This window comes from Crocuta crocuta, unplaced genomic scaffold, assembly GCF_008692635.1.
Source record: "Crocuta crocuta isolate KB4526 unplaced genomic scaffold, BGI_CrCroc_1.0 scaffold234, whole genome shotgun sequence".
Taxonomy (NCBI): domain Eukaryota; kingdom Metazoa; phylum Chordata; class Mammalia; order Carnivora; family Hyaenidae; genus Crocuta; species Crocuta crocuta.
The window spans coordinates 1,734,795-1,803,945 of record NW_027529647.1 but is presented as its reverse complement, the minus strand read 5'-3'; the positions used below and the strand labels follow the sequence as shown (position 1 = coordinate 1,803,945).

Below are 69,151 nucleotides of genomic sequence, written 5' to 3'. Positions count from 1 at the left end.
GCATATTCATCATGAGAAACACTGAAGCAAATGGACACATAGCAACATAGTTGTGTCTTTTAAAACATAAGTGAGAACATTGTGAAAAAAAAAAGTTAAAAGGTAAGAAACAGAATGAAAGCTATGGCAAATGCCATGGGCATCAATTTAAAGTATTTACATATACAAGACAGCATTATGTTTTACAAAGATACAATTAGACCCAAACACTTATTTGTCAACCACAGGAGACAGAGCAGGTGTCTATGAGTGTGGAATGAGAGTGTGGGTTGGGAATAAACTGGAAAAGTAAATAAAATAAAATAAGATTAAATTAAATTAAAACAAGAGAAGTCTTGCAGAGTCCAATGATGACAGTTTGTATAGTATTCCCTAGAGGTGCCATAATTTACTGAATTCCCCATTGATGTTCATTGAGAGTCTTCGATTTTTTGTGAGTGTGGACTTTGTAGTAAAAGAGACCTAGTTTAAGCTACTCTGCCATGTACTAGCTATTTGCCTTGCACCAATTATGTAATAGCTCTGAGCCTTAGTTTCTCTCTTGTAGAGCAGGAATATCTGCCTGGTGTGGTCGTCATGATAATGTTTGTAAAACTGCTGAGCACAGCATCTGGTACAAGCTAGCAAGCAGTGCTAATGATTATGACACTTGCTGGAGACAGGGCCACAGGGTGGGGAGTCCCACTCGATAAGGGCCCTGCCCATTTTGCTCACACCTGGACCCCACCAGCAATTGGCCACTGTGTACCCTCAGTGATCACTCCTTTGAATGACATGGTTTCTAGGTCAACAGTTTCCAGGGTAATTTATATCCCATGATATCTAATGACCTAATCAGGTTGCCAGTCACCTTTTATGTATTTATTTAGTATCATTTGTAAACGGTTGCTCTTCACACAGCATGGTGTCAGTGTCTAAGGTCCATGCCCCTGATTACTAGTTTATGTTAGGGCCAGAAATAGCGGGAGTCCCTTTCTCCCCCTTCCCTCTCCCGAAAAACACTCAAAGACAACATCTCCCTGAAGGTGAGTCAAAAATACTCCCTTCTCCTGCATAAGATGGCCAATCTGTGCCAGTGAGTAAACAGGCACTGGAGCCACCACTGTTTAACACTAAGCATGTCATGTAATCACTTCCTGTTCAGTTTACTCATCTACCAAGTGGGGTTAAGACTACTGGCTTTAACTGGCAAATAAAGCCAGTTAAAGGGTGCCTGGGGGGTGCCTGGGTGGCTCAGTCAGTTAAGTGTCCGACTTTGGCCAGGTCATGATCTCACGGTTCGTGAGTTTGAGCCCTGCATGGCTCTGTGCTGACAGCTCAGAGCCTGGATCCTGCTTCAGATTCTGTCTCCCTCTCTCTCGCCCTTCCCCCACTCACATTCTGTCTTTTTCTCTCTCAAAAAATAAATAAACATTTAAAAAATTAAAAATAAAGAACAATTTTTTAAACATTAAAAATTTAAAAAGGGGGGGGGCCGCCTGATTGGCTTCATTGGTTAAGCATCTGACTTCAGCTCAGGTCATGATCTCACAGTTCGTGGGTTCGAGCCACTGCCATCAGCACAGAGTCTGCTTTGGATCCTCTGTTCTCCTCTCTCTCTGGTCCTACTCTACTCTCGCTCTCTCTCTCTCTCTCTCTCTCTCAAAAGTGGGTAAACATTAAAAAAGGTAAGAAAATAAAAGAGAGCATTTTAAGAACTGAGATCATATGAAAGTACCTTGAAAAGGATAAAATGACATCCTTAGTAATTGTTTAAGGAATGCAGTGATTCTTACTACCCTTCAATTAATGTGTGTTTGGGGTGGGCCTGAGGTGAAAGATGGAATGGGTTCTTCGGGGACAGCCTCCTGCCCACCCTGTTTGCTGGCCACGCTTCTCGTGCTTTGTGCTAATTGCTTGTGGGAGATGGATGTGCCCCCTTGGGCTCTGCAGAAGGATCCAGAGCCATCCAGGCTTCCAGGTGGCAGAGCCAGTGCTTCTCAGATGGCCAAGGCCAGCCGCAGGGTTAAAAGCCTGTGCTTGCAACTCGGGGGGAAGGAGCAGCCACATAACGCAGCATCTCCCTGATCTTCACTCTCTCTCCCATTTGATCAACCGAGGACAGTGTGATGGATTTGGCAGAGACCTGAAGCCAAAGGTACATTTCCATGAACAATCTGCAGACTTTTATTACTAGAGACTTCAGGGTATATGGGAGGGAGGCAAAAAGGGAAAAACGGTGGGGAAGGGAAAGGGAAAAGAGAGAGTATGAAACAAATGGCTTTTTAAAGGCACAGATTTTGGAATCTTCCTAGAGGAGAAAGGTTGGAGGTGACATGGTTTTTGAGCCCCAGGCCTTTTTGTGACTGTCTCCATCAACTCAGAAGAGATAGGAGGGGAAATATTTGAGCTGTGAAGGGAAGTTTTGAAACTACAAGTGAGGAACTCTTTAAGAAAGTCATTTCATTTCTCTTTTTTTAATGTTTATTTATTTTTGAAAGAAAGAGAGACAGAGCCTGAGAAAGGGAGGGAGGTCAGAAAGAGGGAGACTCAGAACCTGAAGCAGGCTCCAGGCTCTGAGCAGTCAGCATAGAGCCCAAGGCCGGGCTCGAACTCACAAACCATGAGATCATGACTTGAGCCAAAGTCAGACACTTAACTGACTGAGCCCCAGGCGCCCCTAACAAAGTAATTTCTAAAATGATCCAGGAAGATAGCTGGGAAATTCCTAATCATGAGAATTAAAGAAACCGAAAACACTTCAGCATGCATGCTTGTGTCCTAAGAACAGAATCCTCAAAAGAAGAAAGTCATGGAAGACTTCAGTACAGTCCGGTGCCCCTCAGGCAGGCAAATCTCGAAGCACATCTTTTTCTTTTGCCAAAGAAGTTGCCCATGTGTTATTGTGCTGAAATTTAAAAATGTCCAGTCATAATTTCTCTTTTAATTTAAACCTATTTTCCTTTTCACAGATAAGGAGAGCACCTGCTGCGCAATCACACATCTTTAAACTGCCCTCATCATCGTGAAGACACTAACCAGAAGAGAAAAGCAAACCAAACCTCCGTTTAACCACTTCTTAAACGAGTTAACATCTTAGCCATTCTCCACTGGAACCATTTCCTCCAGCCCCCTCCTCTGTAAAAATCTGCACACGTTCCATGTCTTTTAAACCATCAGACCAACCAGGTAAGAACTTCCACTAAGGAGCTGCCTAGGCAGCACATGGCAGAGAGCTTTCCCCCTGGCCCTCACGTCAAACGTTCTGGTTTTCCTTTGGCGACACCCATCACAACGGACCACTGGCAGCTTGCTGAGAGATGTAACCTGGAGAGCTATTCCTGAACCCCGTGCTTATCCGGCCATTTCCATTCTCTTGAGGTGTTCAGTTTGTATAGCTACATGATATGTTGCCAAGCATTTCGCCCTTTTTCTATTTTGTGAGATCCTATGCTCCTTAGAACTACCACCCAAGCCAGGGTCGTGGTCCCTGCAGCCAGGAAGTTTGTTCTAACGATAGCATCAGAAATCAATTTTAAGGGAACTTGGTTGTCTTCCCTGATGTGAATGTTGAAAGTTAAAGTCCCCTTCAGATGCCATTTCCCCCCTCAATTCCTATTTATAACCATGTTCCTCGTATTTCAGTATTTTTAAACTGTGATGCCCCTGAGGCATTGCAATTTCTGTAAGTTTAATTTTGAACTATGTCACTTTTCTCATTTGTTGGTCCTATTTTGCCTCTTTTAAGATTTCAACTTCCTCATCTCTAATTCTCAGATTCTAAGATTTGGGGATAAAATCCCCATTAATCTGATCAAATACCTTAAACTTTCTGACTGGAGAGATTTTGATTGTATTTCACCTCAGACTTCGTCCTTCTAGACACATTTTTTTTGTGTGTGTGGTTCTTGCCTGACATTCTGCCTTAGTGTTATTCTCCCCTGAGAACCCCTCTTCCCATTCTGAGCAAGTCGTCAAGAAAGATTATCTTAGAACTTCCACGCAAGATGTGCAGGCACAACTGAACTCTAAGGAATATCACTGCCAGTCGTCTCCCAAATAAATGAAATACTGAAAACACATCTAAAAAATCTCTCTACCAGGACTGGGAATTCAGAATTGGGTTTGTTTGTTGATGAGGTTTCACTTTCCCTTTTTGGCTCAGCCTCACTTTAAAGCAAGGCTTGAATTCTGAAAACATGCAGTCACAAACGGGGATTGCCAGCAGCTCAGGAAGAAATTTCCAGGACAGGAGGCAGCCAACCCCCAATTCCAGACCTAATCCACACGTAGTCAATGAAGAGGTGTGGGATTTAGAGCAAGCAGAAAAGTAGGTGAAGGTGGGCAATTACAATATCCAGGATTCTTTTTGAAACATAAATCTTGGGTTCTCTTCTCAATATCCTGAGCATTCAAACCAAATTCACAAGCAGGATAAGATGGTAACCATGTATGCATCATATGAGCCATTTTTGAAAATCATTCTGGGGGCGCCTGGGTGGCTCAGTTGGTTAGGTGTCCGACTTTGGCTCAGGTCATGATCTCAAGGTTTGTGGATTCGAGCCCCGCGTCGGGCTCTGTGCTGACAGCCCAGAACCTGGAGCCTGCTTCCAATTCTGTATCTCCTTCTCTTTCTGTCCCTCCCCCACTACGCTCTGTTTCTCTCTCTCTCAAGAATAAATAAAACATTAAGAAACATTTTAAAAAAGAAAGAAAATCATTCTGTACCCAAGGAACCTCCATCTGAGTGCCCCCTGCCTAAATTGCCCCATAAATGGTGTACCCTTTGAGTTGAATATTGTCCTCTCTAGGCTTCTCTTAAAATGTAAGTAGTACTGGATCAATTTAACATTCCCAAATATGAGAGAAATAGGAACCAAGGCAAGAGACCTTTCTAGGGAGGACAGTACCCTGAAGGGTAGCTGAGTTGCTGAATTTGAACTGGAAGTTATAGCCTCATTGGCTTGGGGAGTTTGTCAAGCTCAGGCCAAAAGTCTAGCTGGTCTGACATTTGCTCCTGCACTTTCTGGTGGCTGAGGTTGATAGCTTCCCACTCTAAGTACAGCTTTTCCCTTATCTGTTGTGGCTGATATGTTTTTGGGATAAAAAGTGCTCCGTATGCATAGAGCAAAGTCTGAAAGAAATTCTGGCATCTCTGAGCTTCCACAAAGCACCAGACACCCAAAGAAGGGACAGTTTATGGAAGGAGATGAGCATTGTCTGTTTCTTTCCCCTAGAGAGATATGAGAGGGAGGCACTTTTACTATCCAGAGGCAGTGAGATGGATTTCAAGAAGAACTTATGGGGGCACCTGGGTGGCTCAGTTGGTTTAGCGTCTGACTTCGGCTCAGGTCATGATCTCACAGTTCGTAGGTTCAAGCCCCGCATCGGGCTCTGTGCTGACAGCTAGCTCAGAGCCTGAAGCCTGCTTCAGATTCTGTGTCTCCCTCTCTCTCTGACCCTCCCCTGCTCACGCTTCCTCTCTCTCAGAAACAAAAACATTAAAAAAGTTAAAAAAAAAACTTATGAAAAGAAAGATGAGCTATCAGATGGTAACTCAGTTCCTCAGCTGCCTTAAATTCTTCTTTTTTAAATGTTTATTTATTTTTGAGAGAGTGAGTGTGAGCAGGGGAGGGGAGAGGAGAGGATCTGAAGCAGACTGCGTTGACAGCCATGAGCCTGATGAGGGGCTTAAACTCACCAACCATGAGATCATGACCTGAGCCAAAGTTGGATGTTCCACTGACTGAGCCACCCAGGTGCCCCAGGTTTGTTTTACTTATTAAAGAAGGTGGAAGGGCTTTTAGTTAATGATCTTCAAAAAGAAGCCTAGGTCATGCCCAATGAAAGGAAATGCTAATTGGCCCATTATTAACAAGAGCTAATTTTTGTTTGTGAGATGTTAAGAATTACTCTACAGTTTAGACATGAGCATGGTGGTCATATACCTCAAAGGATCAAGGATATCCTCTGAAATCTTCTGATTTCCTTTACTAATAATGGGTACTCATGAACTGATTTTACCCCATTTTGGATAACTGCTGTTTATTTCTTTTTTAAAAAAAGTTTTAATGTTTTTTGTTTATTTCTGAGAGAGACAGCGTGAGCAGGTGAGGGTCAAAGAGAGAGGGAGACACAGAATCCAAAACAGTCTCCAGGCTCTGAGCTAGGTGTCAGCAGAGCCCGATGTGGGGCTCAAACCCACAAACCGTGAGATCATGACCTGAGCCAAAGTCAGATGCTTAACCGACTGAGCCATCCAGGCGCCCTACCTGCTGTTTATTTCTTTAGTCTGTTCCACCTAAACTTACTTAGGTTTATGTGAGGTTTTGTTTATCCTACTTTTAACTTCTCTTAACTTACATATTTATATCTTCTGTGTTTGGTGAATAGGTCTGTATTCACTCTTCCACTTTTTTCATGCTTTTGTAGACTCATCATGTTCTTCCTCACACTTCATCTTTTTGGATCAGGAGTTTTCACCATGGAGGGGGGTGGATGTAGGAGAGGGAGAAATGTTCATCAGAAACTTCTGGAGAGCTTTTCCAAATACAGTGGGTCTCCTTCCCCTTCCCCTGAGCATATCAAAACCTTGGCTAGGGAAGTGTGTATTTTAAGAATTTCTCCATGTAAGTCTAAGGTCAGTTCCCTCTATCCTTGTAACCGTTGTGCTGAACTGAAGATCCCTAATCCTTTGGTTCTTCCAAAGGCACTTCTTTCATTACAGCAATAGCTCATGTTTGCCATTTGGGTGAAATAACATTTCCATTCACTGAAGATAGTGGTTGGGGAGTGCATGAACGTCTGCAGTCATAAAAATTAAATTGGCACTTAAATATGATGCCCAGCAAACTATCAGACCCTCAATGATGCAGAGTAGCCTTATCCAATAGCTTCTTTCTCACTTGCTTTTCTCTCAGTGGTTTTCCCTGGACAGATTCCTTAAGTGACTGAAGGCAAGCAGAATGGCAGAGGCCAACAACAGCTTTTCAGATGGCTTCGTCCTGATGGGTATATCTGACCATCCCCAGCTGGAGATAGTCTTTTTCATAGTCATTCTCTTCTCTTACTTGCTGACCCTGGTTGGGAACGCAACCATTATCCTGCTTTCCTGTCTGGATGCCCGGCTCCACACCCCCATGTACTTCTTCCTCAGCAACCTCTCTTCCCTGGACCTTGCTTTTACTACTAGCTCAGTCCCCCAAATGCTGATCAACTTATGGGGACCAGAGAAGACTATAAGCTATGCTGGTTGTGTGATCCAGCTCTATGTTTTCCTCTGGCTAGGGGCCACTGAGTGCATCCTTCTCGTCGTGATGGCATTTGACCGCTATGTGGCAGTTTGCCGGCCCCTGCACTACACCACCATCATGAGCTCTCGGCTCTGCTGGCTGCTGGCTGCCATTGCATGGTTGGGCGGCTTGAGCAACTCTGTAATCCAGTCAACGTTCACTCTGCAGCTCCCATTATGTGGGCACCGGAGGGTGGACAACTTTCTGTGTGAGGTGCCTGCCATGATCAAACTGGCCTGTGGAGACACAAGTCTCAATGAGGCTGTGCTCAATGGTGTCTGCACCTTCTTCACGGCTGTCCCGCTAAGCATCATCCTGATCTCCTACTGCTACATAGCTCAGGCAGTGCTGAAGATCCGCTCAGCTGAGGGACAGAGAAAGGCCTTTAATACGTGCCTTTCCCATCTGGTGGTGGTGCTCCTCTTCTATGGGTCCGCTATCTATGGGTATCTCCTTCCAGCTAAGACCAGCAACCAAGACCAAGGCAAATTCATTTCCCTCTTCTACTCTGTGGTCACGCCAATGGTGAACCCTCTCATCTACACTCTTAGAAATAAGGAGGTAAAGGGGGCGCTAAGGAGGCTGCTGGGAAAGGGAAGAGAACTTGGCTGAGAGAAAGGAAAATTCCATCATCATTTATCTCCTCTTCTTCTGTACATAACTTTTTTTTCATTCTCACTCTGGCCAGATAAACATGAGGAATACTAACTCTAGTAAAACTAAGATATGTTCCCAATAGCCATAAGCTGTTAAGACATGGTTAGTGTTATTTCTAATATTCTACACTTAGTTACTAAAAATCCTGTGGACTACAGGTAACAGAGTAGATGTGTCTCATCAATAGCTCAGAGGTTGTTGATTTAGTACAGACCTAGCTCACTGTCTCTATTGTCCACGTGTTATTTATTACATTTAATAAATATTACATATTTTTGTATTTCTAGAGGCTTCTGTGCTTTTCCTTATTTAAAAATTTTTTAATGTTCATCTATTTTTGAGAGAGAGAGAGAGACAGATGCGAACAGGGGAGGGGCAGAGAGAGGGAGACAGAGAATCTGAAGCAGGCTCCAGATGTGGGGCTCGAACTCACAAACCTTGAGATCATGACCTGAGCTTAAGTCAGACACTTAACTAACTGACCCTGAGTCACCCAGGCACCCCATTGTGCTTTACTTTAATGTATTTTTTGTTTTTTTTTTAATTTTATTTTTTTAACGTTTATTTATTTATTTATTTATTTTACAAATAGTTTATTGTCAAATTAGTTTCCACATAACACTCAGTGCTCATCCCCAAAGTGCCCTCCTCCATGCCCATCCCCCCCTCCCCCCTACTTTAATGTTTTTTAAAAATTATTATTTCTGAGAGAGAGAGAGAGGATGAGCAGGGGAGGGTCAGAGAGAGGAGACACAGAATCTGAAGCAGGCTCCAAGCTCTGAGCTAGCTGTCAGCACAGAGCCCAAAGCAGGGCTTGACCCATGAACTCTGAGATCACGACCTAGGCGAAGTCTTACTGAGCTACCCAGGCGCCCCTGAACTGTCATATTCTTAAGGCAAATCATTTAAATTACTAAATAACTTGGGAGAAAATAAGAGGAAAACAGGGATTCTTTAAACACTTTGGAGTAATTCAGGTCTCCTGATAAAAAAAACCAGAATATTTTAAATCTAGCTTTGTGTTAGGGGCTAGTAAGACACAGAAGATTGGAGGAGAAAAAACTAACTGCCATACTGGGTTTCTTCCCACAATCACTCGGCACTCTTTGTCTCTCTTAACAATGTAGCTGTCTAGTTACTCTGCCCTTGGAATAGGGAGGCAGCAGATAACTTAGAAAATTCATGATAATAAGAGCTAAGAGGCATTTTGGTGACTCTGCAAACAATGAGATATGGTAGCTCATGGACATGATGTCTCCAGCACTCCCTTTCCTCGTATGTAAAATGAATAGAAGAGCCAGCAGGAACACTGTAGGGATCAAATAGATAATGTGTGTGGGAAAGTGTTTGGTGAAAACTGCTCAGTGTTATGTTTAATCAAAGTGGAACTGTTTCCTAGAGAGGTTTATCAGTCTATTTCACACTCCACCTCTTTTCATTTATATCCTGATCCAGGAAACTCCTTCACTGAGCTACCAGTGTCTTCATAAATGATGGGTGGATGGAGAAGCCAGAATAAAGGCAGAGAGACCATAGAGAAGACTCCACCATTACTTCCTTCAAACTCCATATCCCAATCTATCAGCTCCCTCTTCAAAATATATCCAGAATATCCCAGTTGAGGGTAACACATACACACAAAATAATTAGGAAAGCAGGGCACTTGGGTGGCTCAGTAGGTTAAGCCTCCCATTCAGTTCAGGTCATGATCTCACTGCTCTGAGCTCTGAGTTCTAGCCCTGCATCTGGCTCTCTGGTCTCGGCACAGAGCCTGCTTCAGATATTGTCTCCCCCTCTCTCTGTCCTCCACCTCACTCACATTCTCTCTCTCTTAAAAATAAATAAAAATTTTTAGGGGCGCCTGGGTGGCTCAGTCAGTTAAGCGTCCGACTTTGGCTCAGGTCATGATCTCACGGTTCGTGGGTTTGAGCCCCGCATCGGGCTCTATGCTGACAGATCAGAGCCTGGAGCCTGTTTCAGATTCTATACCTCCCTTTCTGTCTGACCCTCCCCTGCTCACGCTGTCTCTCTCTCTCAGAAATAAACAAAACATTAAAAAACAACTAAAAATAAATAAACATTAAATATATATATATTAATATTTCTGAGAGAGAAAGAGAGCGTGAACAGGGGAGGGTCAGACAGAAAGGGAGGTATNAAAATTAGACTTGTAAATTAAATTTACTTGAGTATACAACTATATGGTAACTAAAAGATATTTAGTAACAGTTTTGTTTTGCTGTACAATATTAACTCTCACAGCTGGTTGCTATTAAAAATAATTTTATGGGTATTTTTGGGGATTTTTCTTGCCTGGAAGAAAAAGTGTACTCAGTGTTAGTTTCATCTCAGTAATGCAAAATCATAGTTGAGCTGATGTTATCTTTACTCTTCCGTTCCATTTGCTGATTACAACAGGTACAAATGGCTGTCTCAGATAATCCTCTCCATTGAGGATTTTAGTTTTCAGTTACTCAAAACCAGTATTTCGGGACACCTGGGTGGCTCAGCCGGTTAAGCATCCAACTTCAGCTCAGGTCATGATCTTGCAGTTTGTGGGTTTGAGCCCTTTATCGGGCTCTGTGCTGACAGATCAGAGCCTGGAGTCTGCTTCAGATTCTGTGCCTCCCCTTCTCTCTCTCTTCCTTGCTCACGCTCCCTGTTTCTTGATACTAAATAAATGTTAAAAATTAAAAAAAAGAAAGTATTGCAATGTCCACCGAAATGGAAATGATGGAAGACTGAATATATTATGGTATATGACTAAACACAGCAGCCCCAAAATGAAAGATGATGTCGATATACTGAAATAGAAAACCGTCAAGGTAAAGTAAATGGGCAAAATTGCATATGAAGGGACAGGAAGATATACACACAGTAACAGTTATTTTCTCTGTAGAGAGAGAGTGTGTTGCTAGGGAAAAAAGGAGTGGAGAGATTTCCTTTTAACATGACAAGGATTTGCGGTACTGATGGAATATTAAAAAATGAAACAGGGAAGAAAACACTGGCTTGGAAGCGAGTTCTAGTCTTACCTCTGTCATTAGGCAGTCACTTGAAAACTGTCTTGGTTTCCCCTTCTAGAGAACGAAAATAGTAATACTACTGACTTCATGGTGTTGCAGGAGGGTGGGAGACACGCTGGTCCTTGTCTCTCGTGGAGTCAAAGAATGACTCTCACGGACAAGAGTGAGGAGAGCGATAGTTTGTTGAGGGTCAGTATAATGCTCCTGAGGGTGAGTGGGGTCCTGACTGGGTAGTCGCTGAGGATTTTTGTCCCTGGCTTTTTAGTGAGACCTTATCAGAAAGTTTGTGGGGCTGCACGCATGGCATCTCCAGGCAGGTCCAGAGCATATTTATCTCATCCTCTTTTTCCCCAAATTCCGCTGCCGTCACCGCTTCTTCAGGCTCCCACTTGAGGTTCCATCCTGCCTCCCTGAAGGTCTTTTATGTCTCCCTGCCTATTAACCGTTTCCCGACTCAGTAGGATGGTTCTTAGGATTACTTAGTATGAATATGTTTATAACTGTGCCTAAGCATACGGGTAGTGTGACGGTTTTGGATTGCCGTAGCTATAAAATCTGTAAAACCCGTTGATCAACACTAGGGTTGGAAATGAAACCCATCCAAGTCAACAAGCAGAAAGCACCTGGCCCAGAACAGCAGGAACCAATGGAAGAGTGTTAAGAAACGCCCAAACCTGGCCACCCCCCTCCCTTCTCTCCAACAGCGTGATTGGCCCCAGGACATGACGTCAGAGGCTCCTGTCCATTCACTGGTGAGGACTGCTGTCGATTAGCGGACGGCGGAAACCAGAAAAACGGAAATGTCCTTTAGGCCGCGCTTGCGTGTTCCGTGTTCCATCCGGCTCTTTTTGGGCTGAGCCACTGCGCATGCGTCTGGTCTTCAGAAAGTCCCGGCCTCCCTCGCGGAAGCTTCTGTCCCAGCGCGCAGGGAAAAGGCGGCGTGGCTGGTGAGTGGCTCGTGTGAAGATGACTTTTCCTGTTCCCGTGGCTCCCAGTGCCGCTGCTCTTGCCTCTCCTCTATAGCTGTCATCTCCCGACCTGGGTGTTGGGATGCAAAGACGCCGACTAGCCGTGTTCCGGGACCCCGCCCCTCTGGGGAGGCGTGGGGGCGAGGTAATCAGTGTGCGAGTCCGTCTCCCCACCAGGCACCCGTCCCATGCATTTCCCAGAGGAGCGGCCTTTGAAAGGCCGTCAGCCTGTTGTCCTTGTGACTTTCGCTGATAAAACACTCTTTCCCTGAGTCCCTACTGCCTCAGAACACCACTCAGACACGTCTCCCAAACTCGTGGAGAAGAAAAATCCACCAAAAACATTCTGGTATTAGGTGGAATTAGATACGGTGCTTCGAGAAAGTCGGAGACCCAGCTGAGGAGTTGAAAGTGAAAGCATTAGGAGGCTTCAGGAAAGTGGTGGTGGTGGTGGTGGTACCAGTATTTACCTGTGGAGTTCCTTCCTTTTGATGATGCTCTCCTCGAGAACATTTCTCTCTACGTTTCTAGGCTCAGCTACTCTTCCTCCGCTAGTTGGGAGGGATGGAGACCTACAACCCCTTGTGTTCAGTTGCTCAGTTGTTATGGAAAGACTGCATTGGAAGTTGAGAAAAGTGTTCTAGGCAGAAGTTTAGCAAACCAGGACACTACGGCTTAGAAAGCCCAGAGCCAGTTTGTTTTAGGGCCTGAGAGTGATTCATCTGTGCTGGCTAGAAAATGTATCTAGGATAGTGGACAGTGAGGCTGGAGGGGTAGATGGGCCTTGAATCCTGAGGACAACCTTGCAAACTTGGAGATCTCGGCTTATGTCCGTGGCAACGGGAAGTCTCCAGGGCTTTGGAACAGAGTAGTTATACAATTGGATTCAATTTGTAGAAGGTAAAGAAGTTCAGATCTGCTTTGTAGCAAGACCAGATGGACAGATGAAGACTCTTACTCCAGCCTGGTTTAATGATTGTCCGTACAAAGGTTCCTAACCAGAGACAGTTTTGCCCCCAAAAAGGCATTTGGTAACAATGGAGGCAATTTTGTTTCTTCAACTCAGGGGGTGCTTCTGACCACTAGTTGGTAAAGGCCAGGGGTACAGCTACACATCCTACAGTGAACAGGATGCTCACTCTCTCTCATGCCCTCACCCTCAATAAAGACATGTGTGGCCCAAGATGTCTGTAGTGCTGAAGTATAGACATCCTGCTTAGAGCATTAGTGGTGGAAGTGGAGGAGAGACAGATGTCAGAGACAGACCAGTTTTCATCCCCTTTTACATTCTACATAAATGCTTAAGTACTTGACCGCTAAGTAGTTCATCAGTTCTGAAGACCCCAGTTTTACAATTTCTCACCGATTCATTCATTTGCAAAAAACTAATACACACCAACAGTAATGGAGGTGGCCAAACCAATTCCCTGCTCTTCAAGAATCTTACATTCTTGCAAGAGAATAACAATTTAAATGTATAAATACATGTCAGATGGTGAGATGTCATGAAGAAATTCCTGTAACATGTAGATTTTCTTAGCACCACAGACCATTTACTCTGCACTTTCTATGTGCCAAGTGTGGAGTTAGATGCTTTACAAATAGCATTTCTTCTTTTAATTTGTTAAGGTTTATTTATTTTTGAGAGAGACAGAGTGTGTGTGTGTGCACGTGCACGTGTGCACCTGGGGGAGGGGAAGGGGCAGAGAGAGAGAGAGAGGGAGACGCAGAATCTGACGCAGGCTCTGAGCTGGCAGCACAGAGCTCAATGTGAGGAGCTGTCTCCCGATCCTCAAGATAATGACCTGAATGAATGGAAGCTTAACTTTCTGGGCTGCCCAGGCACCATTTGCTGCCGCTGCCTAAGTGCTTGTTTACTTCCTGATTGGCATTGGTGCTAGTTTTCCCAAGAGCTCCAGCTGTCATTCCCCTTTGCAGGCAGGGTGGTGGGTGGACAGCCAGGTGGGACCTTCACAGTTACTGAGCTTTCAGTAGGTCCCTGTTCCCAAGGATGAAGGAAGGGAGATAGTTGTCCCCTGTAAACTGAACCGGTTCTGCTCTGCAGGTTATATTCACCTGCGCAGGTTCTGTGACTGAGCACCTTCTGCTCTCAGATGCAGGGATTGCATGCCTGGGAATCTGTGAGAACTTGGGCTGTGTCCTCAGTGTCTGAGTCACACGCCTCCCCAAAGCAGACGAATGTGACTGGATTTCTGGTCAGGAANCGGCTGGTGAGTAAGTCTCCTGCTGCGCCAGGGCCTGGCTAGCAGAAGCCTCCACGAGCAGACAGAAGCTCCAGGTAACACGTCAAACTATGAAATTGATATGTTGGCTCTCCTACACCCCCGCTCCACGTGTCCCTTCTTGGCGACGTGAGGTGTCTTCCTTGTGTGCCCCCGATGGCATATCAGGGCAGGGTGCTTAGTGAAGCTTCCCTCACACAGCGCAACTGTAATACTTCTCCCCAGTGTGTGTTTTCTGGTGGGCACTGATGTGGGAGCTGTTGTCAAAGCTTTTCCCACACTGTGCACGCAGGTATGGGCTCTGCCCCGTGTGGGCTCGCCGGTGAGCACTGAACTGGGAGCTGTTGTTGAATCTCTTTCCACAGACGGTGCACTGGTAAGGCTTCTCCCCGGTGTGGGTCCTCTGGTGGACAATGAGGCTGGAGCTCTGGTTGAAGCTTTTCCCACATTGCCCACAGCGGTAGGGTCTCTCCCCCGTGTGCGTCCTTAGGTGGGCAGTGAGGTTGGAGCGCTCACTAAAGCCTTTCCCACACTCGCCGCACTTGTGAGGCTTTTCTCCCGTGTGGATTCTCTGATGCCGCACAAGGTAAGAACCTCGGCTAAAGCTTTTCCCACATTCCTGACACTTAGAAGCTCTGTCCAGCTCGGGGACTGGCTGATAACAACAGAAAGTTCCTTGAGAGTAGGTACCCCCGCTCAGGAGATGTGCACAGGCCTTCTCTCCAGCCTGGAGTATCTGCTGCCTCTCCCTCTCCTGGGCTGGGGCTGTCCCCTCGTGCTCGCCTGGAAACCGTCTACATGGCCCTCTCAGCATAGGCTCACCCTTCCCTTCTCTCTCCGGGCCAGGGTTCCAAAAAAGGTCACCAGACTTTCTCCATAGGGCCTCCTTCACCTCAGCCTGCTCTGAATGCTCCCATTTTTTATTCTCTTTTTTAGTTCCGTTCTTGATCTCAAGACCTGAGAGAACAGAAACATGCCGGGCTGTGGAGAAAGAACAGAGGAATGAGGAAGGTTATCATTAGAGCACCAACAAGAATATCTAAATGGAGGTCTTCACAGGATTCAGTCTTATACTAATAATAGCCTTGTTTCATTTCCAGTTGTAATATTTTCAAGCTCCAAACCCTGTGGTCACAGGTAAATACCCCTCAACTCCACCTGCTTTTTTCTTGTTCTGTCCCTTTTTGGATGTTTGGACACAGTGACAAAACCGAGGCAGGGAGGCCAGTTCTGTGCCATCTGCCAGTCTGTCTGCAGGTTTGATCTCAGTTCTTGACAGCCTACCTGAAGGCCCTCCCGAGTTTGGCCCAAATGAGAAGAAAGCGTGTTGCGAGCACCTGGCCAGCATATGATTTACCAGGAAAGGGGGATCATGCAGCAGGAGGAGGGAAGAGGAGAGTCTGCCTGGAGGCCTGACTGGCCATCTGAGGAGGCTGACGAAAGGAGCTGCACAGGAAAAATGACAGGCCCCCTGGGAAAGAGGCTGGTGGATGTGGGATTTGGGATCTGCAGGGCAGAGGAAACAGCCTCAATGTGCAGAGAGCCAGACCCCCTGGCCTGTGGAAGGCCATCCATCAAGGCGGTGAGCACACCAGCAGCAGAGGCAGCCCCTGCTTTAATGCTGGGCTGAGGTCCTCTGGGTAGACCTCCCTGTCCTTTGAGCATCAGAGGCAAGAGTCCTACCAACTCTCTGTGGGAACAGAACTGGCAGGTCACGTCTCCTACGTCCCTGGCCAGGATTCCAGATGTCCTTTTCATCCCTGGCTGCACCATCCACCACTGCCCCTTCTCTGACCTCTGTGGGCTCCCCGTTCTGCTGACTTAGCTCCACAAACTCGGCAACCCTTCCGTCTTGGTCAAGAACAGCACTGCTTCCCACTGTGCATGTGGAGGCCCAGGAGCTTGACGGGTGTCCATTTCCTCCTCAAGGCCAGATGGCTCAGCAACAGCCTCCTCTCACTTTGTGGTATCTCAGCTGTAGTCAATACCCTGTTCCCAGAGTGCTTTTGCTACCACCCTGTAAGTCTGGCTGTTCTGACGAGGATGGAGTTTCTCATGTAGTTGAGCTTTACAGAGAACATCCAGGGGTGCCTGTGCCTCCTCTTCACCCCAGCGCACACCTGCCGCCATGGGCCAAGGGACACATGATGAGATCACAGAGGCCTGGACCCCACAGGGCAAGGTTAACAGCTCAACAAGTTCCACATTGGTTTGTCCAGCTGCCACCAGTGTCTGCTGTCATCCCTGGGAAACCACCTGACTGTGGGGGTCTTTGCTAAAACAGAAACGTTCAGTGTAGTGGAAAGGGCATCCTTTCTGGTGGAGAAGGGGTTGCTGAGTATTTACCAAAGTTGCACTTTTGTTTCTCTTCATCCTGAATCCCACTCATTTCTCCTGAGTGATGGCATGTAAGTGCAATGCCTATCTCCGTGGTTGGGAGAACCTGTGAGGGTTTGTAGCTCACGAGAGGACATGGCTGCTGGTAAGTCGCTTCTGTTGCCTTCCACCTCTGATGTTGAGTAGCGCTGACTGGCCCATCCCTGTCTTGAGTATCTGCTGTCATCCTTGTCGATGCCACAGCATGACCTATCCCGAGGTGGAAGAAGCAGTGCTCCCCCGAGAAGGGCATGAGGCCCGCTGGTTCCTCAGGAACACCCAGCACATGCTCCTCACAGTAGGGCCTACGGGCTGGTTCGGGGAGGGTTCTTGTGTCAAGGAACTACTCAACACGATCCTTTTAAAATGATTCCCTGTGTGCTTAGAGTCCTGCAAGGCCACCCCATTTCACTGAGAAAACATCAAGTGCTTACAAAGTCCTTTATGTAGGACCCCAACTCCTACATTAGAGCTTGTCAAGGGCGCCTGGGTGGCTCAGTCAGTTAAGTGTCTGACCTCAGGTCATGATCTCATAGTTTGTGGGTTCGAGCCCTGCATCGGGCTCTGTGCTGACAGCTCAGAGCCTGGAGCCTGTTTTGGATTTTGTATCTCCCGCTCTCTCTGACCCTCCCCTGCTCACACTGTCTCCCTCCATCCCTCTCTCCCTCTCTCTCAGAAATAAATAAAACATTAAAAAAAAAAGAGCTTGTCAACTATCTGTGGAAAGCCAGGTGGTTTGTTGTGAATGATACAGTAGAAGTGCACTTGGACACAGCAGCAATAGGAACTTGTCAGGTCTGTAAATGCTTGCTCTGTCTCAGTTCAGGTCATTTCCAGTAACACTGACCCAAGTGATCTGGCGCCGGATACCATTTTTCAGGCTCACCCTCTCTCGGTCTGCGCTGGCCACACTGGCCACCTCCTCAGACTCACTGTAGCCTCAGCCTGTGTGCTGGCTGTTTCCTCTGTTGCACTCTTTCCCCAGACGGCCATGTAGCTCGTGGCTTCTCCTGACATCTTTGTTCACTTGTTATCTTCTCAGCGAAACGCAAAGCCACTCTCTACCCCACTTCGTCCCCACACCTTTGATCACTCGTCTTCTGCTCCACTGTCCTGTAGCTGCAACGGAAGCTCATTCCTAGCCACTGTTAGTGACTTCTGGACTCGTCCAACAGCCACAGCTGCTAGGACATCACCCCCTTCCATAGAGAATTCAGGACCCATCCCCACACTATTACCTTAATGTTGTGTACACAAAGTCCACAGGTAATAGCGAGGCAGAAAATTCACTACCTCGGTGACAGAGACACACTGGCTTTGGCTTTCCAAGTTCAGAACTCCACAAAGAAAATGCCCTGGGTTACCCAGCCAACATAAAGGCTTAGGTGCTCCTTTCCTTGTGTGTAAGCCGTACACAGTCCAACAAGTGGCATTAATGTTGGCTGCCCAATACAGCCTTCATTCCGACTGCCCCCACCTGGGAGGGAATAGGAACCATCTTCAATTTATAACCAGAAGACAAGACCCAGTGTGGGGGACCCCTGTGCTCCTGCGAGTAGTGCAGAGAGGCTGTGGGGGTCCAGGGCTGGCTGCTTGCTGTCGGATTTGTAGCTGCTGGCATTCCCCGCTGTGTCTTTGTACTTGAGGAGTCTTGGCTTGGGCCCTGACCTCAACTGCCCTCTCTGCCATATTCCTAGGAGAACCACAGGAGCCATGTGAGGCCAGCGGCGCTTCCATGTCCTCTCAAAAGACAGGTTCTGGGCTGCGGTCTTGCACAGCCCTGAGGCTTTTGAACTTCCTCTGATGTTGCTCCAGAGGCCATGGGGACCACATTCACACAAGAGCTGGGCAACTTTGCATACTTAACATGCTTTAAAAAAAAAAAAAAGACCCGGGCAACTTCCCCACACAGCCAGCTGCTTACTGGTGCACCTGGAGTTTCCCATAAAATCCAGGTTCACTGACAACTGACAGGAACATTCTGCTTTCCTCAGCAGCCCGAGCTGTGCCTGCCGTTTCTCCGGCCGCTGAATCTGGCTGCTGGGTGTCACCTCTGATCCATTCTTCCCCGTTTGGCGGTGTCTCATGGGCAGTGTCCCTGTGGAACTCCTATAATGTTCCTCGCTCAGCGGTAAGTATTGAGGGCCCCTGTGTATTCTTGATCCGGAACATGACTGGGAACCCCCGCAGGGAGGAGACATCAAGGCTGAGCCAGCCGCAGAGCATCTGTCCCTTCCCTGAATCTGCTGCTCTGAGGTGCAGCCCTGAAGAGGCAGAACTGATTTTTTTTTTAAATGTATTTATTTTTGAGAGAGAGACTGAGCGTGAGTGGGGGAGGGGCAGAGAGAGGGAGACACAGGCTCCACGCTCCGAGCTGTTGGTACAGAGCCTGACGCAGGGGGCCGAGCAGGGCGGGCAGAGCTGACTTGAGAACAGCAACCGACAGGCCGGAGACTGCAGAGGGCCTGGCTGCCTCCTGAGGGCACAGGCACAGAAGCACGCGGTCAGAGTTGGGTGCTCTTGTGTTTCACCTCTGCCACTCAGGACAGCCCTCGGGGGCGTGTGTGAGCACAAGTGCATTCGTGTCCGCCCGGTGTTCCCACAGGCTGCACCCCCTCACTGCCGGCGGTCCCTTGCTGTCTCTTTCTCACTCCCTCCGCCCCATGCTCTACCTGCCGCTTCCGCCCCCACTGCTCTCCGTGTCTCGCCCTCCCTCGTTTCCACCCTGTAATGCTGTCCACCCTGTCATGAGCCCTCTGGCCTGTCTTCCCTCTCTTCCAGTCTCTGTGTCTTGTACCTGCTCTCGGGCTCCTCCGGTTTATTTCCTTCTTTCCTCGACCCAGTGGTCTCCCTCCCTTCTCGGGTCTCACAGTCTCTCACTCTCTGAACAAATGAACATCCACTCTGGGCTGAGGGAATGGGTATCCTTACCCAGAGAGTCATTTTTGTCATTCCTCCTTGTAATGTCCCTGTGGAGGATCCTCTGTGCCGGCCCGAGGTATAGCCGTCCTTCTTGACCGAGGGGTAAGGCTTTGTCCTCACACGTGGCTGCTCCCTGTAACAACACCGGGGGCTGCTGCTACCGTTAAGTAGCACTGCTCTCGCCTGGTGTGGGCTAGGGACATGGCCACAGGCATCACGTCAGGGTAAAGCGAGACAGGGACATCAGGTCTCTGAGGGAAGCATCAGGGTGAGGAAGGAGCTGGGAAGATGACAGGTGGACAGAAAACAACACAAAGAAGGCCAGTGGATGGACCTCATGATCTCCCTAACATCTCTGGAAATGGGGCTTGGGGGTAAGAGTGAGTGAAATGGGAACCTCAAGAGACAGAAGGGGTCAAAGCACAGCTCACCTGGGCCCCAGCTGTCCCACGCACAGCGCCCGTCTCCTGGTCTCGAAGACCCCTCTCTTGGGGCAGGTTCCTGGGAGGCTGTGCCGTCATCCAGGCTGGCGAGAAAACAGCCTCTGTTGGAGGGCGGCTGCCACAGGGCAGCCAGAGCAGGGCTGTGCATGGGGCTCCCAGCCCAGCAGCAGCAGCAGCAGCAGCAGCAGCAGCAGCAGCACTGGGCACCCGTCACAAATGCACATTCCTGGGCCCTGCCCCCACTGCATCAGAAACTCCGGGGCTGTGAGTGGATGGACACAGCCCCCCGGGTGAGTCCAAACACGCTAAGAGTTTGAGGACCACTGCCATTGCCAGTGGCCTCTGTGTGTCAAGAAGCTCCTTTCAGCAGACACTTTGCATGACAGCTTTTATCAAAAAGGCTTTCTTCATTCTAAAGCTCTGTGGGGGCGCCCGGGTTGCTCAGTTGGTTAAGCATCGACTCTTGATTTCATCTCAGGTCATGATCCCAGGTTGTGGGATCTAGCTTCCTGTCAGGCTCTGTGCTGAGCTTGGAGCCTGCGTAAGATTCCCCCATGCCCCTCCCCCATTCTCTCGTGCACGCACTGTGTCTCAAAATAAATTTTAAAGTGCTATGTGCATGTTATAGAAAAAAAATGTTTAGGGGCACTGGGTGGCTAAGTTGGTTAAGTGTACAACTCTTTAGATTTTGGCTCAGGTCATGATCTATCTCATGATCATGTACTGACGGTGTAGAGCCTTCTTGGGATTCTCTCCCTCTCTCTGCCTCTCACCTATTCTGTCTCTCAAAATAAATAAAAAACATCAAAAAAAGTTAAATGGAGAAGGGAAGCTCTGAGCCCCACCATCAAGATGACCCTAGCACTCCTAAAAATACCATAGTAATTGAAGACTTTTACTTTTCTCACACAAACATAAGATATTTCCCAGAAACCCACCTTCAGGAATTCTGCTAAGTGGGGCCCTAGGTGGCTCAGTCGGTTAAGTGGCCGACTTCAGCTCGGGTCATTATCTCATGGTTTGTGGGTTCAAGCCCCACATAAGGCCCTGGGCTGATAGCTCAGAGCCTGGAGTCTGCTTTGGATTCTGTGCCTCCCTCCCTCTCTCTGCCCCTTTCCTGTTCATGCTCTGTCTCTCAAAAATAAATAAATGTTAAAGAAAAAAAAGAATTCTACTAAAGAAAGGGTTTATTTTGTTGACTGAAGAACAGAACCTCTAGGACATGCAGAGGTCTGACTATGAAGATGTTATCGAACTAGGGATCAGAGCAGCCTGAAGACAGGTGAGCTGGGGGAGCGGAATCTGGCACAGGGTGAGTTTTTACCCCCTTCACATTCAGACCCCACAGCCCTGGAAACCACATACTGGAGAGCAGTGATGTTCCCAAGATTTAAAAAAAAAAATCAATGCTAAGTGGTAGAGTTTCCAAAGATACTGACTGAGTGTCCCATTTGCTTAAAAACACAAAACTAAGTACACCTCTTAGACAGTTTTCTGTTTCAACAGAAAGTAGCCAATGGAAACAGGGTCAAGATGCAATGTTTTCGTCTAGGGTGTGGGTTAAATAAAGAGCTGGTTTTTAGAAATTACTCCACACCCTACAATGGTAGCTTTCGATTAAGCAGAAAAGGCAGTAGTGGCCTTGGACTATCTCAAAATGTATGCAGCCACACTGGTTCCCTGTAAGAGATACAGAACAACAGAGACTTGGTCTGTCTTTGCATTGGAATATTATTTAGCCATGAAAAGGATGGGAGTAGTGATAGAGGCTTAAACCTGTTAAATGAGAAGGTCATGTGCTGCAGACTACCCTTTCTATGAAATCTCCAGAACACACCCATAGAGAGAATGAGGAGTAACTCCTGAATGCGTGGGTGGCTTCCTTTAGGGAGTGACAGTGTTATGAACTGGAGACACGTGATTGTAGAACACGTGAATGTATGTGCTAAATGTATGTGCTAAATGCACGTGGATTCCTCACTTGAAAATGGCTAATTTTGTTACATGAATTTCACTTCAACGTAACAATTTTTTAACAAAAAAAAAAATTAAGAGAACTAAAAGCCAAAATAGAGCTTTGGAAGAAAGGCAGAAATAATCAGGGGAAATTTGTTTTGGATGAAGTTAAGCTGGATAAGAAAAGGGGTTTTGTCTTCAAATATATGAAGAGCTACTATGCAGGTAAGGGCACATGTACTGATTTTAATATTCCGGGTGCAGAAACAGCAGAATCAACTGTAATAAAGGAGAATTAGGGCGACACAGAAAAAAACTCCACCCGTCTAAGTGCTGTTACCATCACCGAACAGAACATTTGAAATCTTGTGTTGTGGGTACATTTCAAAGGCATTTAATCTAGAACACTCAAGCTCAGACCTGCATTTCCAAAATCAGTTTTTCTACAGCCCCAGGCGAGGGCAGGAATTCCAATTACCTTCTGGCTGTTGCGCTGATCTTTGTTGGGAGCTCTGTGACTCCGTCAAAGCGCTTTCCTCTGGATGACCCCGCCGGTTCAGGTGGGACCTCCGTGGCTCTCTGGCTGCTCCCAAAGGGGCTGTCTCCTCATTGAGCACTTTCCAGTCCTTCCCTGAATCTGGGACCTGAGAACAGACCCCATCATCTGTCACTCCAAAGTCCTGCCTAATGGACTTTAAAACCCCTAACAGTGGCATTAGGAAATGACGTGAGATACAAGGAGGCAGAAGAGAAATACTCTCAAGGTCCTGTAATTAAAAAAAAAAAGGAATAGAAGTGGTTCTCAATCCCCTGGTCTCCAGCGATTCAGATTCAGTGGAAGCACTTAGCATACAGGTGACATGGCCCAAGTGCTAACCATGGAGCACAGCTTCAGAAAGCTGTGGCCCCAGCAGTACTGCCCTCTCCCCACGCCCCATTAAGTGCGGCCCCAAGTCTGGTCAGTTCTACCAGCATCAAAGACCCCTCACCTCAGCCCTTTCAGGCTGCACCCACCAGCCTGCCTCAGGGCGCGTTCCTCTGCTGCCAGACCTTCTGATCCACTCGCTGCCTACACAGGATCCAGTAGGTCTTTTGAAAGTNGGGCCCCTTCTCCTCCAGCCCCTTTCTCCCACCGTCCTCTGCCACCTAAGGCTCCTGACACAGCCATTCCTCCTCCATCACAGCTCAGCTCCAGGGGCGGTGCCCACTTTTGTCTGCCCCACGNCTCAAGGAACCTTTCAGCAAGAGAGACTGGATTTTAACTCACCAACTCTAAGTCTCCTGATCCCCTGAGTGAGGAACCGTTGTCCTTTCCCTGGCCTTGTTTTAGAGAACTAACCTGAGCTTTTATGTTTGTGTTAGGGACGCTAGAATCCACTGACTACATCAGCATGTATGTTACTGCAGCAAATGAGAAAGTCTCCCCATAGACGAAGGGCATGGGACCAAGCCAAGATAGCTGAGTTTGTGGTGGGTGGCGGAAGGCTACTGTGCACTTCTCAGCACCTCTCCAGTAACAGATTACTGCGCACCTCACCCCACTTCGTAACTAAATTCACCAGGTTTTGATTTGCCTTTTCTCACCTGTTGCCCAGACACACTCTCTACATCCTCCACTAAAGCCACAGCTTCGTCGCCATTTTCTGGATGTTGCTCCCTCACCCAGGCCTGGATCTCCTCTGGCAAGATGGTCAGAAACTGCTCTAAAACCAGCAGCTCCAGTATTTGCTCTTTTGAGTGTGTCTTAGGCCTCAGCCACTGACAGCAGAGTTCCCAGAGCTTGCTGAACGCTTCATGGGGGCCGGCTACCTCCTGGTAGCAGAAGTGCCTGAAGCGCTGGCGGGAAGCTTCGGAGTCAGAGCCGTTGCTGGGAAGAGCTGATTTCCGTCCCTCTGTGGAGTCCTCGCCTGGGGATGGGTATGCCTTGGGACTCCTTGTTGTAGCCATGATTTGCTTCAGCAAACTGGCTCAGTGGTTAGCTGCTTCTATCCTAGAGAGCAGATTCCATTTCCTCTCAGATCACTGGGAAGCCATTCTCCTGGAGACCAATGAAAGAAGTCTTTCTGGAATCAGACACACACGAGAATTTCAGAGTGGTGCAGTTGAGAAAGACAAGGCATTGAAGGGAGGCTACAGAAAAGGGAAAAGACAGGGTAAAGTTATCTCCTATTCCTTCCCTCTGCCTCTTGTGATGTACTTTGTTCCCTCCACAGTCCAAGCCACAGATCTAAAACACTGGAAATATCAAAATAGTTTTCACCACATCCACATGGTGTTTGCTAATGAATTCCCCAACTAGTTTCACAATGTCATCCAGCTGTTCTTTCTTTTATTTCCCATATTATTGGGATCTTGTCTCTGCCCTCTGTCCGGTCCCGAAGCCAGGAGCCACCTTCTNGGACTCCAACCCACCAACCATGAGATCATGACCTGAGCCGAAGTCGGATGCTTAACCGACAGCCACCCAGGCGCCCCTTTCCTATTTTTGAATGCAGTCTCTTCTTCCTTTGTGAAAGAGTCCCTTTCTAGCCCAGTGAATCTGGTGGGTCTATTCATTACAGTACCCTGCTCCCCACCTGGGGAGCAGGCATGTGATATAAACAGGGCCTGTCAAAATTCCCTGAGATTTTACCTACAGGTGGGGTAGGAAAAGTTCCAAATTTCCTAGGAATTGCTGAATTGTGAGGCTGTAAGACTGGAGCTGTCCCTAATTATGTCACACTCAACATTCTACTCCTCTACCGAAAGGGTAAACCTGTTCACAGGAAGGAGAAAAAAAATGCTTTTAAAAAACTGGATTCAAGGGGTGCCTGGGTGGCTCAGTTGGTTGAGGTTCAGACTTTGGCTGGGGTCATGATCTCACAGTTTGGGAGTTCGAGCCCCACATAGTTCTTCGTGCTAACAGCTCGGAGCCTGGAGCCGGCTTCAGATTCTATGTTTCCCTCTCTCTCTGGCCCTCTCCCGCTTGCACTCTGTCTCTCTCGCCCCAAAATAAATAAGCATTTAGAAATATGTGAGAAAAGGGGCGCCCGGGAGGCTTAGTCGGTTAAGCGTCCGACTTTCGCTCAGGTCACGATCTCGCGGTTCGTGGGTTCGAGCCCTGCGTCGGGCTCTTTGCTGACTGCCAGCTCAGAGCCTGGAGCCTGTTTCAGTCTGTGACTCCCTCTCTCTCTGACCCTCCCCCGCTCACGCTCTCTCTCTCTCTCCTAGAAATAAATAAAAAGCATTAAAAAAAAAAAAAGAAATATGTGAGAAAAAAACAGACTGGACTCAGATTACTCTTCTTCCAAAGTTGAACTGCCTTCACTTATAATCTCTAAACATGTAATGCGGCCCAAGAGGCAAGAAGTGGAGAAATGGAAGGCATTACAGATAGCAGTTCTTTTTAACAAACAAGAGCATCACATGGCATATAGCTCCTCAGCACAAGGTCCAGGACTCGAAGACGGGATTTTCTACATCCTGCACCTTCTCTGGAAGAGGAATAATTTGATAAATGCTACCCTAGTTTCATGCGGAAGGCGGAGCCTGTGCTCTCTAGGCCTCTGCCATCCCACCCTTAGTTTGTTTTAAAACGCTGGTCTCAGAAATGTGTTTCACTCCGGCAAGAACTCTGGCGCTTGGCGGGAAGCAGGACGAGGACTGGAGCCGGGCTGATTCACTTCGTCGGCAGCAGTAAATTCCGCTGCGCCCCCGGCGTGCGAGATGCGGGAAAACATCCGCACGGGGACGGCCTGGAAGCAGGACCGCGCCTGCCCCCACCATTCTGAAAAGACTTCCAGCGGCAAAGGGGCTCATAGGCCGGCGTCAGACCCCGCCGCGAGCCCGCAGTCGCGAAGAAAGGGAACACTCACCGGACTCGCTCAGCTGCCGGGCCGGAAGTCAGCGCCTGGAAAGCCGGCTACGCGTGCTCGCGAGTAGCGCCATTGGACTACAGCTCCCGGCGTGCAATGCGAAGGCCGGGCGTCGTCCCTCGCCAGCACCGACAGACTTCGTAGCAAATAGATGCGAGAGAACGCCCTCTGGGAGCCAATCCCTCAGGAGAGGGGGCGGGCCCTCCTGCGGCGCACTTCCTTGCGTCATTCCTCCTCAGCCAGCGGAAGCGTCCGCGACGAGCGGCCCCGGCCCCGCCCCCGGCCCTAGCTCTCGGGTTCCGGGTCCCGGATCCCGGGTCCCCAGAGAGGGGAGTCCGCGGCAGGTGGACGCCGGTTGCCAGATCGCTTGCGAAGCCGCCCCCTCAGCGCCAGCCCGGGCCCTCATGCAGTCACGAAGCTGAGCCGCGCGCCGGAGAGCCGCAGCTTCGCCTCGCCGGGGACAGCCGGGGCGCCCTCGGAGGCCGCAGCGAGTGGGCCTGCCGGGCGTCGGGAGCGAGCCGCCGCCGCGCTCAGCCTGCCTTGCTGTGCGTGGGGGGCTTCCGATCCCTCCCCTCCGGCGCGCGCTGTCGGGCGACATGCTCGAGGTCGTTGCCGCCCGAGTGCGGCGGAGCTGGCGCAGGCCACCTGTGTGACAACTTGAACTTTTCCTAGGATTTCCCGGCCGCCAGTTTGGTCACGTTGCGCATTTCCTCTGAGACCTCGTGCGCTTATCGATGAAGTAAAAGCAAGATTTTCCCCAGTTCTTTCAGAACGTTACGACTTTTCTCCATTTCGGGACAGCTCAGGAAACTACCAGAGGGATAGACACTCCCCTCCGTCGGGCCCTGCGTTGTCTTTGGGAGCTTGGGGCCTGTTTGTGCCCCGCCCTCACTGACGTCTTTCCAGCACTTAGAGACGACACTTGTCCGGAGACATGATCCCGAAGGCTTGAGCTACTCGCCTGGAGAGAGAGAGAGAGGCTGTCTCCTGAGCCCCAAGATGGCGGCTAAGATGGAGATAACTTTGAGCTCGCAGTCCCACATTCAGGCCTCCTCCAAGCCAGAGAGACACATAATAACAAAGCTGGAGGAGAAACGGGGACCGGCTCTGCAAAAGGACCGCCCAGATCCCGAGCTCTCCCGCCAGAACTTCCGAAGGTTTTGTTACCAAGAGGTGTCTGGACCCCAAGAGGCACTCTCCCGGCTCCAGCAGCTCTGCCGTCAGTGGCTGCAGCCTGAGCTGCACACCAAGGAGCAAATATTGGAGTTCCTGGTGCTGGAGCAGTTCCTGAACATCCTGCCCCCGGAGATCCAGGCTCGGGTCAGGCATCGATGTCCAGTGAGCTGCAAGGAGATTGTGACCCTGGTGGAAGATTTTCAAAGAGCAGCCAAGAGACCAAAGCAGTGGGTAAGGAGGGCCCTGTCTCGTGGTTCCCAGGATTTCGTTTTCATCTGGATAGTATTTGGGCTCTGGATCCCTCCCTAGTTAGTCCAGAAATGCACCGGATGGCTTCAGATGTTGCTTCTGGCCTCTGTTTGGGAACATCCCCTCAGAGAGATAACAGGTTGTCAGACACTGGCACTCCAGTGAGGAAGTAGAGGATCAAGTAAGGTTCTTGCATTTTTGCTGACAGATCTCACCACACCCATTCCTGAAAGTTTCCTACAATCAGGATTCTTAGCAGAAAGGATCATATTGTTGGGTAAGAATTTGATTTGGGGGGAATGTAATGGTAGACCTTGTTTTCGTGAAGTGTCTTGCTTTTGGATCACGAAGTTGCAGCTCACTTGGCCATTCTTTCTTCTAGCCCCCCCACCCCCACCCCAAGTCAGACTCCAGTCAGAGCCTAGGCAGGAAGCAGACAACCATGTGTTTTGGGGTGAGCGGTCCACTCAGAGCCCTGCTACTACTAGGATCTCCTTCCCAGGGAAGTCTTGGGCAGAACAATTGATTAGGTAAGGGTGGTTGTTGTTGTTTTAATGGCCTTGCCGTACTACTTCCCTACCCAGCAGGGCCTGTTTTCAGTAGAAGTAGGGAGGCACATGAACATAGGGTGACAATCTGTTAGGCCAGTGTCACGACTGACCAATATTTGTGCCTTCTCTGTGATGACTCTGAGGCCTCGAGAAAGGCACATGGTTTAGGGCACCCACTCAGGAAATCCTGGCTGATTTGAAGTAGCGTCTCTCTAATCGTTTTCCACGTCCCGCCCTTTGCTTCCTTTGAGACTCTCCGAAGTCTCTCCAGGTTGGCCCCCACGCTGTTTTCAGGGATCCGCAGGGTGAAGGAGTCCTCGCAGAGCAGAGAGAGGCCCAGCTCCTCTCGGCGCGTCCTCTAGCTGCACGCTAATGCATGGGGCTTGTTCCTAGGTGGCCGTGTGCATGCAGGGGCAGAAGGTGCTCTTGGAGAAGACTGGATCTCAGCTTGGAGAACAGGAATTGCCAGACTTTCAGCTGCAAACTTCTAGGAGGTATCCCCGGGAGAGTGCTCTGGAGGAGCCTTCCCAGGCGGGATCTCCAGACCAGCTGAGCTCTCATCATTGGGAAAAGTCACCGCTCCTCCAGGAACCAAGCCCCAGATTGGCTGGGACAGGTAAACACTTGATACCTCTTCTCTCCCTAAGTCCTTTACCTCTGTCAGAATATCTCATCGTTCTGAGAAACCGTAGACCTTGTGTTGAGTTTGTTTAATGTTTTATATAGCAGGAGAGTTTTATTCTCTAACCAATTTAACTGAGCAGAATGGTAGTGATACTGTACATAAGAAGTACCTTTCTATTATTGTCTGTTAATGACTCTAACAGTCCAGCGCACAATAGGATTATCTAGGTCCTACTTCTCTGTTCCTTTCAGAGCTTCTTGCAGTGAAGACAGATCCACATATGGCCACTGATGAATGTCCATGCTATCAGTGGCTGAGTGTCATCACTTAAAATGATCCTATGTTTAGAAAGGGCCTAAAGGAAAAGTCCTGCTCCGTAATATCTTCTGCCTCTTCCTCTCTCCGTGACGTCTTATGTCTATTTCCCTATTTGTGTCTGGTATGATGCCAGTAATTGTTGGCCCTGCTGTACTCGAAGACCAAATGACAGTGACGCTTTGGCCAATCTTAGCGATATGAATACAGGGGCCGGTCAGCGGGTTAGAGAAAAAGGTTACCAGAAGGCTAGAACATCTTGATTCCTTAAGATTTGCTACATTTCAGTGAAATACTTGGGTTTGGTTTTTCTTGGAAGTTAAGAGTAGAGAAGATCAAGGTACCTGAGTGGCTCAGTCAGTTAAGCGTCAGCTCTTGATTTAGACTCAGGTCATGATCTCACTGTTCATGGGATTGAGCCCCGCATTGGACTGTGCTGACAGTGTGGAGCCTGCTTGGGATTTTCTCTCTCCCTCTCTCTGTGTCCCTCCCCTGCTCACATTCTCTCTGAAAATAAATAAACATTAAAAAAAATAATGAGAAGACCAGGGGCATCCAATGGAAAAGCACTTTGACCCTGGCTGAGGTCCTGACCTATAACCTATGGACTTCATGGTCCTCGGCCTGCACACTCCCTTCTCCTGTCTCATCATAGGCAGCTCAGTGTGCATACAGGCTCCGTCTCCTTTTATTTGATTGCTGCAGATAGAGTCTCGTGTTCCTCACACCTAAGATCAGCAGTGCCTTTCTTCAGAGCTGCACTGCCCGTACAGTTGCCAATGGCCACAGGTGGCTATTTAAATTTTATTTATGGAGCTATAATTCACATATTATAAAATTCACCCTTTCAAAGTGTACAGTACAGTGGTTTTTATTATATTCATGCACTTATGCAACCATCCCCACTATCTTTTTTTTTTTTTTTATTTCTAGGAGAGAGACAGCGTGAGCAGGGGAGGGTCAGAGAGAGAGGGAGGTACAGACTCTGAAATAGGCTCCAGGCTCTGAGCTGGCAGTCAGCACAGAGCCCGACGCGGGGCTCGAACCCACGAACCATGAGATCATGACCTAAGCGAAAGTCGGACACTTAACCGACTAAGCCACCCAGGCGCCCCTCCCACTATCTTATTTTTGAATATTTTTATGACCTCAGAAAGAAACCCAGACCCGTTGGTGGTCACTCTCTAGTGCCCCTTTTCCAACCCCTGGCAACCACCATGTACTTTCTGTCTCTGGATTTGCCTTTTATGGATATTTCAGAATCACATTTGTTGTGCTGTTTTGTGAATGGCTTCATTCCCTGAGCATAATGTTTTCATGGTTCATCCGTGCTGTAACACGTATCAATCACTACTTTGTTCCTCTTATGGCTGATATTCCATTATATGGATCTGCTGTTTATGCTTCACTTGATGGTCATTTGGGGTACTTCCATTTTTTGACTGTTAGAAATTATGCTGCTGTGAACACTCATGTACAAGTGTTTGTGTGGACAGGCTCTCATTTCTCTTGGATGTATATCTCAGAGTGGAATAGCTGGGTCATATGGTAACTCAATGCTTAACCTTTTGAGGAAATGCCAGGCCGTTTTGCAAAGCAACTGCGCCATTTTACATTCCCACCACCAGTCCCTAGGAGAATTCTGATTTCTCCACATCCTTGTTACCCTTGTCAGTCTTTCTGGTTACAGCAATCCCATTAGGTGTGGAGTGGTACCTCATGGAGGCTCTATTTCTCTGATGGCGAATGATGTTGAGCATCTTTTCATGTTTCTATTGGTCAGTCATATATCTTCTTTGGAGAAGTATCTATTCAGATCCTTTGCCCATCTCTAAATTGGGTTAGTCTTTGGGGCGCCTGGGTGGCTTAGTCGGTTAAGCGTCCGACTTTTGCTTAGGTCATGATCTCGCGGTTCGTGGGTTCGAGCCCCGCGTCGGGCTCTGTGCTGACTGCCAGCTCAGAGCCTGGAGCCTGTTTCAGTCTGTGACTCCCTCTCTCTCTGACCCTCCCCTGCTCACGCTGTCTCTCTCTCCTGGAAATAAATAAAACATTAAAAAAAAAAAAATTTTTTTTTTTTAAACATTTTAAAAAAAGTAAATAAATTGGGTTAGTCTTTGTTTTTAAGAGTTCTCTGTATTTCCTGGATACTAGAGTCTTATATATATAACTTACAAGTGTTTTCTCTCTCTTTGGGTTGTCTTTTCACTTCCTTGATAGTATACTTTGAAGCACAAATGTTTCTAATTGTGATCAAGTCCAATTTATTTATTTTTATTAGCTTGCCTGTGTTTTTGGTGACATATCTAACATACCATAGCCTAATCCAGAGTCACAGAAATTTATACCAATGTTTTGTTCAGAGAGACATTGGTTTAGCTCTTATATTGAGTTGTTTTTTGTTATGTAATGAGGCAAGGGTCCACCCTCATAGTTTTCCAAGTGGATACCCAGTTGTCCCAGCCAATTTTATTGAAAGAAGTATTCTTTCCCCATTGAATTGTCTTGACAACCTTGTTGAAAAGCAATTGACCATAATTGTGTAGGCTCCTTATCTAAATCTGGATTTAAATTAATTAAACTGAGGTTACGCTAGCCACATTTCAAGGACTCAGTAGCCCCAGGTGGCTAGTGGCAGCCATATTGAATAGTGCGTGCACAGGTACCCATACACGTGTACCCTTCCCACCTGGCAGGAATCCTATGGGATAGCATGGCTCCAGATCCTCCAACTTGCCCACAGACATTCTAGCTCATTTCCATCCTGATCCTCAATCATGATGATCAGAAATTGGGGAGTTTCTGAAGTCAGGACCCAATGCAGTTTTTAACCCTAATGCTGTCACGTTCGTAATGAAAGAATGTGTCATGTTTGCTGGATTTCCCATTATTTAAAGAGACAGTGGCAATCATTCAGTGTCCATGTGAGTAAGTGTGTTGCAGTGTTGAAATTTCAACTCTCTTTTATTTCCATTTGTTAATTAATGCTAGGGCTGATGGGTTTGCTTTTCCATATTTCTTCTTCCTAAACCGTTCCCTAAAGGCCAGAAGGAGATAGGACTGGAGAACTTGGTTCCTAACTGTAATACAAATTAGAATCAGCCCAGGAGCCTGTGGACCATGCAGATTTCCAGGTCCCAACCCCCAGAGATCCTGACTCCACAGTTGTGGGGATGAGGGGGCAGCCTGCTTGCATAACAGGTGTCCCAGATGAGTTGAATGCAAGGTGCCAGGGGAGGACCATACTTCGAGAATGTTTCTTAGCTCTTTGGCTAAGGCCCTTTCTTCAGAGCCCAGAAAATGAAACTATTCTTTCTAATTATAGAAGCCCCCAGAATGAAAAGTGACAACAAGGAAAATCCACAGCCAGAAGGGGCGAAAGGAGGGAAGCCATGTGCCCTGTCCCCTGGCAGATCCAAAGGTAATGGTCTGCAGAGTCCCGAACCGAGAGGGGCGAATATGAATGAACCCCGGTTGTCACGGAGGCAGATCAGCCCCCCAAATGCTCAGAAGCCATTTGCTCACTACCAGAGACATTGCAGGGAACTGGAATACATCAGCAGCCCCCTGAAAAGTCACCCACTGAGAGAGCTGAAGAAAAGCAAAGGGAGCAGAAGGAGCCTGAGCAGTCGTTTGCAGCGTCTTGGTCACCAGCCGACCCGTTCGGCAAAGAAGCCTTACAAATGTGATGACTGTGGGAAAAGCTTCACGTGGAATTCAGAGCTGAAAAGGCACAAGCGAGTGCACACAGGGGAGAGGCCCTACACGTGCGGAGAGTGTGGGAACTGCTTTGGGCGCCAGTCGACCCTGAAACTGCACCAGAGGATCCACACCGGGGAGAAGCCCTACCAGTGCGGCCAGTGTGGGAAAAGCTTTCGCCAGAGCTCAAACCTCCACCAGCACCACAGACTCCACCACGGGGACTGAGGCCGGTCTTTGTTCTCTGTTCAGAAGGAAGACATCTATATTTCTCCTTCCCCTTACTTGCATGTAAATCACAGGTTGTCTGCGTGACTTACAAGGAAAGCAAGAAGTCCCCGAGGGATGCGGTGCACGTGCAGCTGGTGAGGAGTTCCAGACGATGCTGAGGGGGATGTGACCGTGTCGGTGACAGGGTGAAGAAATGGCAGGTCTGGGCATTGGGTCAGAGAGAACTGGGGCCTCTGCTGGAAAGCAGGGAGTAACAGCTGAGAGAATCTAGCCGATCCCGCAGGTGTCCCTCCCCCCACCTTGGTGTGACATCTTCCCCCTGCTGCTTTATTTATTCTCTAAACGTGTTCAAGGGTAAATTACATACGTATATATTTAATGTACTTGCTATCATGCCAGACTGTCTTTACCACACACACACTTCTTTAATAATGATCAGTGATTTCAAGGCAAAATTTCATTGGAATATAAATCCCCTCATATTATTTCTGTAATTGCTGGCTGTTCGTAATAAAGGATACGTGAAGTCAGAGTATAAACATGTTTGTATAAGGACAGAATTTTCGAGTAAGTAGTGTTATACACACGTGCGCCCACACATATTGAGGAGTCTGTTTCTAGTAAAGCACTTTTGATGAAGAAAATCTGCCGCAGGCCCCACAGAAGCAACAGGGAAAAGGTACAACAGAAAAGAAGCACATAAAGTGTGTCCACAGCTGAGGACGTGCCGAGGGGAGCCCTCACTGCTCTCCTTCCCCAGGCCAGTGATGAAATGTTATAAAACTGGGTATTCCAGTACCTTTACTAAGAATCATTGAAATGGGTTAATTTTATGATGAATAAATTAATCTCTCTGTGAAGCTTCTAAAAAAGAAAACACAACATATATTTGTGTAGCGTTCAAGTCCTGGAACAAGGCCAGAGAGCTGATATAATTCCATCCCTACATTCTTTCAGAGTAAGAATCCGAACCCAGTCGGGATGGTTCTTAATTGCCCTCAGCAAGTGAGTGGATCTCGGACTTCTGAGAAGACCTTTGGTGGATGGGTGCCTCTGGCAAGAAGCGGCTGTGTGGCATTCCCCCTAAAGCACGAATATCCACAGGTCACTGCTGCTCTCTTCCAGGCTGTCTCCCATGCTGCATCCTCCCTCCGCAGGGGGCTCTGCCCACGCTGTTCCCTTTGACCTTACGACCTGCTGCCCCCACCACTTCCTCTCCTGCTCCACAGGAGCAGCCTGCTCAGCAAAGCCTCTGGGCAGATTTTTTGTGTCACTCCCTGCCTCACACCACACACTGGTGGTGCTCAACCTGGGAGCAGATTTGCCCCCTAGAGGGCATTTGGCAATGTCTGGAGATGCTGTTGTCCTTATGATGTGGGGGGAGGGAAGGGTAGTGTCTGGCTTCTCGTGGGAGACCAGGGGATGCAACTAAACTGCCCCACAGCAAGGGCGCCTGGGTGGCTCAGTAGGTTGAGCATCCCGACTTCGGCTCAGGTCATGATCTCATGGTTCATGGGTTTGAGACCTGCGTTAGGCTCTGTGCTGACAGCTCAGAGCCTGGAGCCTGCTTCCCATTCTGTGTCTCCCTCTCTCTCTGTCCTTCCCCTGCTCATGCTTAGTTTCTGTGTCTTTCAAAAGTAAATAGACATTAAACAGCCCCACAGCAGAGTCACCTGGCCCAAAGTGGTGGTAGTGCCAACATCAGGGAGCTGTACTGTACACGGTAAAAGCTCTGTAAGGTCAAGAATCTTATTTTCCACTCATTTTAGCTTTTAGACTGAGCCCATGCCCAGCTGAGAGAAATAGGTGTTCCATCAGGGCCAAGTCCTGAATCAGAGATCCTGGTGACAATGTGTTGAATGCAGATGACAAAGCCCCTTGTCTTTTGGGCAGAGAGACTTAATGGAAGCCCAGTGGCCTTTTTGGTGGATCTTTAGACAAATGCATGGTCCCCTTCCTGGCAACCATGTTAGATTTTAGAGGAGTTCAGGGGTGCCTGGGTGGTTCAGTTGGTTAAGCATCCAACCTCGGCTCAGGTCATGATCTTGTGGTCTGTGAATTTGAGCCCCGTCTCAGGCTCTGTGCTGACAGCTCAGAGTCTGGAGCCTGCTTCAGATTATGTATCTCCCTTTCTCTCTCTGCCCCTCCCCTGCTAGTGTGCTTGCGCGCGCTCTCTATCTCAAAATAAAAACATTAAAAAAAAGAGAAAGATTTTTGAAGAGTTTGGCTTCATTACTACTGCTCCTTACCTCGCCTCTGTCTGTTGCCTCTCACCAGTTAGGACCTCTTGATTCTCATTCATTCCCGCGTCATCCGTCTCCTTTTTCCAGGCCAATTTTGCTGTCATAAGACCCCCTTCATGATAGTTTTGTCTGTATCAGTTTCCTCTTGGCACTGTAACAGATGATCACAAACTTAGGGGCTTAAAACGACTGCAATCTCTTAGAGTTCCAAATGTCAAAAGCCCAAAATCAGGTTCAAAGAGCCAAAATTAAGGTGTCTGAAGGGTGAATCTGTTTCCTTGCCTTTCTGGACGTCTAGTGGCCACTTGTATTCTGTGGCTGGTGGCCCCTTCATCTGCAAAGCGCATGTCTCCATTCTCTGTCAGCACATCACCTTGCACTGACTCTGACCCTGACCCACTGGCCTCTTATTTATTTATTTATTTATTTATTTTTAAATTTTTTAATGTTTTATTTATTTCTGAGAGAGAGAGAGAGAAAGTGTGAGCGGGGGAGGGTCAGAGAGAGAGGGAGACACAGAATCTGAAACAAGCTCCAGGCTCTGAGCTAGCTGTCAGCACAGAGCCCGACGCGGGGCTCGAACCCACGAACCATGAGATCATGACCTGAGCCGAAGTCGGACACTTAACCGACTGAGCCACCCAGGCGCCCCTCTGGCCTCTTATTTTAAAGTGCTGTAATGTTTATATTTGGGCCCACCCAGGTGATCTAAGATAATCTCCCCATCTCAAGATTCTTAATCACATCTTCAAAATCCCTTTTGCCATATAAGGTAAAATTCACAGGTTCCAGGGATTAGGATGTGGGCATATTCGGGTCGGGGGAGGGGGGACCAGTTTGGGCCAACCATACCCATCTGTTGAATCAACTTGGTTAGTCAAAGATTCTCCTAAGAGCGAATGAACATAGATTTCCAGGCTTCTTAGTTATAAGAGTTGGAACAGGAACTCTTCCTAACTAACTAAGAGCTTTGGTATGTTTTGGAGAACCTGTGTGTATGTGCTTTCTCTCTTCTGAACAAAATCAATAATTGCTGAATCTTAAGACTTCCTGAGTGGCTCAGTCAGTTAAGCATCCGACTCTTGGTTTTGGCTCAGGTCATGATCTCAAGGTTCATGGGTTCAAGCCCTGTGTTGGGCTCTGTGCTAACAGAGTGGAGCCTGCTTGGGATTCTCTCTCTGTCCCTCACTCATGCTCTCCCTCTCTTTCAAAAATAAACATTTAAAAAAATAATTGCTGAATCATAAAGTCTTTGGGTATCTATTCAAATGCGGTCCTTGGATAAATGTGACAAAATTGTCAATATGAATATCCCTCATTTCCAAAATGTTTTCAAGCCTGTGATGCTACCTTGCCTCTCCCAGCCCAGTTTTCCTCTAGCAAGTCAGGCTCAACTCCAGGCCAGCAGAGTCTGAAGGATGGAAGAAGACACGCAGCCACATTTGCAGGTATGCTTAGATCTGCAGATGTGGGATTCTCCCCACCCCCTTGCTTTCATGTGGGTCCACCAGAGGCCTCCACACAGACCACCAACTTACTGGCTCGCAGCTAGCAACCCCATTTAAGTAATAGTATTTCTCCTTTTGTGTGCATCCCTCACCCATGAGCAATGTGTAAGGTTTACTTTTTCCTGTGGCTTTGGCTTGTACTTAGCCCATGGATGGGGATGACTCCTACTTAAGTTGTTTGGTCCCCTCATTGCCCCCAGGGAGGCAGAGAGGGAAGCATTCGTGCATAGGTTGGGGATCTGGACTTCACAGATTTCCCTTAAAAAACATTTTCCATTTACAGCAGATAAGGACTCTTCCCTTCGTACCATTACCACTCCTAACGAATCATCAACTACCAAATACCATCCAATACACAGTGTTGAAATTTCCCCCCATGTTTCTAAAAGAAAAAAAAATTTTTTTACAGCTCTGTTGATACCTACCTTTAAAGTATGTAGTTCAATAATTACAGTATCTTCATGGAGGTATACAGCCATCACCACAGGCTACTTGAGAACATTTCAACAGCTAAAGAGGAACTCCATCATATTTAGCAGTCACTCCCCAAACCGGTGTCCCCTGAAGCCCCCTCTTCACTCAGGACACCTTCAAGTTTCATTCATGTCAAAGCAGGTGTCGGAACTTTCTCCTTTTCATGACTGAGTAATATTCCACCATGTGGACGGACCACTTTTCTTCATTCATCCAGGGATGGACATTTGGGTTGTTTGTACTCTGGGGCCCTTGTGAATAGTGCTGCTGTGAACGTGTGCACGAGGCTTTCCGTGACCCCGTGTTTTCATTTCTTTTGGGTATATACCTACGAGTGGAATTGCTGGCTCATATACTAACCTGACGTTTAAGTTTAGTGTCCGAGGAGCTGCCAGACTTTTTCACACTGAACCTCACTTCCACACCTGCAGTATGTGGAGGTCTCGGCTCCTCCACATATTTGCCAACACTTGCTGTCGTCTCTCCAAGTGTAGCCATGTAGGGGATACGAAGTGCTGACTCACTGTGGTTTTGGTTTGCGTTTCCCTGTTGCTGCGTATCTTCTCATATGCTTACTGCCCATTTGTGTATCTTCCTTGGAGAAATGGCTATTCAGAACCTCTGCTCTTTTAAAATTGGGTTGTCTTTCTCATTGTTGAGTTGTAAGAGTCCTTTATATGTCCTGGAATCAAGTCCTTTTCAGATACATGACTTGCAAGTTTTTTCTCCCATTCTTTTGTAATATACTTCTGCACAATTGCAACATATCTTTTTAAAAATAATTTTTAAAAGTTTGTCTATTTTGAGATAGAGAGCAAGGGGGGGGGCAGAGAGAGAGAGAGAGAGAGAGAGAGAGAGAGAGAATCCCAAGCAGGCTCTGAGCTGTCAGCCGAGAGCCTGATGCAGGGCTTGAACTCACAAACTGAGATCATGACCTGAGCCAAAATCAAGAGTTGGACACTTAACTGAGCCATCCCGATGCCCCTGCAGTATATCTTTTAATGTAGCTGTCACCAGCCAAAACATAGGTGACCCATATGGTCACAGTTCCTGAATTGCTGGTGAAACAAGTGAAGATAAACCACTTAAAATGTCACTCCTGGCTCTAGAAGCTCATCTGGAACCAGATAAGCACAGAGCCAGCTAGGTGAACCCCAAGAACCTACCTTGTTTTGGGAGTGACTTGGCTGTGGTTGGATCTGAAGCAGCTCAGTAAACAAGCCAGAGGAATGGACTTAGTGCCAGGCTAAGACCAAGGGATTGTGCCCAGCTCTGTCACTCATTCTCCAGTCTGGTGACCTGGGTGCATTATTTAAAACATCCAGACTGGGGAGCCTGGGGTGGCTCAGTGTGTTGGGTGTCCGGCTTCAGCTTAGGTCACGATCTTGTGGTTTGTGAGTTCAAGCACCACATTGGACTCTGTGCTGACAGGTCAGAGCCTGGAGCTTGCTTCAGATTCTCTGTCTCCCTTTCTCTCTGCTCCTCCCCTGCTTGTACTCTGTGTGTGTGTCTCTTTCTCTCAAAAATAAACATACATTAAAAAAAATTTTTTTTTTTTTTTTTTTTTATTTTAAGGGGTCCCTGGATGGCTCAGTCAGTTAAGTGGCTTCTGCCCAGGTCATGATCTCACAGTTCATGAGTTCAAGCCCTATATCAGGCTCTCTGCTGTCAGCACAGAGTCTACTTTGGATCCTCTATCCTTCTTTCTGCCCCTTCCCTGCTAATTAAAAAATTAAAAAATAAATTTAAAACATCCAGACCTGGGCCACCTGCATCGAGTCTAGATCTCAGCTCAGGTCTTGATCTCCGGGTCGTGAGTCAAGCCCCAGGTTGGGCTCCTCGATGGATGCAAAGCCTACTTAAAATTTTTTTTAAATAAAAATAAAACATCCCGCCCTGTTTCCTCCACTGGAAATAGGAAAGCCTGTCCTGATTACCTTTCATAATCGGCGAAGTGAACATGTGTGAAAGTATTTTGTCTTCTGGCCAGCATCACATGAAAGGAAGACGAATTAGGTGTCAAGTAAAATGGAGCTTTTTTTTAAAAAATTTTTAATTTCTTTCTGAGAGAGAGACACACACAGTGTGAGCAGGGGAGGGTCAGAGGAAGAGGGAGAAACAGAATCGGAAACAGGCTCCTCTGGGCTCTGAGCTGGCTGTCAGCACAAAGCCCAACACGGGGCTTGAACCCACGAACAGTAAGACAATGACCTGAGATGAAGTTGGCCACTTAACTGACTAAGCCACCCAGGCACCCCTGTGGAGCTTCTTGAGTTCTCCCATCAGCCCTTCAGATCCTAGAAAGGGCAAAGAGGCTGTAGGAATTCAAGGCAGGAGGAGAGGTTCCATTTCCTGGACCTTGCATTTTTTATTTATTTTTATTACAAAAAAATTTTTTTACTTTTACTCAGTATTGAGAGAGAGAGAGAGAGATAGAGTGTGAGCAGGGGAGGGGCAAAGAGAGCCAGAGACACAAAATCTAAAGCAGGCTTCAGGCTCTGAGCTGTCAGCACAGAGCCGGATGCGTGGCTCGAATTCACCAACGCTGAGATCATGACCTGAGCCAAAGTTGGCTACTTAACCAACTGAGCCACCTGGGCACCCTGGACTCAGCATCTTTTATTTTATTTCATTTTTTTTTTTACTGATAATATAATAATTCTTTTATTATTATTATTCTGATGCATATCTCTATCTTTGTTTCTATTATTCTTACACGTGGAGCTCCGTGTTACTCATCTTTAATAAGAATTAGTTCAGATTTAGTCCTTGGGTTTACATATTTTTTTATTTTTTAAATCTGGGAAATTATTTAGGAAAAACAAATCTGGAAATGGTCTACATAAATTATATCTAAATTCTCTCTGGTTATTCTTTATGATGGTTGGCAGGAGTTTTAGCAAGTCATTTCAAGCTGTTAGTACACAGAAAATAATTATTTTCAAGTTCATAAAGAATTTACAATGTTTCATTATGTATTAATTTCAACATAGTTATGATCCATTTTTCTGTACAATTTGACTCTACTATTAATAAAGGTGGACTTAACATCTTTTAAACTAATCACAGATCCTGTCCTGAAAGGGAGAATTTCACCGAAGGGCTGTTTGTGAATACAAATGGGTGTCCTGAAGACACGGGCCCCAAAGCTGAGATGCCCCCTTGGGCTTTTTAATTTATTATGGTAAAATATACATAAAATTTACCATTTGTGATGGTACAATTCCGTGGCATTTAGTGCATTCACACTGTTGTGTAGCACTCCCCACCATCCATCTTCAGAACTATTTCATCTTCCTAAACCAACACTCTGCCCGCATTAAACAGCCACTCCCCATTCCCCCTCCCTCGGCACCCACCCTTCTACTTTCTGCCTCTGTGAATTTGTCTATTCCAGGGACTTAATATAAGTGGACTCACACAGTATTCGTGCTTTTGTGACTGGCTTCTTTCACTGAGTGCAGTGTCCTCAAGAGTTCATCCATGTTGTTGAAGGTGTCAGAATTTCCTTCCTTTTAAAGGCTGAGTAATAGTCCACCGTATGGAGAGACCACATTTTGTGTATCCATTCTTCCATCAGTGGACACTGGGGTTGTTTACACCTTTTGGCTATTGTGAAGAATGTGTTCCTTATTTCTGGCAAATACATAATTCTCAAAAATCCGATGAAAAGTTTGCCACCGGGCCTCGGAGCCTCATGAGCGTGGCAGCCTGCATTAGCGTTCCCGGAGAGCCCGCACGCAGGAATGAGGCCAACGTCTACAGAAGGGCTTGCTGTAGAGGCGGATCCCAGGTTTAGGGGCAAGGGGAGAGACGGGGATGGCAGAGGGAGGGTGTCCCCAACAGGAGCGGCTTTAAGCACCTTTCGAATACCCAAAAACGAATGTTAAAAATTTGGGGCTATTTGGGACCCACTGGGAGGTGTGAAGCTATGTCTGGGGGAGGTGTGTGCTGGGGAGGACTCCTGTACTGGGGACTTGGCTTTTTCTGGGACAGGACAGGAGCCCTGTGTTCACCAGTGGGGGGAAGGAGGGCCCTGACTTGATGGACTCGGAGAGGGACACAGTCTCAGGAAATGGCAGAACTCATGAAGGGATACTGCAGAGAAGTGTGGTTCATGTGGTACGTGGATGTTCAGGCCCAAGACAGTGTTTGCAGGAGGAGTTTTAAGGCACTTGTTTTACCTTTTGGAAAACTTTACGGAAGGAGTGACGGCAGACCGTTCTGCGTAGCCAGGTGTCTTGGCCTGTTCAGGCTGCTGTAACCAAGTACCAGCCTCCAGGCTTACACACAACAGACATTATCTCTCACTGTCCTGGAGGCTAGCGGTCGGAGATGTAGGTGCCCGCACCGCCAGCTTGTGTTCCGGTGACAGCCCTCTTCCTGGTTGGCAGTGGGCCGTCCCCTCACTGTGTCCTCACATGGTGGAAGGCGCCGGGAAACTCTCTTGATTCTTTTACGACAATAATCCTATTCATGAGGCTCCACCCTCATGAGCCTCAGAACCTTCTGAAGGCCCCACCTCCTAATACTGTCGTCTTTGGGGGTTCAGATTTCAACATACAAACTCTGGGGGAGCCTCAGACATTCAGACCACAGCACCAGGTGTGCATGAACTTTGGCTTTGGACAGACCTGCATCCAGTCACGGCTCTGGATCCCCTTTGAAATGTTGCTTCATCTTGGTAAGGTTTAAATGACAGGACCCAAGTTGTGTGCCTCCAGTGCTGTCCTAGTCTTCAGTTCTAAGATGCTGGACTTTGAGCCGTGCAGGTGTTTCCCCCCCAAGTTCTGGTTGCTTGTATGAACACCCCAGAGAGGGGATGGGCTGGTGAGGGGGACCAGGGATGAAGGGATCATGCTGTAGCCTCTCAGGTGCCCCACACAAAAGTTTGGTAACCAACTATTCGTCTGAACTCTTCTGAATGCAAGGAAGGAGCCTGTCAGGGATGGGCTTTTCATGATGAAGGTGACATAAAGACACCCCTGGAGAGCATGCCCCTGTATGCTAATTTCTGAGGCACATATGGCACCAAGCAGATACTTCCCTGCAAAAGGGGTTCTGTTCTAGAAAAGGACACAAAGAGTCCGGTCTAATTTGGAGGAATCAGAAGTCATAGAGGTCATCAGAGGTCACACCAGAATGAGACAGCTGCCCTTAGGAAGAAATTGGAGCTAAGAAGAAAGTTCTCTGTGACAGAGAAGTTTGCTCCTAGAGTAAGGGACCTCGTGAGGCAGGTGGAGGGGACGGGGTGTCTAGTTCTGTCCCAGAGGACTACTCACCCTGAGTGGGCTGAGGTACTGAGTGGGACGTGTCCCTCCCAAGGCCAATGTGCACCCGATCCCCTTTTCATCTGGATTTTCCACTCATGGCCAAACTCTACCCCCACACCCCAGTGAAAACCCTCCCACACTGTTCTGTGAAACTGTGGGACCTACTTTCCCTTTGCAACAGGTGAGTTCTATGGAAAGAAATAGCGTCTAAACCAGGACACCCATCTTTCTATGGTTCATTGATCTTGGTGGGAACTGCATTCTTATATTAACATCCAGCTTATTTGATTTTTACTTTGGTTTATAGTATTGAGCAAATTCTAACTCACACAGATTGGTTGCAAATGCTAAGAAATTTTAACAGCTCATCTTACGAGATAATTTACCGTTTTGCCCAGAAAAGACAAAAGCAGCTTTACTATCAGGTCTGCACAAAAATAAGCTGGTAACATAAATTATTTTCATGTCTCTGATATGTTATTTTGTATATTACATTTAAATATATATTACAGTTTTAAAATACATATTTCAACTTTTTTTACTACAAAGGTTATTTTTTACATTGAGATATAATTCAAATAGTATAAAATTCATCCTTTTGAAGTATATATACAGTTTAGTGGTTTTTAGTGCATTCACAGAGTTGTGACATCCTTTTAAAGTAGATACAGTTCCACTGGTTTTTAGTGTATTCACAAATACCTTTTTGAGAGACAAAAGTTACTTCACAAGGAGCTAGCTGATCCCACAGCCAGCATGCCGCTGCAGTACAACTTGACCAGGACACAGCTCGGGTCCATGGAAAAGGCACTGAGCCAAGAGCCTGAAGACCCTGGTTCTGTTTCTAGTGTTCAGCTAGCCAGTTACTGAGCTCTAAAAGGCCTACACCTCAGTTTCCTTGTCAGGAAAATCAGGTGTTTAGACAGAATGTTCTCTAGTTTTCCATTCTACTCTGAACTGTCCATCTATACCTGGAAAGTGTGGTTCTGGCAAAGTCAAGGTGATCCCCCCAGAACTCAATATTGCAGATTCTTGTTGGAAGCCTGGACAGGACCTCTGGGGGAAGAGGAAGCAGAGGGTTAACATCTGTTCAGGGTACCCTCCACCCCCCACCCACGAGAGGAGCTTATCAACCATCACACTAAGGACGCTCTAGGTCCCTTCTCGCCCTTCCCACCCAGCATCCTGACTTCCTAGGCTCTCTCTGCAAATCCACCTGTCACCCTCTGCATGCTCATGCTGAGCCTAGTGTGCGTCTCTTGGACAGGACAGTTATGAGCACTCCAGCAGCTTAAGGATCTGCTCCTTGGGAGGCATCTGTGGCCTTAGCCACTGATGGCACAATCCCCATCGGTGGCCAAGAGCCTCCCTGGCTCAGCTACTTCCGCATGGCAGTTTCAGGACCAATAGTGACAACAGTGTTTTGGGACCAAGATCTTGGGTCTGCAGGTGGGATTCCCACCCCTACGCGGCATCTTTTATCAGGAGGCATAATAGTTCTAGGGGATGGGGAGGTTCAGGGCACTCAAGTTTGCAGCCATCAAATAGCTCAGGAGACAGGCTCACACCAGCTGGGACTGGACCTGGAAACGTCACACCCTGTCTCTCAGCTGGGTGTGGTCAGGCCTCTGGGTTCTCCAGTTTCTGGCGGTTTCCCTGGAAACAGAGACAGTACAGATGAGCAGGAAATGGTTGCTATACTGGAGCAGCTGACACATCAGAGGCCCGCCTGAGGTTCTCCAATTAGAGACAGCAGCCCCCCCCGCCTTGTGCCCTTTCCGAGGTCTCCAACCACTAAACTCCCAAGTCACTGTTGAGCTCTCAGAAGTGCCCTCCCTGAGCTTCCTGGGCTGGTGAAATACCTCTCTTAGCATGACACACCTCGTCTCTGAAGCACTTACCACAGCTGCAGTGTCACACTCGTGATTAACCCATCTCCCTAGAAAGTTTAGAAAAACTGTAGATTCCAGAGGAGGCAAGACATATCTCCAAAAAGCTGGCGGTCATCCAGTCTCCCAACCCAGAAGCTTCCAAGTCCTCTCTGCCTCCCTGCTCTCTTACCCCCAAGAAATCGTTATTTTTGCCTCCTGAATCTGTCTCGAGCCCACCGCCTCGCTTCCAGGACCCCTACCTCCTCCGGGGCCTGCTCTCTCACTCGCTCCACTGCAACCCTCTGTCCTAATCTGCACCCACAAAGCAGGTCACGCCGAGCCCCGCCCCGTCCGTCTGGCCTCACCAGGGTACAGGGGCGCCCCTCACCCGCGGTGGCGCAGAAGGCGGCGCGGGGAGCGGGGAGCCGGGAGCGGTGTCTTGTCTGCCAGGCCGGGGATTTGCTCCGCCGAAGGGGCGGTACCCGGAGCCCTCCTAGGACGCCCGGACTGACCGCTTTCGCGGAGCGACCCCGGCCAGCACTTCTTGGCTGGACCCAGTGGCGACAGGCAACCACGGGAGAAGTGTGCGTTGATGCGGCCGGCGGGAACTCGGACAGGATGTACACCATCGGTTCCCTTGCGATCCCCACAATCCGGGCCCGGGCCACCGCGGAGGCCTCTGGGATATGTAGTTCTAGACCGCTCAGCCGCCAACGCGCGAAGGGAGGCTTAACGCGCGTGCTTGCGTGGGACCGTTAGCCTCAAACTAAAAGTCTGTCCTGGAGGCTCATTCACTCTTGTGACAAATACTTATTGAATGCCTTCTACACGCCAGGCATTACGAGGTGCTGGAGGTCCTGTGGTGAACCCAGACCATCTGCATCCAGTCTTAGAAAGCCCAGGGTAGAGGTGGAAACAGATGAATCAAATAGTTGCACCAACCATAATTACTAAGAAAAAAAAATGTAAGCAGGAATCATGTGATGGGAAATGACTGGGGAAGGCTCCACTTGAGAGAGGAAGGTCAGGGTCTCCCAGCTTTCTCCTGCCATCATTGGATGGCAGTGATTCCTCAGATACACACCTCAAACATCTCCCTTAACCCTTACACACGGTAAAGTGTACTTTAAGGTAGACTTCATGATTATTCTCTGGGCCTTCGAGGACACTGAGAATCCTTTTCTGAAGTTTGCACCAATCATAGGTAGCTGGGCTTTAACAGCACACCTTCAACAATGAGCCTGAGACTTCCATCCTGTCTCCTCCTACTTCACAACACACCCTACAATCCGGCCCTATTTTCTGCTTGTGGAAAATGTACATAACAATGGTGAAATACTCCAGGAGAAGTGCTTAGCACAGGAGAGCCAGGCACAGAACAAGCCCTTGGTTAGCGTTGGCCGTTTCCATCACTACTCTAATTGCCTGTCTACTCTGACTTGCCTGTTACCTTTGACCCCAGCCCCCATCCTCTCCCTACAGTAGCCTACATATTCCTTAGAGTCCCTTCCTCTCTCCCACTTTGTACATGGGGTACTGGTGGGGCTGACCCGGGCCACAGCTCTGGACCACAGCTCCAGGAGAGCGCATGAAAACCAGGCCTGGCTAGTCTACTCCAACCTCCGAGCCACAGTAGTTGGTCGAGGGATGGGATCATGAGCCAGTTCAGTCAAGTGAAACTTAACTTCTGAAAGGAATGCGGAACTGCTGGCCAAGTTCCTTTTTGTTCCAGGGTATTCAGGGTGACAGCAGTTCACCTTCTTGTAATTTCTGGGCAGCCTAGCCTACAAGTGTGGGAGCATTCTGCCTGCCAATTGGGGTGCTTTCTCCTCCCCAACTGAGGGGATCTTCTAGGATGGGAACAGTACAGGAAATGAAATTTTATCCGGCCAGGTCCTTCTGTGCCTGTGATCTGAGCTCTTTTAATCACTAACACTTTACTCCCTGAAGGCTTAAGGGAGTACGATGTAGACCCAACTTTCATGTCTCCCTCTCTGGCTTATTAGCTCAAGGCAATTCTATTTGAAATACAAGCCATTTATCTCTATTCCTTCAAATGTGGCTTGTAGCAATTGTACATCTTTGCTAAACCATTCCTTCCAAGCAATAGAACATCTTTAACATTTTTATCCTGAGAACTATCTTAGTCAAGCTTTTTGCTAAATTCCTTACAGCTTTTTTGGGCTACTGTTAAACCTCCTGCCTACTTTAAATGACAATACCACTGCCTATTCCCTTTCCTCCAGTCAGTCTTGTAGCTGTCTCCAACAGTGTAAAAGTAACAGGGCCACAGAAATGTCCTTTATGCACAATTTTAAGCCATGTGTCTGATCCCTGCCCCCACAGAGACGTTAAACCATTTGTTTTATAATTACTATTCAATTTTGTAATGGTAGGTAAGCATGCAGGGGTGGCGGGGATAGGGTTCTAGGTAAAAGGAAAAGTGTGTTAACAATTCTTAAGAAGTAAAGAGCTTGGTACATCTGATGAACTGCAAGTGCAGCTGGAGAGACAGAGAGAATAAACCAAGTAGCTGGAGTTGGCAGGGCAGTAACAGGAAGGTTGCATTGAATATTATGGATGTTACCCTAAGGACAATAGGAAGCCAGTGGAAGATGTCACGCTGGATGGTGACATGATCAGACGTGTTGGCCGTGCTGGCAGAGAACAAGTGATGTGAGAGGTCAGAGGGCTATTCCAGGACTGTTAAGGGTGGAGCCAGTGGAAACAGAATCAGTCCGTTCTGAGAGACATTTTCGAGGTAGAATCCACAGAACTTGATGCTGGAATGCATGCATGAGTGGAGGAAGAGGGAGTCTACTGGTAGCATACACAATTGTGTGTATGTGGCAACACACGCTGGAGGCAAACAGATCAAGGGCTAAAAGCTTGAGTTCGGGGTAGGGCATGAGTTTTCATGCCTCGGAGACATCCAAAGATGTCTCACAGACACTTGAAAACAGGGATCTGGAGTGCAGGGAGAGAAGAAATCTGGGCTAGACATAAAGCGGGGTCTTTGCGGTCATAGGAGTGGTGAAGTTCGCGGGGGGGGCGGCGGAGGGGGCTGTATTCAGGTGAGCCCGTATACTCTAAGTAACAGAAGCAGGTTAGAATTTGGCTGCGGGGCACACAGAAGGCAGGCGAGGAGACTGGCGCTGGTTCTAGAGAGAAGCACAAAATGTCCCTTTCTATAAGCCAAAGGCACACAAGCAAGGCGTGCCCGCAGTTTCGCACTGTCACAGCAGGCTTCGGCCGGGGAGGTAGCGCCGGCTCATTCTCCCGCCCTCGGGGCGGTCGGTGCCAGAGTCTCCGGACAGATTTGTCTGGTCCCCGACATTCATACCTGCGGTGAGGAGGGCAAAACCTGAGGGACCCGTCGGCAAGCTCTCCCGGACCCGCGACCCAGGTTCTGCGAAGACCACCCTGCGGTGGGTGACGGGGGTGGTTTGCGGGCCCAGCCAGAAGAGCCGCCGGGTACCCACCACAATTAGCACCACAGCCACCCCGGGAGCGCGCAGCCCCACGGCCCTAAGAGGGCACCGGANAGCCGGCCTGTGCTCCGTGACCGCGCAGAACCCTGTGGGAGCCGAACCCAACCGCGCGCGGGCGGCTCGCACCCCCAGCACTGGGCAGGCAGCACCAGGGTGCTCCCCACGTGGCGCGGCCCGAGCTGATGGACTCCGGACCCCGGACCGCCGCGGCGGGGCTCAGGCCAGGAGGGGGCCTCCAAGTCCAGGGCAGTCCCACGGATTCGCGCTGGGATTTTTTTTTTTTAATTTTTAATACATTTTTAAAATGTTTTACTTCTTTATTTTTTGAAAAAGAGAGACAGCATGAGCAGGGCAGATTCAGAGAGAGAGGGAGACACAGAATCCGAAGCAGGCTCCGGGCTCTGAGCTGTCAGCACAGAGCCCAACATGGGGCTCGAACCCACGAACCATGAGATCATGACCTGAGCCGAAGCCAGATGCTCAACCGACTGAGCCACCCAGGTGCCCCTCGCGCTGTAATTTTCCTCTGTGTTCCGGGGAGCCAACGATTTTTACCTCCATTATTACATGACTTGAAGTCACTCGTTCACACCCCAAACCACAATCCTGCCAGTCTTCAAAAGTCGCTGCCATCTAAAGCCACTGCAGTGTAAAAGAAAAAGTTCACTTCATTGCCATCACCGAGAATAGCATTTATTAGGTGCCGAATCGCATGTCAGATAATCACAGCCTTGTGAGAGCATGCATTCTAGAGCTAAGAGTGATGAGAGAATACACCAAAATTTGTAAAATCAAAACATTAGACAGTGTAAGTGCACACAACAAACACTTCTGAGGTATACAAAGGAACTAGAGACTGCAGCATTTTCTCAGGGTTANGTAAAGGCAAGGAGGGATGTTGAAAACTAAAAGACAAAAAACAAAAACAAAAACCCTGTGGTCAGATGGGCCATGAAAAGATGGGTAATAATCATCCTGATATTGGATCATTAGCTCAGTCTACAAAACTAAAACAGATGAATAGACATACTTGAAATGGAGATCATTTAGTTATTTTTTAAACAGATGGTCAAAGTAAAAGACTTTACTACTGAAATCCTATATAAAGACAAGTTTAATGAACAATTCAAAATAGACTATTTAGATAAACTATAACCTGCTCTGTACACATGTGCAGTACTGGCAGATTAAGCACAAGTTATGGTATTAGATCATGTAACACGTCGCAGTCATCAGAACAATGCCATGTAATTACATGGAATCTCAGAAGTCAAAGTCTCAAAACACCATTTACTGTGAAATGTCACTTGTTTTTAATTTTAACTCCCTGTAGACTGGGTTAGTCATTTTCTGTGTTAAATGGGGAGATGTGAATACCCTATTAACTATGGCAACAAAGCTGTAATATGCCCTGATATTCAGGCAATCACGTTAAAAATTTGATACACATTTTTATCTATCCATCAACAACAGAAACCAAATTTGTTCAAAAGTCAATTTCTTTGTACAAAGTTCTCACCCACCATAGTGTGTCAACATCCATGCTGCAGAAGGTAGTGAGTGAACCAACCATCCCTAACAATAAACTGCATTTTTCATCCCTCTATTAACTTTTATCCAGTATTTGTTAATACTAACATAGTTGGCTAATATCTCTGAGTTAAGTGACCAACTGTGAAGTCTATTTCCATGAGCTGACACTAAATGGAAGGGTGAAAAAGCCATCATCACACAAACAGCATGGATTTCACTGGTGGACTGACCCTTTCTTCCGACTGGCTGGGCTCAAAGCAGCTTGGTACACATCCAGCAAGTGTGCTTCGGTGCAAATGTACAGTAAGGCAACAACGGAAAATATGCCTCTTTCGGAGTAACTGACACTCAAACTTGTTTTGTTTTACGTTTTTTTCTGCCTACTGGTCAATAACAATGATTACTACACCAAAAAGGCATTTTAATTACTCTTCTGTGTATGTTACTGTCTTTTTGATGCTATTTTTCTAATTGCTTATGGAGGCTTGGCATAATCTCACAAAATCTAGAGAATAAAGAAAAATGTAAAATCTGAATTTTAATTGTGAAGGAAACCTCATCTGGAAAGGTGACTTCCCACACTGAGGTGCAGAACAGCACCTACGGCATAAACTCTCACCTTCCCCCAAATGGTCTTAGGAGCAAAGGAAAGGATGACAGCTTTCATCTCTTATGTCAGCCCCATCCTGTCCAAGCGCCTTCTAAGCCAGCCTTCCCTACTTACCTTTCTGCAGCATCTGTGCAAGTAGGGGCCTCTTTCCCAATTTCATTCCGCACCCTGCCACTCTGTTCATTCGGCCGAAACAGGAGAACCCCTAACACGTGATGATGCCCTTCCCACCACTGGCGGAAGCAGGGGAGCTGGCAGATAGTACTCCTCGGTATTTAGCAAAGTATATCCCCAAGTTGGCTGATAAGAAATCCAACGAGAGACCATGTCCACACAATTCTAAGCTCCCCCAAAGACTTGCTGAAGAAAAACCTACAGATGACTTCACTTTTTAATTTAAGACGCGAAAGCTCTAGCAGACCCGTGTTTTATATTGAGTGGAGACAACAGAAACAGAGTCAAGCGTGACCGGAACATTCAGAGCCCAGGGTGTCAACTGTGGATCTGCAAACAAGAAACAAGAACAACAAAAGGGAGGAAAGGAGTGAGCTGGGTTGGGGGTCTCCATTTCCCTTACTCACCAGGAATAGTTTCTTGCCTCTAAATAGTGTTAAGCGCTTACAGCGGTAGCCAGCATCATTTTGTATATTTACTTCTCAATCTGCCGTTCTGTAGTTCTGTAGAAAAACCACATCTTCCAAATACTACTTTCCTAAAGAGGCCTATTGTTGCTCATGGAGTTTCCCAGTCATAACCCCATTTTACGTCATACTTCTATACTATTTAAGTAGAATAAGGCCATTCTCACATCCTGATCAAAAGTCCATTTAAAAACAGCTTCACTGGGGCACCTGGGTGGCTCAGTCGGTTGAGCGTCCGACTTCGGCTCAGGTAATGATCTCACGGTTTGTGGTTCGAGCCCCGCGTCAACAGCCTCTGTGCTGACAGCCAGTTCAGAGCCTGGAGTCTGGTTCAGATTCTGTGTCTCCCTCTATCTTTGACCCTCCCCCACTCATGCTTTCTCTCTCTCTCTCAGAAATAAAAATAAAAAACATTTGAAAAAAAATAAAAACAGCTTTGCTGATAGGTACACCATCAGTTTTGCTTTAAAGAGAAATTGTGTATGACTGTATACTTACAAGACTGACTGAATCTTTAACATTAACAACCAACCCAGTATCTTGCTCCAATATTTGTATGTAACAGCAGTATCTAAAGACTTACATGGTGTCAAGTAGTTTGGTGAAACTCTAAACGTTTTCTATATGTAGTTTTCTTTGGAGATGAAGAGGAAAAAAATTTTTTAAACCAAAACTCAACTTAAACCATAAGGACTGTACTCTGTAGTGTCTGCAATCTCTAATCTGATCACAGCGATGGGAATTTGAACTGGAAGTCTTGGGGGAGTCTTTCTGTTGCTTTATAACCACACCTGTAAGCCAGGCTTGGAATGAAGCACAAGGGCAGTGGAGGGGTTCTAGGGTGCGTGTGCATGGGGAAGCCTCCATGCTGACAGACCTCGTCCACCCATCTCAGCCTCCCTAGAGGCCTGCAGCCTCTACACAGATGCCACCACACAATAGTATTGAAGAAAATGCACAGCCTTTAGCATCAGAGGGACCCAAGGTTAAATGCCACCCTCAACACATTGCTCTTTTCATCTTGGGCAAGGTACTGACTTTGACTTTACCCTCTGTGGGCTTCAGTTCCCTCATTTATGAAAAAAGGATAGCCCTTTCTCTGTCAGATTTATCCTGAAGATTAAATTAGGTGATATACCATATTCACCAAACAGCAGTTACTATTATTCATAGAGAGGCAGGTAATGTGCTTCGGTAGGTAAACCCTTTCAGAGAGAACCAAGTATCTTTCACTCGAGTCCAAGCACCAGAAAGGGCTGCAATCACACTGTCAAAAACTCTTTGCAAATGAGTCAGAAAGGCCAGGGGCATCAGCATTCAGAAAGGGAACTCCACAGATACTAATTAGCATCATAACCACCAAACTATTTCCATACCAGAAATACAAGCTTCCAAATCACTTCAGAAATTAACACATGAAATATCAGGTCTTAGAACAAATGTTACATTCAGACAGTTACAGCCCCAAAAAAGTCTAACACACAGATGTACTACTTTCCTAGATACGAGATCTGCAGACCTGGCAAAAAATAAGATAAAATTCTCCTCCTTCTAAAAGTGAACAAACCATGTAAGAAAATTAAAAGAACTCCAGCAAAACTTTCACTTTAATGAAAACTGAATTAAAAAAAAAAAGTTCTGTATCATTATCTGGTTCATACAAATGGTATCCGAACAGTGAGTGAGTTCCTGAGTTAGAATCCTGGCTTCATTCACTGGCGGGGACAGTGATTATGCTCCCTTGGTTCTAAAGTAGAAATCACAGTACCCAAAGCAAGGGTGGGGTGCAGGGCATGGAATGTGTATCAGGTGCCTGGCATATAAAGGACAACTATTCCCCAGTTTTCAGTACAGATATGGAAAAGCAGAGTGGGAACGCATACTGGCTATATTTACATGGTGGTTTTCTTGTGGGTTTGCTGATGAGTAACAAGATGTCTATTCAACCTGAAACTTTTCTTACACGTGGTACATTTAAAAGGTTCCTCTCCTGTGTGGCTCTTCCGGTGGCATGCAAGCTCTGAGTCCAAAATAAAGCTTTCTGCATTTGTTTTACGTTGGTGGGGCGTTTCCCCTCTGTGAATGCTCTGATGCGAAATAAGCTCAGAGACACGGAGGAAGGTCATCATGCACTCGGGACATTTTAAGGGTTTGAATTTTGAGAACAAAAGCAAATTTTCCCTGCAGTCACCAAAGTGTTCAGAGTCATCCTCAGAGGCGTCCTCATGGCCCTGCGTGGGGAGGACAGGGTGTGAGGGCTGCTCAAAGCACTTCACACACTGAGCACACCGGTCCTGGGTGGCTGACATGTGCGTTTCCTTGTGCAAAGCACGATTTGTTTTCTGACCAAAACATTTACAACCGTCGGTACACTCATAAGCTTTTTTGGCAGCGTGGGCTTTCTGATGCTGTGACAATCCTGGGAGCCACGTAAAACCTCTCCCACAGATGCCACATGTGTGGGGTTTCTCCTTTATGCAGATATTCGTGTGCCGAGACAGATGTGAGTGCTGGCGGAAGCTGCTGCCACCCTCAGCACACTTACAAGGCTTCTCGCCAGTGTAGATTCTCCTGTGTGTCCTTAGGTTGGCTCTGTGATTGAAAATCTTCCCACAGTCACCACATTTATACTTTTTCTGTCCTGACTGAGTTCTCTGATGCAAAACAAGGCATGAAGTATCATTGAAGCTTTGGTCACATTCAGGACATGTATATAAATCTCCAGCTTCTTCCCCAGGAAATTCAAGAATTTCAGAAAGTGCTGTAGTTCCCAAACACTGAGAAAGTTCTATGAATGGGGTATGGTTTTCAATGGTAACCGATAGGCTTATGAACCTTTTCTTGCAAGCAGGAGTTCCACCTGATCCTCTCCTTTCAGAGTCTCTACCTCCAGTGTCAGAAGATTTTTCTGGGTAACCGAGAAGGGACACAGCAATGGAGGAGTTTTCTGGGGCAAGTTCTTCAACTCCTGTAGAGTCTAGATTTAAATGCTGAGTAATCTCAGTCTTGCCTTCCGCTCCTGCTGATAAAAACAAAACAAAGCAAAATATAGACAGCACCCTCAAGCGGTACTGGGGAAAGAAGAAGCTAGTTACACAGAGAACCAAGAAACTGTGGATGGCTTATCCTAGAACCCAGACATGGACACTATACAAAACCAGGCCAGCAGCCTCTACTGGCTTCCCCAGGGATCCGGTTGTAGGTAAGCCAGTGAAGGGAGGAAGGAGAAAAGAGCTATAACTAAGTCAGGGTCCAGTGGGATAGGAACTGAGGGCAGTCTTGGTACACATGGTCTATTGGGGGTTTCCGGTTAGTCTCCTGAGTCTGAACTTTTCATCATTTATGTTGAATGACACCACATAAATAATGAGCAACCACAATTGGAACAGAGACTTGGGTTCATATTTAAGAGAGAAAAAGAGCAAGTGAGGATTTTTCTACCTAGCAGAGAAACACTGTGGTTATTAGAAATAGTTTTATTGTCACTAGGAGAGTTCTTGAAAATTTCTTTACCTCTCCCTGAGGAAAGATCAATGCAGAGCTGCCAGGCATACAGCAGCTAAATAGTAACCAATCTCACTCCTAGGATAGCTAACAAACCTGGGCCTGCCATAAAGCATTCCCTTTTTTTTTTTTTAATTTTTTTTAAATGTTTTATTTATTTCTAGGAGAGAGAGAGAGAGAGAGAGACAGTGTGACCAGGGGAGGGTCAGAGAGAGAGGGAGTCACAGACTGAAACAGGCTCCAGGCTCTGAGCTGGCAGTCAGCACAGAGCCCGACGCGGGGCTCGAACCCACGAACCGCAAGATCATGACCTAGGCGAAAGTCGGACGCTTAACCGACTAAGCCACCCAGGCGCCCCAAGCATTCCCTTTTTTTATTATTAATTTTTTAACGTTTATTTATTTTTGAGAGACAGAGAGATAGAGCATGAGCAGGGGAAGGGCAGAGAGCGAGAGGGAGACACAATCTGAAGCAGGCTCCAGGCTCTGAGCTGTCAGCACAGAGCCAGGTGCAGGACTCAAACTCATGGACCACGAGATCATTACCTGAGCCGAAGTCAGATGCTTAATCGACTGAACCACCCAGGTGCCCCCAAAACATTCCTTTTTAACATTTGTCCAAATATTCTTAATTTATAAAGCCAGCATGTCAATACAAAAGGAGTCTTTCTTTTTTTTTTTAAGGATTTTTTAAAATGTTTTATTTATTTCTGAGAGAGAGAGAGAGACAGCATAAACAGGGGAGGGTCAGAGAGAGAGGGAGACACAGAATCTGAAACAGGCTCATGGCTCTGAGCTGGCAGTTAGCACAGAGCCCAACACGGGGCCCGAACCCACGAACCGTGAGATCATGACCTGAGCCGAAGTCGGTCGCTTAACCGACTGAGCCACCCATGCGCCCCAAAAGGAGTCTTTCCTTCTGGAGAAACAGCCCTATGATTGCCCCAGTGCACTGCCTAGAAAGGGTTTCTGGGTTGCAGTGCAGTGTAGGAATCCAAATGATACCTCATGGTTTTGCTGATTTGAGGAGACCAAATTCAGGGATGCCAAGATGGCTAGAATTTGACAGCAAAATACTGGGGATGAGACAGGTGCCCAGGCAGAGCTCTGGGCACCTAGATAGGGTCCCCTTAAGACTTTGGCTGAGTATTAACTTTTAAGTGCATATGCGAAAACTACCCCAACTGGAAAAAAGAATCATCAAAAAGGGACAGAACAAGCTTCAGAGTTCACATAATAGTCCAATAGTTCATGTTCCCAACAGCCAAAGAGGAACACACAAGGTTCTGGGTAGTATCTTCAAAAAGACTGCCTTAGCAGCAGGTCAAATCACCCCTAGACTAAAGGTTGCTCTAAAGGCTGCTCTGAATACACCCCAACAAAGCAAAAAGCAAGCCCTGAAAGGATCATACTGATCCCAAATAACTTAAATGCAAAGTCCAAAAACATTTTAAAAAATACAACAAAAGCCAACATTGACAACATAAAACTGACAATGTCCAGCATCCAATCAAAAATTATTAGACATGTAAAGAAGCAGAAAACTATGACCCATAAGTAGGAGCAAAATCAATGAACAGAAACAGATCTAGAATTGACATGGCAAAAATAGTAGAAAGAATGTTAGAATAGCTATAACTGATATGATATAGTTCCAATAGTCAACCCTAGTCAGAGACAAACACCACTCAGGCATGGGAACATTTCTGTATATATTCCCCTTAGGTGATAAAGGCATAGCACCGCTTTAGGAGTAAATTATTTTCGAATCTTTAACAAATGATAGTAACCTACACTCATGAGGTTTTGCAAGTAAAACTGTGAATTGACTATAACAAATGTTTGGGAAGATTACTAGGTACTGTCATGTCTCATGCAAAACCAGAGTCACTGTACTAGATTGGATTTTTTTGTCTTAAAAAATCATCTCATCCTTTGAAAATCGCACTGTCATGGAAGTTCTTATCATATCCACACAGATCACCTAGAGGTGGGCCCCACTGCCCCATACCAACATGTGAATGAGACATGAAATCCTGTTCCTAGAACTGACCAAAATTACAAAGTGCAGGAAAAACAACTGCCTTACCCATCAAGGCCATATCCTCGGAACACTCCTGTGCAGTGTCTCTGCTGAGGGGCCTCTGGGCAGAGTGCAGACTCACACACTCCTCTTGAGAAAAAAACACAGCCAGATCCTCAAACAGCATTGGTCCCTGAAACAACATGAGAGCCCATCTCAGGACAAGAGTCCCCAAGGCCACCCCCTCACTCAGTGTAGGCTGGGAAGCGCTAGAAATATTAGACCACGAAGAAAGAAAGGGGCTTTGTGTAAAAGGTTTCTCAGTGCTGAGGATGTGTATACATGGGTTCTAAGATGGGCGGGGGAGTGGTGCAAATGGCTGAGTGAAAATAGACATAATTTTTGAGGCAGTGGTATAAGATCTAGACAGTGAACTGTGAGAAGTTCTAGAAGAGACTTCTACTCCTTGCTAGTCTCTCCTCCTTCCACGTGACAGTCACTGCTAAGCTCTCTTTAGAATCACATCCAGGCCCAGTCCTTCGTTCAGTTCACCAGTCTTATACACCAATAGAGCCTCCATGTGATTAAGAATCACCTGGGGTTTTGTTTGTTTGTTTGTTTTGGTGTTTATTCGAAAGGTGTGGGGTGACCCTAGAAATCTGCAGTCGGAGTAGCATTCCAGAAAGATACTTTGAGATACTCTGTTATAGCCTTCACCAATGGGCCCTGCTCCCAGTTGGTGGTTCAGAAAGGTAAGATTTTGATAAGCCATTTCTCCCAAGCGCCAGGTCTACGAACAAAGACAGCTTGGTCAAAAGACTTTTGGGGGTCTCAGGAGCCCTCCCACCGAGAGGGGGCATTCCTAAGCCTCTTCCAAAGGAGGGGGGGGGGCAGAGGAAGGGAAACATCGAGAGGAACGGGGACCCCGGGACGGGACCTGCTCTTACCTGGGCCCCGGTTGTTCGGAGCGTGGACGCCATCTCGGGGGGGTGGGAATGCCTTTCTCAAGTCGACACACTGACTTCGGGACAGATCTGGGAGGGGAGAGAATAACCTTCAGAGGGACCAATTGGCTGCAAATGGCTACGCTCCCAGGGCTCCCTCGCTTTCCACCCCTTTAAAACCTGAGCCGACGGCTCCTCTCCGCGGCTCAGCCTCGGAGGGGCCGATCCTGGGCCGGCCAGGTACTACCTACCGCTGTGAGACTAGAGATCCTAGAAAGTGTCCGGTACTCGGAGAGAACGAGCAGAGGTTAACGCCCCACTGACTCTCCAGACCTATAACCCAACCCACTGCTAGACTCCCACGACCCTTTAAGCCCGAGCTGCGGGGAAAGCCGCCGGAAGCGGCACGCCCCCATGCCTTTACGAAACTCTGCCCTGTGATTGGCTAGCGTTACCCCCGAAGGGACAGTCCTTCTCGTGCGTTGACCAATCGAGCCCGTGAAAGGAGGACAGATGGCTCACTGAGCATGCTGGGAAATGTAGTTTTTATCCATCTCTCGAAGCTTGCATTTCCGGTTCCGCTGCCTGGGTCTCCCGGGTGAGCTCCTGACCGGTTACCTGCCGGCAGGTAAGTGAATAGGTAGAGTATGAAGAGCTAGGGTGACTCCGGAGCGACGTAACGTTTCAGGGAATAAGGAAAGCAAGACAAGGAGACTCCAGAACCCAAAAGACTGTCGGCACTGAAATGTGGGTTCGAGCGGCAGTGCCCTGTGGATCCGAAACGCGGGTCCGGACGGGGTGAGGTGAGGGAGTTTCCCGGAGTGCAGGTCCTAGTCTTGGCCTGAGCAATCAAGTCCGCTGTATCTGGGGCGGACTGTGTGGCGGTGGAATGAAAAGGGGTGTCTTCTGCGTGGACAGAGTTCAGATCAGCTACGGCCGGGTCGCTAGTCTCGCGTCCGTTGTATTCTTGTAGCCTCCGGCTGCAGCTCAGCTGAGCCAAATCGGGCTCAGAGCCACAGCGGACCTCAAGCGGGAAGAGAGCCTTTGGCCTGCTTCGTGAGACACGCATGCCTCTTGATCCCTCACATTCGTCATGCCCCATTGTAAATATTTTACACTTTACTGAGAGCCGTCGTGTAGGGATTTGGAATTGAAAATTGAGCTCTGTCCCAAGCTTTGCCACTAATTGCTTGTGTTATCTTGGTCAATATACAATTTTGCTTTTCTCAGCTGCGAAGAGCTCCGAATGCTTCTTCTCATGGGGTAGTTTCAGATTCGTTGTCAGTTTACAATGGTGTCAACATACAAAGGTAAAAAAACGATGATAAGATGATAATAGAAAACTCTGGGTAAGTCTCAGTATATTTTCTTATTCTGGTGCCAAGCATGTGCCTGTAGCTAAAAGGTTACTCAAGAAATGGTTGCGTGGTTATTGGAGCAATATTATTGGAATTGGCCAAATAAGTAGTGGGAAAGGGAAGAATTAATCAGGTAGGATAGTTTCAGGTGCAAGTAACAGAAAACCTAACAAAACTCTGTTCAAAAGTAGGACAGGTAAAGGTTGGTTAATTCAGTTTCTCAGTGACACCATCAAGTCCCAATGCTTCCATATTTCTCCTCTGCCATTCTTAGCATGTTGGTGAAAGTGGCAATGGAATCCATATAATACATGCAGATGTGCATTGTACCAGGTACCTACCTATCCTAAACCAGTCATTCTCAAGAGTGAAAAGACTATAGCTACCATAATTGTTTTTGATCAACCATGGTTCACCAACTAACACTGGCGGAAGGGCCCACCTTCCCTTGGCCATTACTCTCACAAAATCATGGCTCTGTTAGAAAAGAAAAAGAAATAAGTAGAACAGATGTAAAAGAGGTAACTAAGAGCATCTGCCACAAATGACATCTATTGACAGCAAAGTGCTAGCCCTTCTGGGAATGGGTTGCAAAAGAGGTATTTAGGGGTCCCAGGAGGAAGGAGGAAGTTGGTGAAAGCAGAGGTGGAAGGATGATAAGGACAAACTTAACTTACATGCTAGACCAATCCAAAGCAGAAATGTGGAAGAAGAGCTAACAGCCTGGTACATGGAGGTCTAAACTAAAAGCACATTCATCATAGGATCATGGTAGTGCTCAAGTAGTTTTCCTTCCCGCTCTTCCTTTGGGCTTATATTTAATGCTATTCTTATATCAAGGATATCTCCTTCAGGGCCCACATTCTCTTGATTTTGATTTCTGGCCCTTTCACCAAGAACAAGAAGCTGTCGTGGCACTTTCCTTTGAACTTTGGTCTCATTACAAAGATATAAACACAGTTTCCAATGACCAGAGTGCAGTTGTAGTATTAACTCAATGAATAACCAGAGAGAGAGGGCTACCTCTGAAATGGGAGACAAAACAAAATCTTCCCTAGACCTTCTAACTACCAAAACTAAGCAAGTAGATTAAGAAGGGGGCTTGAAAGCTTGTGAGGCACGTCTGTGGCTCAGTTGGTTAAGCGTCTGACTCTTGATTTTGGCTCAGGTCATGATGTCATGGTTCATGGGACTGAGCCCTGTGTTTGGCTCTGTACCAACAGCATGGAGCCTGTTTGGGATTCCCTCCCTCTTTTTCTCTGCCCCACCCTCACTCATGAACATACACTCTCTCTCTGTCTCAAATAAATAAACATGAAAAAAATTTTTGATAGACCACAAGCAGGGTAGGGGCAGAGAGAGAGGGACAGAGGATCAAAGGCAGACTCTGAGCTGATGGCAGCAAGCCCGATGAGCTTGGACTCAAGAACCATGAAATTACAACCTGAGCTGAAGTTGGATGCTCAACCAGCTGAGCCTCCCAGGTGTCCCAATAAATAAGCATTTTTAAAAAACAGGGATACAGAGGCACCTGGTAGCCTGCTTCAGATTCTGTGTCTCCCTCTGCCCCTTCCCCACTCGCACTCTGTGTCTCTCTCTCTCTCTCAAAAGTAAAATAAAAATAAAGCAAAAAATAAAACAGGGATACAAAACTATGGAAAATAAGATCATTTAAAATGTACTGAAGAGAGCAATAAGGAGACATGCAAGTGTTGAGTGTTCATCTTGGGTTGGTGGGCAAATGGTAATTTTTCCCTCTTTATGCTCTATATTGTTGTTATTGCAGTGGGTATGTATTTCTTCCAAAATTAGCACAGTAATTAAGGCAGGAGTTTGGAGTTGGGCTGCGTAGGTTGAAATTGCTCCCAACACTTTAACAACTCTAACATTTTGGATTCATTATTTAACCTCTCAAGGCCTCAGTTTCCATAGCTGCAAAATAGGAACAATGAATATAACTACCTCATGTCCTTGTTGGGACGATTAAATGAGATACTGTGTCACATAACACCTGAGCATAATAGAAGTGCTCAGAAAATATGAGCTTTATAATTGAAAAGTTTTTTTTTTAAGTCAATTTATTTATTTTAAGAGAGACAGAAACCACGTGAGTGGGGAGGGGCAGGGAGAGAGAAAATCCCAAGCATGCTCTGTGCTCCCAGCACAGAGCACAACATGGGGCTCGAACTCATGAAATCACAAGATCATGACCTGAGCTAAAACCAAGACTTGGTTGCTTAACCAACTGAGCCACCCAGGTATCCCTGAAGAGGTTTTTAAATAAAATTATATTTGTCCTTTAGCAATTAGATACATCGTTGTAGTCCACACCAAGCTTCCTGAAGTGATGTGTTTCCCAGGAACTTGGGAGGAGAATTAAGGCTGAACTTTGAGGATTAAACTGAGAAAATGGAGATGAAATCATGTTTCTATACAAAAAAAGAAGTAACCTTAAGCAAAGCCTGGAAAGTTCATCAAGTTCTGATTTACGGGTCTGAAAAGAAATGTGTTTCCAGAGGGGCCTAGTCGGAGTGGAACCAAGAGGAAGAAGAGTCAGCAAGAGTCTGGCACCCTCCTGGCACTGCCCAGACAAAGCAACGTTGAACGTGTGGGGCAAGCATTCCTGACACCAGAGAAGCTCTCCCTTAAGATTCTGTGTTTCCGTTCCTTGTATACCCTGTTCACCAAGAACTTTCTGATTAGCAATTTAGCTTCCCAGGAACACTGAAAGAGGAAGAGGTGTCTGTAGCAGAGATACGAGGATTCCAGTGACCCTTAACCATAAACACGTGACCCAGTATTTGGCTTCAGCCTCAGTCTTTGTGAGTCTGAGCTGTAACCCCAGTCTTAGGGTACACTGATGATATAAATGGAGAACCAGGGGCGCCTGGGTGGCTTAGTCAGTTAAGTGTCTGACTTTCGCTCAGGTCATGATCTCGCGGTTCGTGGGTTCGAACGCCGCGTCGGGCTCTGTGCTGACTGCCAGCTCAGAGCCTGGAGCCTGTTTCAGTCTGTGACTCCCTCTCTCTCTGACCCTCCCCTGCTCACGCTGTCTCTCTCTCTCTCCTAGAAATAAATAAAAACATTAAAAAAAAATAAATAAATGGAGAACCAGACTCTCCCAGTACGCTGGCCTGACCCTCTGAGACCAGGCCAAGTGGCCACTGGTTGTTCTCTGCTACCTCTTTCTTGGTTCTGTGGCAGCAAGCCGCAGCATCCTTGGTAACTCAGTGGACATGCTTGCAGCACTGTACAGCAGAAGGCAGTTTCTCTGGGAGCAAAATATTTGGTTCTTGGTGGTAGTGGCTTTGACCCATGAAAATGTTAATAAGCCCTGGCTATGAATCAGAATAATCTCCCCCACCTCAAGCCAGTCTCATGGAGCTTTTCCTCTCCTGAGAGTGCTCCCAGAATGGTCCAGAGTCCTCTCAGGCCAAGCAGATTCTGGTGAGCAAGCTTACCATCTGTAGGCTTATTCATGAACAAGGTTTCTGCTCCTGGGACCCTTGGTAAAATGTTTGCAGGGTCTTCATGGAAAGCCTGCTTTTGGAAACCCAGCTCTCCTCCTGGGTGGGTCAGGAAAGTGTGATCCTAGAGAAGGTGTCACGGTCTGTAAAATGGGGACAAACATGCCTACTTCTGTGTGCTTGTTGGGAAGCATCCAAGGACCCTCAGGAAGAGCTGTGATACAGGGTGGAGCACACGACAGACACCTAGCAAGTATGTGTTCACTCACAGTTTGTTTTAAAAGTCCCACTGTCCTGGGCTCCTGAGTGGCTCAGCTGGTTAAGCGTCCGACTCTTTCTTTTTCTCAGAATGTTTATTTATTTATTTTGAGAGTGAGAGAGCAAATATGACTGGGGGAGGGGCAGAGAAAGAGGGAGAGAGAGAATCCCAAGCAGGCCCCATGCTGTCAGCACAGAGCCCAGAGCAGGGCTCAAACTCACAAACTGTGATCCTGACAGCCCAAATCAAGAGTCAGATGCTTAACCAGCTGAGCCACCCAGGTACCCCTAGCTGTGTCCCACTCTTGATCTCAGCGCGGGTCTTGATCTCAGGGTCATGACTTTCAAGTCCCATCGTCCTGTGTAACTACCTCTCTGGAAATCCTTATCAGACCATCTTGTAATCCTACATATTCTCAAAGGCAGAGAAGGCATCTCAGTCACCATTTGTACCCGCTGCTCCTGGCATGGTGCCCAGGTCTCTTTAAGTACGGGGAAAAGTAAGGAAAAGAATCCAGTATCTTCAGCTCAGCCCTTCTGTCACTCAAACTTGCTTTTTATTTGTGAAAATATCATGTCGCTTGTTCATGTAAACAAGATCCCTGAGAGGATACCAGCGTCCTGGGAGTAGCGGTGATCTGGAGAGCTCTGGCACTCAGAGTCGGAAAGAGGGAGACCTGCTTGTCACCGTATCCCCTTCGGTTGTGCTTCTGAGAACGTACCATGGGCATGCACACTTCTCAAAAGTTTATCTCAGGAGATCACCCACCCCCCAGTTAAACGAAAACCAAAACAGCATGTTGGACACATCTGTGAAAGATAAAGAGGAAATATTAATGGTTACTAAAAATAGGAAAACGTGATTGCACTCACCAAGAAATACACATTAAAATAATGAGATCTTTTCACCTAGATGAGATCTTTTCACCTAGATGCAGAGAGGTAAGGATAATACCCCATGTTGGTGAGGCTGTGGGACAGGAGCGTTCTCACTTTTGGTGTCAGAATAAACTAGTAAAACTGTTCTGGCACGGGTTTATTTCCAAACTGAAATGTGGCCAATTAAAAATTATTTTGGGGCGTCTGGATGGCTCAGTTAAGTGTTAGACTCTAGGTTTCAGCTCAGGTCATGACCTTGTGGTTTTGTGGGTTCAAGCCCCACTGTCAGTAATGAAGCCTACTTGGAATTCTCTCTCCCTTCCCCTCCCCACTTGCACTGTCTCTTTTTCTCTCAAAATAAATAAACTTAAAAGATAATTTTATCCAATATTCAAGCAATTTTCCCTAAAGAAATAATACGGAGGCAGCTGGATGCCTCAGTCGGTTGAGTATCCAACTCTTGATTTTGGCTCTGGTCATGATCCCAGGGTCATGGGATGGAGACCCGTGTCTGGCTCTGCACTGAGCATGGAGCCTGCTTGGGATCATCTCTTTCTCTCTCTGCCCCTCTCTCTCTTAAAAAAAAAAAGTAATACAATAAAGAAAAGAATAATAATCTGAAATGTGTGCACGTTTCTGTACAAAGTTGTTAGTTGCAATACTAATACTGTTTATAACCTTATTGTGTGGGTATTGCTGGCGAAACCCAATCACTGTCCCCTGCAATCCCCTTCCCCAACCCTAGTCCATCTACTGACAGACTAGTGAGTAGGGCCCGAGGTACGTACTATCACCCAGGATTGGTATAAGGGAGTAGTACCCAACTTTGTTCCTCAATGGGCCAGATGAGAACCTGGGGACCAGAGGGGAGAGGTGAAAATTTACATGCCTTGATTTCTGGAGAGATCTTGACCTTGGAGATTCATAGAACAATGAGTATGTATTACTTCCAAAATTAGCAGAGTGATTAAGCCAGGGCTTGGAAGGGCAGAGCCAGCCCATGTGGATGGTAGCTTGCTGCTCACTCTGGCCCAGAGAAGCCTGATTACCTCCCTGTCTCCAAGGCTGGGAGAGAGTTTTGGAGCAGAGGAGGCAGGAATTGAGGGTTTCCCTTCATGTGCTCCCTGGAGTACTGCCTCTGCTTGGCAGCTTGCATTGTGGCTAATCTGCAGGAATAGAGATTGCTGGCTCTCAAGGGGTAGTACCTCTAGAAATCTCTCGGCTAGACCCATGGCCAGGGCTGTAAAGAGCCATGAGGAGGCAAGAGGAAAATAATAGTACACCCGAAGAGGCCTTGCAGCCCAAGGGAGGAGGAACAGACCAGATTCTCAGAATAGGCAGCTCCTGGTGAAACACAAGCAGAAGAGACAGATAACCACGCTACCCAAATCACTGAGCCAAGAGAGAAGGAGCTGACCTTAATTGATTAAACCAACTAGGGACCATTTGGGGGGTGGAATGTTTTTGTTAAGAGGACAACTATTTTGAATAATCCTTGTAGCAATACATAGTATCCTTGTCCTGAGAGTAAAAGAGATCCTGTGTTAGAAGCTTAACACAGTGCTTGTCAAATAGTAAGACTTGGGAAAATACTTATTTTCTCATTTGTGTTCCGAGAAAGTGTTTTTAGGGGCATCTGGGTGGCTCAGCTGGTTAAGCATCCAACTTCGGCTTAGGTTGTGATCTCATGGCTTGTGAGTTTGAGCCCTGCCTCAGGCTCTGTGCTCTCCAGCTCTGAGCCTGGAGCCTGAAGCCTGTTCCAGATTCTGTGTCTCCCTTTCTCTCTACCCACCCCCCTCATTCACCAACCATGAGATCATGACCTGAGTCAAAGTCGGGCGCTTAGCCGACTGAACCACCCAGACACCCTGACAGTTCCTCTTAAAGTACTGTGCATAGAACCATAGACACAACAGAAAGTTTATTTCTGTCAGGACACTGAGAATGCTTCTCAGACTGTAATGTACATACTAATCATCTAGGGATCCTGTTAAATGCAGGATTGGTTAAATGCAAATTCTGATTCAATCAGGGTGAGGCCTGAGGTTCTATATTTTTAACAAGTTCTCAGGTGATGGTACAGCTGCCGGCCCCCAGACCACACTTTGAATAGCAGGGATGAGGTAGGGTTTTGCTTCTCCTGTGTGACTGAAGGGGTTGACCGCTGCATCCATTTCCCATGGATGGGAACACAGGGAAAGGGGAGAGAGAAGAAGAGGAAAGTAAGCAATTTCCTATTTTTAATCCCAACTTTCTATTAAAAAAAAAGATTCAAACGTTCTGAATATTTTTTTAAGCATTTAAAAAATGTTACTGATTTTTGAGAGAGAGAGAGAGAGAGAGAGAATGAATGGGGAAGGGCAGAGAGAGAGATGGAGACACAATCCGAATCAGGCTCCAGGCTCTGAGCTGTCAGTACAGAGCCAGACGCAGGGCTGGAACTCACGAACCATGAGATCGTGACGTGAACCGAAGTTGGACACTTAACCAACTGAGCCACCCAGGGGCCCTATCAAACTTTTTGAATACTTGGAAGAATAAAGCAGCAAATACCTGTGTACCTGCCACTTAGCTTCACCAATTGTTAACATTTAAGCAATTTCCTTTTAAGGACATGACACAGAAGTTGCCTATGTCACTTTCACTCTTGTCCATTTAATAAGTTTGGCGTATAGCCTCACCTTCCAACAAGGGAGGCTAAGAAATACAAGCCTGCCTTGACAGCTGGCTGTAGGAGAAGAAAGTGATGTGGGACAGGAGGCAGTACACGGCAATTAGCCACCTTTGACACACTGACTTGCTAAATCTTATAATCAGTGGATCTTGAAGATGGATTCTGGGGGTACCTGGGGGGCTCAGTCGACTGGGCGTCCAACTTTGGCTCAGGTCCTGATCTTGCAGTTTGTGAGTTCGAGCCCCGCATTGAGCTGNTTGCTAAATCTTATAATCAGTGGATCTTGAAGATGGATTCTGGGGGCACCTGGGGGGCTCAGTCGACTGGGCGTCCAACTTTGGCTCAGGTCCTGATCTTGCAGTTTGTGAGTTCGAGCCCCGCATTGAGCTGTCTGTGCTGACAGCTCAGAACCTGGAACCTGCTTCAGATTCTGTCTCTCTGCCCTACCCTTGTTCACTCTCTGTCTCTGTCTCACAAATGGATGGGCATTAAAAAAAGAAAGTGGAGGGGCGCCTGGGTGGCTCAGTCGGTTGAACATCCACCTCTTGACTTGGGCTCAGGTCGTGATGAGTCCCTGTCAGGCTCCGTTCTGTCGGCCTGGGTTTCTCTCTCTCTTTCTACCTCTCTCTGCCCCTCCCCTGCTCACGCTCACTTTCTCTCCCAAAATAAATAAACTTAAAAAAAAACAAAACACCCAACCTGTAACTATGCAGAGCTGTAAAGAGTATTATGCTGATTTTCATTTTGTCCAAGAGTTATTTTCAGCTTTCTTAAAAACAAAACAAAAAACAGGACCTTACAGAAACTACAAGAAGGAAATATAGGGGTGCCTGGGTGGCTCAGTCAGTTGAGGCTCTGACTTTGGCTCAGGTCATGACCTTCCAATTTGTGGGTTTGAGCCCTGTAGTGGGCTCAGTGCTGACAGCTTAGAGGCTGAAACCTGCTTCGGATTCTGTGTCTCCAGCTCTATCTGCCCCTCCCCTGCTTATGTTCTGTCTCTCTCGCTTTCAAAGCTAAATTAACATTAAAAAAAAAAGGAAATATAAATACAGGTTCCTTTACATAAATCAAGATTCCACCAGCCACTCCACATCATATGTCGACAACAACGGATTATTCCATTGTTTTGTATTGCACTGCTATACTACTGGATCTATTTATACCAATTACCTTTAAAACTTTTAAAAATAACTTTTTCCTTTTCAAAATGCTGAAAGAATATGCTTTTAACTTTTCTAAGATTGTGTTATTTTTATTTAGACTTTTAATGTGTGATTACGTTTATCCACTTGGATATAAATGAAAAGGTGAATCGTCTTAGCCTTTGGATTTAAGCACATCCTACTTATTCCATCCTTTGGCTTTGGGGACCATTTTTATTTGAAGACAAAGAATAAATTCCTGCTTTAAAGTTACTGCAAAATTTTGCTCGGCATGGTTCCCTATTAACAAAACTTGAGTTCGATCTTGAGATATAGAGCCTCCTGTCCCTTCAGTGCGACCGACCCCTGCCCATTGGCACGGCGACAGTTCTCAACAACAGCCTTTGTGAAGAGACAGGCTGGCTGCAGGCCGTGTAGCCAGGCAGGGAGCTAATGCCGGCCGGTAGGGTCCAGGCATCCACGCTTCCCTGGCTCGACGCGCCGCCAGGCGCCGGAAAAGCCCGAGCCCCAAGCCCAACCGAGGGGAGCGTTAGCTCAGGACTGCAGGGCAGAGAGCAATCCTAGTCTCCAGAGCTCGGGTGTGTGTGCGCGGGGTGCTCCGTCGGCCCCAAAAGGCCCGAGCAGGCCAGCTCCCACCAGAGTTGCGCCACGCCGGGGACGTCGGGGGCGTTCAGGTTGTAGCCAGCTTCGGCGGCGCCTGCGCCGGCGCCAGGCCTCACGGGAAGCCTGCCCGCTCCTAAGATGGCGGCGGCGGCTGCAGGNTGGGGTGGGGAGAGGTGGAGGCTGTTGAAATTTCCAGGCTGCTTCAGGCCTCGTCGTCATCGTCGTCGTCGTCGGGCGGTGGCGCCGCCACGTGGGCGCCGGTGGCCAATGGGCTTCCAGCCTGAGTCGCCGGCCCGGCGCGGGAGGCGGAAGTGCCTCGGGCCGCCGCCTCCGTCCCGGCTGCGGCCCCTGCCGGTTACATAACTCGTTGCGGGCTCCGCGCGGCCCCACTTTTAGGCTGCCTGCGATCCGAGGATGCGCTGAGCCCCACGACGGCGTCCGCGGCCGCCGGCTCCCGTCAGAGGTGAGGGCCCCAGGCTCGGGCCTCCGGTGAGAGCGCTGGGCCCGGCCAGAGGCAGGGGTCGTGAGGGAGGAGGAGGCAGCGCGCACGGGGTGGCGGGCGAGTTGGGGNGGGCTTGGGACGGTCGCGGCGCACTCACGCCGCTGGGTGCCCAGGCGTCCCCTCGGGGTGCCGAGGGTCCCACGGGGCTCGCGCCGGCCCGGGATAAGGAGGGTCCGCAGGGTGCCTAGCGCGCTTCTTCGCATGCCCCCCAGCCCCATTTCCCTGGGCGCCTCCGGGCCAGGCTCCTAGACGAGTTGGGAGGGAAATTTGGGACCACGGGGCGGACTGCCTCTCCTTACCCGCCAGGTCTCCCTCCTGGTGAAGCGCCTGGGTTTTTCACGGTTCCGCGGTTTGCCGCCGCCTAGCCTGACCCTACTTTCGCTTTGGTACTTGTTGCACGGATTGTAGTTTTTTGCTGATTTGGTTGCCCTCTTTTCAACTCTCGGAAGCTTGGGACTCTGTCTTCGTCGTCTTCCGACTCTTTTCGTCCTCAGCTTTGTCTTTTGTTTTTAAGACAAATCGATTTCTTCCGACCGGCACGCCAATCCTAGGACTGCTCTGACCTTCTCCACCACATCAGGCACTACTCAAGGAAGCGTGGGGGGCTGTAGCCCCTGTGATGTGGCCCCGTGGGGAAATCGTGAGGGAGGCTGTGGGCCTTCCCTGGACCACTGACCGCACGCACGTTATCTGTGTGCCCCGCAGGGGATCGAGCCCAGGGCCTGGAGTTACCCTGCAACAAACGTGGGCTTTGGCGGCTTCATTGATCTGTTTCATTCTGCCAAGTCCTGAGCCATAAGATTTTGTTAGTCAGTTGTCCTGATGGAAGAGGATGACAGCCCCACACAGTAGCTCCCTGTGTTCCCTGGTGGCAGTTAATGGGAATGTCGGAACTGGAGAGAACATTGCAGTTTGCAGAAGTTTCACCAGAGAGCTGAAGAGGAAAATCTCTAGTTAATGATGAACGGAGTGATCCAGGAAAGTTCTGGAATTCTGGGTCATCTACGGAAATACCACAGTCCCTGTGGCATCTTGTGATGCAGAGAGAAGTGTGAGAAGTTACTTGTTTGGCCTGCAAGGCAGGAAGGAGTCTTGAGCAGCATTGAACTAAAAGGGGCTGGGGCAAAAACAAATTTTCTCAGGAAAATCTCTGAATTGCCTTACGTTTAGAAGAGAAGGGATTACGCACTAGCGGAACTTAAGGGTTGCTGAAATATAAGTCCCAGCCGTCTTTCCAGATGGACAGATCCGTCATGGCCGAGCACAATGGTCTTCGCTTACCTTGTTTTAGGATTTGTACCCATCAGAATCAGTGTGCAGATCGGCCTTTGAAAACGCAGCGTGCGTGAGCACCTTCTCCGTTGGTCTGTGCTTTGCTGCAATTCCATCTTCCTGAGCTTGCAGACACCCTAGGAGTCTATGCAGACAGTTCAAACCTGTACAAAACTAAGTCTAAGTGTGGTGTAGTGTTGGCAGGCCAGAATAAAAAGTATAGACATGGTTTTTTTTAATTTTTATTTTTGGGAGGGAGCACATGAGTGGGGAGAGTGGTGGAAGGGGGGAGAGAGAGAGAG

General features: G+C 47.5%; 5 protein-coding genes and 1 long non-coding RNA gene across 9 annotated transcripts in view; 4 read left to right on the top strand and 2 right to left on the bottom strand.

The window, feature by feature from the left end:
- The first annotated feature begins 6,944 nt into the window (after window positions 1-6,944).
- OR2C1 (olfactory receptor family 2 subfamily C member 1) lies at window positions 6,945-7,883 on the top strand. Its single transcript, XM_077762588.1, has one exon. It carries the CDS (start codon window positions 6,945-6,947, stop codon window positions 7,881-7,883), a length of 939 nt encoding a protein of 312 aa, XP_077618714.1.
- A 6,439-nt stretch (window positions 7,884-14,322) lies between these two features.
- Window positions 14,323-21,729, top strand: LOC144230337 (uncharacterized). Of its 2 annotated transcripts, none has more exons than XR_013334752.1 (5): window positions 14,323-14,541; window positions 14,656-14,751; window positions 15,102-15,302; window positions 18,536-18,672; window positions 21,117-21,729. It is a non-coding gene; the product is annotated as an uncharacterized LOC144230337 (long non-coding RNA). The 2 variants fall into 2 exon arrangements; XR_013334751.1 differs by having other exon boundaries at window positions 21,112-21,729.
- Window positions 14,323-25,757, bottom strand: ZSCAN32 (zinc finger and SCAN domain containing 32). The gene is made up of 6 exons (XM_077762577.1): window positions 25,717-25,757; window positions 23,447-23,992; window positions 22,341-22,506; window positions 19,895-20,007; window positions 19,473-19,596; window positions 14,323-15,146 (listed from the first exon to the last, which is right to left on the bottom strand). The coding sequence occupies exons 2-6, from the start codon at window positions 23,807-23,809 to the stop codon at window positions 14,359-14,361; spliced, it is 1,554 nt and encodes a 517-aa protein (XP_077618703.1). The 5' UTR covers window positions 23,810-23,992; window positions 25,717-25,757; the 3' UTR covers window positions 14,323-14,358.
- Window positions 25,758-26,001: 244 nt separating this feature from the next.
- On the top strand, window positions 26,002-33,098 carry ZNF174 (zinc finger protein 174). Its single transcript, XM_077762583.1, has 3 exons — window positions 26,002-27,123; window positions 28,086-28,308; window positions 31,955-33,098. Exons 1-3 carry the CDS (start codon window positions 26,716-26,718, stop codon window positions 32,554-32,556), a joined length of 1,233 nt encoding a protein of 410 aa, XP_077618709.1. The 5' UTR covers window positions 26,002-26,715; the 3' UTR covers window positions 32,557-33,098.
- An 18,423-nt stretch (window positions 33,099-51,521) lies between these two features.
- On the bottom strand, window positions 51,522-56,764 carry ZNF597 (zinc finger protein 597). Its single transcript, XM_077762456.1, has 3 exons — window positions 56,677-56,764; window positions 55,796-55,922; window positions 51,522-53,222 (listed from the first exon to the last, which is right to left on the bottom strand). The coding sequence occupies exons 1-3, from the start codon at window positions 56,707-56,709 to the stop codon at window positions 52,096-52,098; spliced, it is 1,287 nt and encodes a 428-aa protein (XP_077618582.1). The 5' UTR covers window positions 56,710-56,764; the 3' UTR covers window positions 51,522-52,095.
- Window positions 56,765-67,375: 10,611 nt separating this feature from the next.
- Window positions 67,376-69,151, top strand: part of NAA60 (N-alpha-acetyltransferase 60, NatF catalytic subunit) — a 23,481-nt gene continuing 21,705 nt past the window's right edge. For 2 of the 3 annotated variants that reach the window (XM_077762554.1, XM_077762552.1), the window contains exon 1: window positions 67,376-67,538. The gene's annotated coding sequence lies outside the window, so the exon portion shown is untranslated. Of the gene's footprint in view, window positions 67,565-69,151 lie in introns of all 3 variants that reach the window. The other variant, XM_077762553.1, reaches the window with a different exon arrangement.

Excerpts from the sequence above, each read along its gene's own strand:
- OR2C1 (XM_077762588.1), top strand. The coding sequence starts at position 6,945 with ATGGCAGAGGCCAACAACAGCTTTTCAGATGGCTTCGTCCTGATGGGT.
- ZSCAN32 (XM_077762577.1), bottom strand. The coding sequence starts at position 23,809 with ATGGCTACAACAAGGAGTCCCAAGGCATACCCATCCCCAGGCGAGGAC. Across the intron at positions 19,597-19,894 it reads GTGGGACAGCTGGGGCCCAG|GGAGCAGCCACGTGTGAGGA; the intron begins GTGAGCTGTGCT and ends GTGTTGTTACAG. Across the intron at positions 15,147-19,472 it reads TGACAAAAATGACTCTCTGG|CCCGGCATGTTTCTGTTCTC; the intron begins GTAAGGATACCC and ends CTTTCTCCACAG.
- ZNF174 (XM_077762583.1), top strand. The coding sequence starts at position 26,716 with ATGGCGGCTAAGATGGAGATAACTTTGAGCTCGCAGTCCCACATTCAG. Across the intron at positions 27,124-28,085 it reads CCAAGAGACCAAAGCAGTGG|GTGGCCGTGTGCATGCAGGG; the intron begins GTAAGGAGGGCC and ends GCTTGTTCCTAG. Across the intron at positions 28,309-31,954 it reads CCCCAGATTGGCTGGGACAG|AAGCCCCCAGAATGAAAAGT; the intron begins GTAAACACTTGA and ends TTCTAATTATAG.
- ZNF597 (XM_077762456.1), bottom strand. The coding sequence starts at position 56,709 with ATGGCGTCCACGCTCCGAACAACCGGGGCCCAG. Across the intron at positions 55,923-56,676 it reads TCCGAACAACCGGGGCCCAG|GGACCAATGCTGTTTGAGGA; the intron begins GTAAGAGCAGGT and ends ATGTTGTTTCAG. Across the intron at positions 53,223-55,795 it reads CGAGGATATGGCCTTGATGG|GAGCGGAAGGCAAGACTGAG; the intron begins GTAAGGCAGTTG and ends TTTTATCAGCAG.